A 72,089-nucleotide genomic window follows, 5' to 3' on the forward strand; every position below is an offset into this window, starting at 1 on the left:
TGGTCTGACCCAGTATGGCCGTTCTTATGTTCTTAAAATCAAGACAAAACAATTCCCTCGCCCTACTCAATTATCAACCCTCATTGAACTGCTGCCATCCCCAAAATCCTGGGTAAATGAATATGCTTTGCAAGTAGCTGTGAAAAGCAACCACGCTGGACTATTTCAGACCAAAGGTGAATGAAAGATCATATTGGGGATCTCCCTCTCAACAGCCTACACCAATCACAATTGTGGTGGCATCATAAAGGATAATTGGTCTTGTCAAAAACTAATCCTGGAAACTTAGAAAATGTCAGTTCTGTTTTTATCTGTGACATATTCTTCCTGTGTGACCTGAAGCAAATAATTTAAATGTCTGTGTCTCAATTACCGTTGTGCAGATTAGGAATAACAGTGTTTCCTTTCTTCCACCTTTTGTCGGTCTTTGTGCATTCAGATTGTAAACTCTGTGGGGTGGGGCCCGTCTCTTGCTATGCGTATGTCCAGCACCTAGCACAATGAGTCTCTGATATTGGTTGGAACTGCTCAATGGCAACATAATATAAATAATAACAAAAGTAGTCTCTCAAATAGGCAGTCAACAGGATGACTAACAGCAGAAAGCATTATTCTCAATAGTAAGAGGCAGAGGGAGCCAACACTAAGTGAGTATTAAAAGTTTGGCTTGGACAAGAGTTTTCCCTTCTGTTCTTCATCTGGGAGAGCACACATCTGATCTGCTGAATGCTTAGATGAAATGAAGCTCTGAGGTTAAACCTGTGGGCCATCCTTAGGCTGATAACATCGTAGTAGGCAGGTGCACTGCTAAAGATATAGACAGGGAAAATATATATGATCTTGTTTGCAATGGAATAAAATCCAGGCACATCAAGGTGAATTTAGGATGTAGTGAGTCCTCAGATCTGGCTGTTTTCAGCTTGCCACACAACCTTACCATTACCTTAAGATATGTAATTATTAATACCTCCATGGCGATGAATCAAAAATGCTGCATTTGACTGGCAAAGGATGGTAAGTGCTTTGAAAGTCATTATACTAAACACAAAAAGATTTTGCATAATCCTTCAAAATGTCAAGGCACACATCACATCAACAATTGTTAAATATTTCTTCTGTGGGGACAAGTTAATTTAAAGCACTTTTGATGTTTAATGCCACTCACGACAGTGTCTGAAAATTAACCCTCTGTATTTCCCTCCACCCTAACCCAGCACTTTCCGTATAATGTTCCAAGGGTGGTTGGACATTTTCTAACACATGGTATTAAATAAGAAATCAAGGGCAGGTTTAGGATGTTTGAAGGATGAAAAGCTCCATCAAACTTCTAAACCAATCTGCAGGAAACAAGCAACTGGAGATATTTTCTATTCAAACCTAGCCCCAGACCTTACACATTAAAATTCCTCCTTTGTTGCGAGGATTGCCCTACAAGCAAGATGAATTCCATTGAAAAGCATTGAGTTACTGGGCAAAATGATATTTCCTTCCTGCCAGAGGGGTGGAGTTTTATTAGGCCAGCTTTGTGACTATACTCATGATCATCAAGGCAAATCTCAAAGGGACATACCCTCCTTGCAGACAATAGAATAATACAAATGTAGAGTTTGAAGGGACCTCGAGAAGTCCTCTAGTCCGGCCCCCTATGCTGAGGCAGGACCAAGAAAACCTTGAATATCCCTGACAGGTATTTGTCTAACCTCTTCTTACAAACTTAAAATGACAGGGATGCCATTATCTCCTTTGGAAGCCTATTCCAGTGTTTAACTATTCTTATAGTTAGACAGCTTTCTCTAATATCTAACCTAAATCTCCGTTGCTGCAGATTAAACCCATTACTTCTTGTCCTGCCTTCAGTAGACATGGAGAACAATTGATCACTGTCCCCTTTATTACAGCTCTTAACATAGTTGAAGACTGTTATCAAATCCCTCCTCAATCTTCTTTTCTCAAGACTAAACATGCCCAGGTTTTTTAACCTTTCCTCAGATGTCAGGTTTTCTAAACCTCTTATCATTTGTGTTGCTCTCCTCTGGACTCGCTGTATTGGTCCACCTCTTTCCTAAAGTGCGGTGCCCAGATATGGACACAGTGCTCCAGCTGAGGCCTCACCAGTGCCAAGAGGTGCAGGACAATAGCTTCCTGTATCTTACATATAATACTCCTGTTAATACATCCCCGAACTATATTAGCCCTTTTTGCAACTGCATCACATTTTGGCTCATATTCACTTTGTGATCCACTATAATCCCTAGATCTTTTTCATCAGTACCACCACCAAGCCAGTAATTCCCCATTTTGTAGACATGCATTTGATTTTTTCCATCATTATTGAATTCATCTTGTTGATTTCAGACCAATTCTCCAATTTGTAAAGGTAGTTTTGAATTCTAATCCTGTGCTCCAAAGTGCTTGCAAACCCTCCCTGCTTGGTGCCATCTGCAAAGTTTATAAGCACATTCTCCGCTCCATTATCCAAGTCCTTAATGAAAATATTGATTAGTATTGGACCCAGAACAGACTCTGTCGGACCCCACAGGACCACTGATAACTACTCTTTGAATATGACTTTCCCCACACTTCCCTAGTTTGCTTATAAGAATGCTATGTGGGACTGTGTCAAAAGCCTTACTAAAATCAAGATATATCATGACTTACAACTTCCTCCCTATACATAAGGCCAGTAACCCTGTCAAAGAAGGAGCTTAGATTGGTTTGTGCGACGGGCAGCACTTACCGGTGGTACCACATAGTGGTTAGAATCCTGGGTCACAATTCTCCCCCATCTCTAGAGTCCCCTGCCAGTGGTTGCTCTGGCGCAGTGGTGGTCTCCCTTTCTGGTAGATAGTGACTCAGCCTGTTAGCCACCCCTTCCAGGAGCAGGCAGGGGAATAGAGTCCAGAAAAGTATGCATATGTTCAATGTCCTCCACACAAGAGTTTTCAGACCATGTCCAGGCTTCTGTGGGACATGCACCCTTGCCTCAGGGCTTATCATGTTTCATGGAGGAAGGGGTTTGTGTCCCTTTGCAGGAGGGGTGGTGGTGGTAGGGGAGCCCAGACCCTCCTTCTCCACCAGGATCCTGTCCAGGGCCCTCCAAGTTACCAATCACCCCAGAGAGCTTCAGGGATGCCTACCTGGGCTACTTCCTACCACTTATTCTCCCACTCCAGGACATAGTCAAAAGCCATGCAAATAATCTACAAGAAGATGGAGTGAAGGGTTCCTTATTCCTAGGGAAAGGCTGCTCCTTCCTCTAAGGCCTGGGGTAGCTGCAACGTGCGGACCTCTCTCCTGTAGCCAGGACTCCAGCTGCAGCTCCCAAGATAGGTTTCTCCTCCTCTCCTGTCTGCCCCTCTTCTGAGCTGTCTGGCTCTCTGGACTGGAGAAGGCTCTGCAGGTGCGGCAGGGCCCAGAACTGCTCCTTAGCCCCTTGTTGCCTGCACCCCACCATAGTTTGATAAGCTTTGTTCTTGACAAATCGATGTTGGCTATTCTTTGTAACTATTATCCTCTAGTTACTTACATGTTGATTATTCAATAATTTGTTCCAATATATTTCCAGGTATCAAAGTTAGGCTGACTGGTCTAGAACTCCCCAGGTTCTCTTTTTCCCCCAAATTGCTTTCAGTCTTCAAGTATGCAAACAATTCCTCCCTCTTTGTCAGAATCAAGTCTACAATGGCTGTTTTGTGTTTTGCTATATTACTTTGCCAACAGATGTCTGGATAGTTAAAGTCTCCCATTACTTCTAGCTCTTGTGTTTTGGATATTTGTTATTTGTTCTGGAATTGGCTCATCTACCTCCTCTTCCTGATTTGATAGGGTATAGAAGACCCCTACCAGGACATCCTACCTATTCTTTATTCCTTTTATCTTCACACAGAAATTTCAGCTGGTTTGTCTCTCACCTCCTTCTGTACCTCAGACAAGTGTATATATTCTTGATGTATAATGCAACACCACCTCCCTTTTTCCTGCCTCGCATTCCTGAACAAGCTATAACCCTTTATACCAATATTCCATCATGAAGACATAGACTCATAGACTTTAAGGCCAGTTGGGACCTTCATGATCATGATCATCTAGTCTGACCTCTTGCCCATTGCAGGCTGCAGAACCTCCCCCACCCACTCCTATGATAGACCCATAACTAGGGCCCTACCAAATTCACGGTCCATTTTGATCAATTTCACAGACATAGGATTTTAAAAATTGTTAAATTAAGTCAACTATTTAAATCTAAAATTTCATGGTGTTGTAATCATAGGAGTCCTTACCCAAAAAGGAATTGTGTGTGGGAGAGGAGGTCACAAGGTTATTGTAAGGGGAGTTGCGGTACTTCTACCCTTACTTCTGCGCTGCTGGCGGTGGCACTGCCTTGGGAGCTGGGCAGCTGGAGAGCAGCAGCTGCTACCTGGGAACCCAGCTCTGAAGGCAGAGCTGCCACCAGCAGCAGCACAGAAGTAAGGATGGCATGGTATGGTATTGCCACCCTTACTTCTGCGCTGTAGCAGGCAAGGCGCTCCCTTCAGAGATGGGTGCCCAGCGAACAGCCACCACTCTCTGGCCACCCAGCTCTAAAGGCAGCGCAGAAGTAAGGGTGGCAATATCATGACCCCACTACAATAACCTTGTGACCCCCCCTGCAACTCCCTTTGGGTCAGGACCTCCAATTTGAGAAACGCTAGTCTCCCTCATGAAATCTGTATCATATAGGGTAAAAGCACACAAAAGACCAGATTTCACAGTAGGAGACCAGATTTCACGGTCTGTGATGCGTTTTTACTGGCCGTGAATTTGGTAGGGCCCTACCCATAACCTTTGACTGAGTTACTGAAGTCCTCAAATCATGATTTAAAGACTTCAAATTACAGAGCATCCACCATTTACTCTAGTTCAAACCTGCAAGTTACCCATGTTTGCAGAGGAAGGCAAACAAAACAAAACAGGGTCTCTGCCAATCTGATCTGGTAGAAAATGCCTTCCCAACCCCAAATATGACAATCAGACCCTGAGCACATGGGTGAGCCCACCAGTCAGATACTTAGGAGAGAATTTTCTATAGAAACTCAGAACCATCCATATTTAGTGTCCCATCTCCAGCCCATGGATATATTTGCTAATAGTAGACTTGGATGAGCTATATCTCACTGTAGGCAACTTCATCATACCACCCCCTCTATAAACTTATCAAGCTTAGTCTTGAAACAAGTTAGATTTTTTGCTGCCACTGCTCCCATTGGAAGGCTGTTCCAGAATTTCACTCCCCTGATGTGTAGAAACTTCATCTAATTTCAATCCTAACCTAAGCTAGTCTCCTCCCCACAAAGCAAGTGGTTCTTACTCCTTGGTGCTGCTGTAGTCTTCTCTTGTTGGCTAGTAGCCTCCATCCTGGACATCTCCATGTGCATCCTTTTGATGAAATCCTCATGGTCCCAGATGCTAACACAGGTGAGCCATCTCCTTCTTCAGCTCTCTTATCTGCTTCACAAGGACTCCACCAACAGACACCTCTCACAACAGGTGGTTCCCTCTGCTGGCTTTTTTCAGAGGGAACATGCAGGCTGCGTAGGGTGACAAGACAGCAAATGTGAAAAGTCAGGACAGGAAGTGGGGGGTAATAGGAGCCTATATAAGAAAAAAGACCCCAAAATCGGGACTGTCCCTATAAAAGCAGGACATCTGGTCACCCTAAGGCTGCATTCTCAGCAAATCAAGACCAGGGCTGAGGTGGAAGCCCCTAGGCTCAGGATGCCGTCTGGCATGGGGCCCCATAAGTGCAGGCAAAAGAAAAGCTAGCACTGGTGTTGGCCATTTTTATCCCATTGAGGGTTCTTCCTTGTAGAGTACCAGAAAATGAAGGAGGTAAACAAAAAAAACCACCCTACCTCCCTGCCTTCCTCTTCTGGCCTATTCCCTTAGGCTCTCAGCTGCCATCGTCTCATCAGCCATGTGTTGGAGCACAGCCTGATCAATTTCTAGCTAAGAACTTATGGTGGTCAAGCTGGATGTCCAGTCTATGTCCATCATTGGCAATCTTATCGCCACCAGTGCTTTTGGCAACCATGTGATCACCAACTGTGTAGCAGCATTCCTTGATAAAGGCTTCAGAATTCATTGGTCTTCCATCCTCATAATATGTTCACACCAAGAAAGCTGACAAAACTGAACCAGTGCTGATGGAGATGGTTTCTGAGTTTGGCTTCAAATATCCTGATTGTTGACCTTGTCCTGCAACTTAATATAGGGCAGATGACAAAGACGGCAAGAATTGAAAGTGTCAGGCTACAACTGTACTTCACCTTACTAAATCAGTGAGAATAGGGAGAACAATAATGCAAGTTTAATATGTGCAATAGGCATACCTGTTTCTATTTTGAGGAGTTAGAGCCTGAGATTGTACGACAGCCACCATCTTGACTGAAAAGTCAAGAACTGAGCCAGTAACCTCCAGAGCTTAGCACGAGCTGCTAAAACTTGAGCTAAACAGCCAAGCTCTCAGACTGAGAGATGCAAAAGGTTCACATGCTCTGTGGTGTGGACACAGAGGGAAACACATAACACACCTGCACCATTAAAATAAATGGAAGTTTTGCCCTTGACTTTAGTGGGAGTGAGAATAGGTTCTTAGGGCCAGATTTTCAGAAGAACTCAGCTGAGCACTCTTGAGAATCTAACCCTTATTTAGGTACCTAAATGGGATCTGAGCTTTTTGCAAAACCTGATCCCAAATTAAACAATTGAAAATCTAGCCCTTAGTGAAGCTATCAGATTTTGAAAGAGACATGACATTAATCCTTGCCACGAATACCTCTACCTCCTCTCCAAGCTCCTCTCAGGACCACTCTGTTCAATGTCCCCTCTCCCTACATTTATCTGCATATTAAGTTAATCCCCGCACAAGAAAATCACAAAACAAACAAACAAAACAAGACAACAGCAAATTTGTGGCACTAATATAATGTTTGCAAACCATCATTCTGTCTATGTTATAGCCTTTCCTCCCTGCCCTTTGTCTGTCTTGTCTATTTACATCATAAAGTCATCAGGACAGGTTCTCTCTCTTACTCTGTATTTTTATAGTGCCTAGCACAATATGGCCCTGTGTGTGTGTGTGTGTGTGTGTGTGTGCGCGTGTGTGTGTGTGTGTGTGTGTGTGTGTGTGTGTGAAATACCACAGGAAAAACTAGACCCCAAGTCTCTCATTCTTCAGGGGAAATATTCTGTTATTGAGTTCACGGAGTAAATACCACTGGCTGAAGCCAAACAAGTATGTGGCATAGCTAATGAGAGGTGAATCTCCAAGCATATTCAGAGATTCGTTGTGATCTACAGATCAGGATAATCATTGTAATTCTCAGATACATCTGCATGAGCAAAATCTAACTAGGACTTTTGCTCCCTAATGAGAGGCCTACTTCAGCTTCATTTCAGTCGATTTCCCAGAGTGGCCAGAAGCTATCAGTCAGAGCAAATCAGACACTATCGACATGAAAAAGTCCAGACAGAACCTCAGCCCCTGCAGCAGCCCTACAAAAGCTAACAGGGGAAGACAGTGGGAATTTGGGTTATAATTAATAAAAGTGCTTGGCAGCAGGTCGGTAAAATCTTTGGGAATGTAGTCCGGAATCTCTGTGACAAAACAAAAGACTTAAAGTGATCATCTCATCTGAGCAGTACCTCATTTTTGTAACAGTCTAGTCTAGTCTAGTAAATTATAATATGTTGAGCAAAGAGTATATATTATTTATTGGTGTAGAAATTCATATTGGTTTCCATCTTCAATGCCCCTGGGCAAATTTTGTGAGGAAGGTCAATGAATCAGCAGTCCACAAAATAGGACAGAACCCTCCTGCTTCTAAACAACTCTGTCCTCGTCTTCCTCCCAATTCCCCTATTAGAAAATTAACCAAAAGCCTGGTCATGCAAATGGGTCTTATACTGCACTGTGCTGTTTTCCAAAGGACTCAAGCATTGAGCCTGATTGGCTCAGAGTCACTATTTCAGTCAGAAGGAGGCACAGGACATTGTCTAGGTGGATCCTTGCTGGGTTGCTACATAGGATCCTGCCTCCCTGCCCGATATCCCTGCTTTGTTCCAGATCTGTGCCTTGTTTCTGGTTCTTGCCCTCCACCCTTGTTCCAGTTCCTTACTTCTATTCCTCACCCCTGACACTAGCTCTGGGTCCTGAGTCCTGCGCTGACCAGTAGGCCTAAATACCACTGCTCTGACCACTAGATCTGGCCTCCTACATTGCATCCACAACACTGTGGATAAAATACATCACAGAACTACTGCATGTTTTATATATATACAAAAGAATATTTAGTTTTGGAAAACTAGTTGGGTCAGGAAACTGGTCATGGGCTATATAGTTTTTCACCTCTAGGCTACCGGTTCAAATCCAGAGCATTAGTTAGCAAAAGTCTTAATTCCTAGATTCCAGGGCCAGAAGGGACCATCCTGATCATCTAGATTGACCTCCTGTGTAATGCAGGCCATGTATTGCTTTATACATTCCAACATAAGGTATAAAGCAATGGAGAATCACTCCTTATGGGATTTACAACTCTGTAGTTGAGATCAGAATTGAGCCATAATTTAGTAACCCTTGAACCCCCTTTGAGAGGTAGATAAGTATCACTGTACCCATTTTGAGATATGCACACTAGGCAGAAAGAGATTAATTAACTTGCCAAGATCACATAGTGAGTCAGTGGCAGAACCAAGGAGATAACTCAGGATTATTGATATGATGTCTGCTGTTCTCAAGACCAGACTATATTAGTGCAAAGTAAGGAAGGCTTCGTAAGCAATAGAATGAGATTCCATGTAAATTTTTGTAGCTTTGGCACGCTCATTGCACTAGGCAGAAAATCCAGTTGCTACAGATGCAGCTTTGTGTGACATTAGTGTGACATCCTTCCTTGGAGATTTTTAAGGCCTGGCTTGACAAGGCCCTGGCTGGGATGATTTAGCTGGGAATTGGTCCTGCTTTGAGCAGGGGGTTGGACTAGATGACCTCTTGAGGTCCCTTCCAACTCTGATATTCTATGATTCTATGATTATTGTCAATGTACGAAAAGTGTATTAAAAACACAGTAATCGCCTTTTGGCGATATTAAATTGTGAAATTCTGCTCAATTAAAGAACCTATCAAAGCCTCAACCACAAATTCTTAAACACAAATGGAATGTTTTCTAAATGAAACTTCCAGCGATAAAGCAATCTAAGCCATGCAGATGAATATATTGAGTTGGATTTTCAAATTCTGAGCAGTTTCCTCTTACATTTTTTTTTCATAGCCCCGCTGCAAATTGAACATGGTGTTCAGCCTGGCGAGGGCAAGAACTTGTTTTAAGACATTTGATCCAGCTTCAAATGTATGGATTAAACATATCTCGGTGGAACCAGCTCGTTATTTATTAAGTGAATTTAGTGATGATGAAAGGTTCCAGTGAAGTCTCCTAACCACAGCACATACGGCAGCAATATTAGACTATCTCATAAATATGCCTCATGCTAATGTGTCCTATTTCTGTTTTGGAGGGGCCTCTAATAGGGATAAGAATGAGTCCTTGGCTTTTCTGCTTAAACAGTTAGTGCCTAATATTATGGGGTGGGGTTGCTACTAGGAACAGGAGCAAGGCCACCTGCTCGTTTAATAGGTCATAGATTTCAAGGCCAGAAGGAACCATTGTGATCATCTAGTCCAGGGGTCAGCAACCTTTCAGAAGTGGTGTGCCGAGTCTTCACTTATTCACTCTAATTTAAGGTTTCGTGTGCAAGTAATACAGTTTAACGTTTTTAGAAGGTCTCTTTCTATAAGTCTATAATATATAACTAAACTATTGTTGTATGTAAAGTAAATAAGGTTTTAAAATGTTTAAGAAGCTTCATTTAAAATTAAATTAAGATGCAGAGCCCCCTGGACTGTTGTCCAGGACCCAGGCAGTGTGAGTGCCACTGAAAATAAGCTCGTGTGCCGCCTTCGGCACACGTGCCATAGGTTGCCTACCCCTGATCTAGTCTGACCTCCTGTATAATACAAGCCATAGATTTCAAGATGCGATTCTTGTATCTAGTGCTGATGGGCTAATTCACATAGGTCATCATATGAGCTATTTAACATCACATAGGTTACCCAAGAGCCATCAGATTGGAAAGACAGTCATTCACTACCTACCTGGGCTGTATTTGAATTAGTGATACCTTAGGATATCTGTCTAGTAATGCGAGTCCCTAGCTGTTCAGGCGTGAAGTTCTTCCTAGAATAGCTTGAATGGAGTGAAGTAGGGACAGCTTGGAAAAGTATCTTTGGGCCTGATTCTCCTTTCCCTTACATGAAGTAAGTATACTGTAACTATACTGAAGTCAATGGGGTTATAGCAGTGTAAAGGAGATGTATGTGAGTGAGAATCGGGGCCTTGTGTGTGTGTGAGAGAGGGGGGACAGAAGTAGATAGCCAAGAAAATTCTCATTGAATATGTCATTCTCAAGAAAACTCTAATATCCACAGAAATGCACTCTACACTTTGCTCGCTTGTATTTTGGAACCACTTAGTGAAGTTACATTTTCTGTGAAACTCAATCAACTCTCCAGCTTTTCTATTTGAACCTTTTCTTTTTCCCATTAGTCTGCTAATAATTGTTGCTTTCCTGGCATCCCTGTTCTGCTGGTTTATTATGCATTCCTCAGCATTGTGAAAAATGAAAAGTGGAAAAAAATCACATGCTTTTCAGCTGACTTAACAGTGTGTAAAGTGCTGAAATTATTAATTGAACATCTTGATTATAAATTAGGTGGAAATAATGTTGAAGAAGCAGCCCCTAGTCATATAGGTTTATTATTAGGGCTGTGCACTGAATGATTTTCATTTCATTCTGGTCGTGGTAAATATAGCTATTATGAGAGAATGTGAACTCATGGATTTTGGCTGAATGTCAGCTGAATCAAGTAGGAGATTTCATTTTTAAACTGCATGTCCTAAAACACAGCCTTGGTTATCTCAGGCCTCCTTCTTCCAAGAATAACCTGATAATGGTTTTACGTAGAAGGAAACAATTATTCCCTCCTCGGCAGGCTTTACTAATGTATTCATTTATGTATTATTACAGTATCACCTATATGGACCAGGCCCCTCATTGTACTAGTCACTGTACAATTACAGAATAAGCTGTGTGTGTGTGCAGTGCCTGCAGACGTGCTCTGTGAAATCACATTATCAATGACTAATAATAACAATAAGTACTGGGTGGGATTTGATAGCTTGTTTTGCATGAGTCAGGCTATCTAACCACAGAGGTACTTTCTAGCCTTAAAATCCATGGGTGAACTCCTGGTCCCATTAACGTCAATGGGAATTTTGCCGTTGACTTCAAAGGGGCCATGAGTTCACCCTCTGAGTCATTCCAGCCAGAATCACGCAATTAAGTAATCTTCTCTTTCCTATCCCACCTCACCCATCTTACAGTCTTTTAGGTTGTAACTTCTTTAGGGCACTGACCATCCTTTACTATCTGTTTGTACACTGCTTAGCACAAGAGGGCCTTAACCCGACTGAGTCTTTTAAGAACTACTGTAATATTAATGTTAAATAATAATAAATAATAATAATAATTATTATTATTATAATAAATGACCTATTTTGATGGGCTCAGTGCCAAGGAGCTGCATTTTGGCAAATCTTCCATCTCACAACAATTCAGTGTGCCAAGCGAATCCCATTCATCTTAACAAACAAAATGAAACTGTAAAAACAAAGACCCATCTGATTTGAGGGTGTCAAGGCTGAATCCCCAGTCTGGCACTTCAAGTGTAGAACGTGGAGGCCTGCAAGGATTTTAAAAATTAATACTGGCCACTCCAGGCTTGTATTACACTCCCAAAGTTACAGCTTTCCTCTGACCTTGGCTTCGTAAATGCTGCCACCACCCAAATGCAAAAAAATCCCTTGAATCCAGAAAGGAGCACTTGGGAATTCCTCCTTGTCGGGTACCCTCAAGCCCTTTCATCCCCCCTCCGGGGAAGAGCTGAAAAAGAAAACAAAGGAAATTAGCTGTTTCCACCAGCTAATCAAACAACATATACACAAACCTCTTAGGACACCAAAAATCCAATCCTATTCTTAAAAAAGGTAAATTTTATAAAAAACAAAAAGGAAGAAAATACATCTGGAAGTTAGAATTATAGAATCATAGAATATCAGGGTTGGAAGGGACCTCAGGAGGTCATCTAGTCCAACCCCCTGCTCAAAGCAGGACCAATCCCTAACTAAATCATCCCAGCCAGGACTTTGTCAAGCCTGACCTTAAAAACCTCTAAGGAAGGAGATTCCACTACCTCCCTAGATAACCCATTCCAGTGCTTCACCACCCTCCTAGTGAAAAAGTTTTTCCTAATATCCAACCTAAACCTCCCCCACTGCAACTTGAGACCATTACTCCTTGTTCTGTCATCAGGTACCACTGAGAACAGTTTAGATCCATCTTCTTTGGAACCCCCTTTCAGGTAGTTGAAAGCAGCTATTAAATCCCCCCTCATTCTTCTCTTCTGCAGACTAAACAATCCCAGTTCCTTCAGCCTCTTCTTATAAGTCATGTGTTCCAGCCCCCTGATCATTTTTGTTGCCCTCTGCTGGACTCTTTCCAATTTTTCCACATTCTTCTTATAGTGTGGGGCCCAAAACTGGACACAGTACTCCAGATGAGGCCTCACCAATGTCCGTAAAAGGGAGCTATTCCCCCCTTCATTTATCACAGAGGGTATGGATAGGTCCGTCTTTGATTGGATGGATTGGGGGCTCTTGAGCATTAAGGGAAAGGTTTGCTTGAGAAGTTATGGGCTCAGCTCTGTCCCTTCTGAACTAAATGCTCAAATCTTAGCAGCTATTCCTGGAAGCCTCTGAATTCTAATGGGAGCTTCTGCATTTCAAGTTTCACAAAACTCTTTTTCTCTCTATTTTGCTGATTCCCTTCCTCAGCAAAGCAAGAGACCCACTGGCTGGCTGTAATCCTGGGCCCTAACCAGGTGACCTATTTAGAATGCCTCACTGCTCCGGTTCAACTGTGAGCTGTCCAGACTCAATCTGCAAGTGGCTGAGTCCCCCCCAATAGGTGCACAAGCCACTGGGAGCGGAGGTCTTCCAAAACCTTTGTGAGCGATTCTCAGCAGCTCTCAGGATAACACCTTGTATATCTATTCCTTTCCCAGACATAGCAAGAGATGAGAACAATTAAGAGCCCTGGGGCCCTATCATGTCCTTTTGTGCAGAAACAGAATACAGGGAAAACAGGCACACAAATATAAGCATATATAGAGGGAGGAAAAAAATACACACCGTCTCCACTCCTGAAGGCCTTTCTCCAGTTCAGCGTGAAGCAAGGAAAGCCATGTTGCATAAAATGTCCATACTGCATTAGTTTTAACTATCACTAAAAGAGCAGCAAGTATGGTTGAAGAAACACTTACTATTAAATTAGCATTAGTTGGCACAGAACCCATTATGGGGAGTTTATAAGAACTCAGAGATAAGTACAAGAGGATAATAAAGGACATTCAAGAAGGGACCTTGAACTAAATGAGCAAGACAACCCAGAACAACCTGTGCTAAGCAGAATGACCCCTGTACAGCAGGCTATGATTGCTGTGTGCTACTGGCAAACTTACCTATTTATCGATAGTACCATTATGAGCTGGGTGAAACCTTGTTATGAGTTAAGTTAAAACCTCATTCAAAGGCATGTGTGAATGAGTCCCCCGATGAAGAGCTCCGGGTACCCTTGAAAGCTCGTCTCTTTCACCGGTACAAAAAAAGATATTACCTCCTCCTTCTTGCCTCCCCCATTTAAGACAGTTAAGGGCCCACAACTTAAACAGAACTAGTAGTCTGCCCAGAAATTAGCACCAGGTGAACAGAGGGTTCAACTGGGTATTGTGACAAGGTAGGTGTGCTGTTGGGGGAGAAAGCACACTGAAAGGAGAAGGAGAGAGCAAAAGAGAGCAAGCGAGCCTGAAGGAGCGACTAAAGAGAGGGTGGCTGACACTGGAAGAAACCCAGGGCCAGGTTTCTGGGTGAGGGATGCAGGCTGAAAAGAGTGCTCTTGGTGTTGTGAGGAAAAGAAGCTGTTTCCCGCCATTTGATTCCCTCTCCATTCAGACTTAGAGGACTCTGCACATTCTTTGTAAATAAACAAAACTACGTCAAAGAAAATATCCGACACAATCAATTTCTACTCCTAACTGAACTTACTCAGGGCCCTGACATTTGACTAGCCGCTCAGGTTGAAAAGGGGCACCACTACTTATTTGGCCCCCAGCACTGCACTATGAGCCCAGTCTTTAATGGTGAGATAGGGATCCCCATTGTACAGAGAAGGAACTGAGGCTCAAAGAGGCTAAGTGACTTGCCCAAGGTCAAAAAGGAAACCTGCAGCAAAGCAGGGAATGCTTTTCATATGTAAAGGGATGCCACTGACGTCAATGGGAGCAGGTCAGTGCTGAATGCTTTTGAAAATGTGACCTCTCTGCTCCATCTGGGTACCATGCCGAGATACCTGCTTACCAACAGCACTGACCTCAGTGCTGTCACTGGTTCATCGGTGGCATGGGGTGGATTGGTGAGGAGGCAGTCCCTGTTCCTGCTAGTATCCAGCCGGCTGGTGCTGGTGGATGCTGCATCACATCCTGTCCTTGTAATAAACTGACTGTCGAATCAGAAAGTAAATTCATTGGGCCATTGCAGCCTCCATTGCTGTCTTGACATTCCTTTACATGCTGGTCTGGCCTGGCTGAGGGTGGGTTTGCTGAAGTACATGTGGAGAGCACCGTACTTTTAAATTGTGTCTGACATCTTAAAGTTACACTGTCCTAGGGCCTTTTCTGAATACACCCTAGGGAGTGGGAGTTCATAGCACAGTGCTCTTTATCTGGGCAAGGTTCTCATCTGGTGATATAAATCAGCATAACTCCATGGCAGCCCAATGGTGATTGACACCAATGGAAGATCTTTTCTTTCAGGGCACATAAAGGTTGGGAAGTGCTGGTCAGCTGGGCATCATGCAGTGCAAGCCACAATGGAGCAGCACAGTAGCAGAATACCAAGAATGAGGGTTTGCTAAGACCTGCTTTGTGGGTCTTAGACATCCTTATCTAAAGTTATGCTTGGGAAAATTCCGTTTTTATTTTATTACAATTTTAGCAGATAATATCAACGTTTATTTTGAAGCCTTTGTTCTATTTTTATCAAGTTAAAATTTCACTGTTGTGGGAAATAATAGTGGCGCAGACAATAATTATTTAATGACAGTAAATGTTGAGATTCAAAACGTTACAGCTTTATGAGAGTTAAAAACACAAATTGTCAACTGTGCATGTCAAAATCTACAAAGTAAATATCCTTACATCAAACTCTAAGTTCTCAAGCAATGTTTTTTCTTACATTGCCCATCTGTAAATTACAGTCATCGATGGAGATATTTTGTCATCTCTTTGTGCACCTATGGTGAAACTGATACTTACTAACATGTATTGATAAAAGTCCCATCCTTCCAAGCCTATCTAAAGTGCCTCATGTCTTTTCAACCCTTTGTGTTCCTTTCTGAATATAGATTCAATGTAGCAACCTTAGATGAGATCCTCTAGTATTTTGGAACATAGGAATTTTCTTAACAGATCAGACCTGTTGGTCCATCTAGGTATCAGTAACAGATGCTTCAGAGGAAGAAGTAAAAATCCCTGGGATTTTAGCACAGGTTATGAAATAATCTGCCCGCAGGGAAAGTTTCCCCCAGTAGTTAGTGATTGTTGTGATACTCTCCTCAGGGCACCCCAGAACCATCAGCCAATGTGTTATCCCTCTGCCTTAACAAGAGTGAGCTTTGCTAGAGATTACACTCTGTGTCAGCTCCCTGCCACACCAATTGGTCTGCTTTCAGCAACAAACTCCCGAAGAGTCTGCCAGTCTTAATTTGCTTTATTTATGCTATTCTCATAGCTGAAGTTGCGTGTCTTAGATCGATCCCCCACCCCCAGCCCCCAGTGTAGACCAGGCCTAAGCAGAGATAATACACATAGAAAATGGTTGCAAACAAAACAAAATAAAATATGCTTTTTTGGTATGTCATGACTAGTACAATGGAGTCCTGGTCCATGTAGGTGCGACTGCAATAATGAATAAATAAATACCGTGTCTATGACATAATTTTAGCAAGCTATAAACTCCTCCCAAATAGCTTTCCTACTTACATCAAGCTACCAGCATTTCCAGCCTTTCTAGCAAGAAGATTCAATGATCACAGAATCAGAGGGTGTTGTCCTCTCTGTCCCCTAAGTGATGAATAACTAAGATGTTCTCTCCCCATCTTTTTACACCCCAGTAAACCTTTGAAATGTATCCCTTGAAAAGTGAACCAAGACAAAGTTCCTCTGCCTTGCTGGGGTGTAGACACCATGCTGTCTTCCTCATCTTTTGGTTAATTTACTTTTTTGATTGGCTTCATCACTTTGTTTACCTTAGATATAAATGTACTTTAATTGTCTCTGGCCTCATCTTTCTCAATTTACATCGGAATCACAGGCAAACAGGTGAGACAACGTTCCTCTGTCATTGACAAACTTCTGGACAATTCTATTCAGATTGCTTGGACTGAACATATTTTAGCAACATATTTCCAGCACACATACATAATTCTTTACACACCTCACACAAAAAAAGTAATGATCAGAGTCCCACCCGTTTTTATATGATTTCTTACAAGACACTGGCAAAATATTCTGATAAAAATGTGCTGGGTATGCCCTTTGCCAGTTGGCATAAAGGAGCTGTTAGTATCACTGTTGTTTTATAACACAACACATGAGGGTTTATTTCCCTTCCAAAAATCTTTTTTATTTGCCTGTTTAATATTTGCTATTATAACTCTGCATATTCCCATTATCCATACAAATATCGAAGTCCTTTTCCGATCAATTAAGCTCTTGTCCTCAAAGACATTTTTTTGTGGCAAACAGTTCTGCAGGTAGCGCCACCAAAGAACCAGCCACAGTTTGTATATCTACTTAATTTCCATGCTTTATAAAGCTCATTTTAAACCAAACTTGTAATTTCAAAGTTAACTTATATTGTAGCAGAGCTGTGCAAAATGTTCATAAGCAAATTCCAAACAATATACAGATCTTAGATTTTGTTACAAATCAGAATGTTGCACTATCAAATGAAATGTATGAACCCTTTTGACAAACCCAAGTCCTGGTTACATATGAAAATGGGATCATTTAGGGTTTTGCATCAAAATCATACCTTTGCAAGTTTCATAGAGTTGAATGAACTCAAAGCAAGGTGAAACCGCAGTTCAATTAGACATGATGATCCAAAACCCTGTATCTGGGACCAGATTTTAGTTCCCTTCTCTAACCAAACTATAATTGGCCGAAGCCAAACATCAAATCCCAATAGCTTCAAACTTCGGGAAATACGTAGGACTGGTCAGTTTTGCTATTGTTTCTGGTTACTTACTTTCACTTTCTGCTCTCATGCACTACCAAATTCCTCTAGCAGTCTGCTTTTCCACACCACAGGGGAATATTTGTACATTTTTACTGGATCATAATCATAATCATAATCAATTAAAAGTATTTTCTACATATTATTTTTCAAGCTTTATTTTAATAAAACTGGAATTATGGACCCAACCTACTTGTCAATATCTCTTTCACTGCTAAAAAAAAAAAAAAGAGAAAAGATTTTTTTTCTACACTTTTTTTTAAAGCCTACATTTGCCAGTCTCCCTTAACTCTCATGCAGAGATATAAACCAGAATTTACAGGGATTCACTCTTCAGAGATGATTTCTGACCTGAGAAAACTCTCTGATTCCCATAAACAACAGCGCAGTGTAAATCAACATGCTGTGTGTCTTTTTTATTTATAGCAGTGAACTGTTTTGTGGAAACCAGCCAATGATCCTCAAAGAAAGTCGCCTGGAGGCTTCATGGCAACTGAGACCCTGCTTAGAAACTGACTTCAAGTAGAGCAACCTGGTTGGAATATCTTCTCCCCAGTTTCAACACGCTTTTTATTTTTTAATTGAAAGTCGAAGCGTTGCGTTAGAGCATAACGGGCCTGTCAGTTCACTTCCACGGCCCCATGACACCACACATACCTGTCTTCCTGTATTTACCAAAGAGTTAATTTTGAATTGTGGGGGAAATGTATAGGTGGAACTGCTCTAAAAATGTTCTAAAGTAAAATAATCCCTCATAGCTGCCTTTGTCAGAAGTCAAATCCTTGTTGTACATTCTTTGAGTGGGATTCAGCTTCATTTTGTTGGTTGGATGCAGCTTGACTGAATTGTTGAGGGGATTAAGAATAAACCAGAATTATATAGCTAAGGTCAAACAAGGCTTTTTAAAAATAAAAATAAACTTCTCGTAAGTTTGCTGAAAGTTTGTGACTCCCTTCGATAGCTGGAAACCAAAAGGATTCTTTACATTTTCTGTGAGACTTCATGCTGGACAAATTAAATCCAGAGTTGTAAAACACCCAGTGAATGATAGACAGGCAAGCAGACAAAGCATTTCACTGCAGAGTGAGGGCTGGTCTACACTACATCATTTGGTCGGCTTAACTCCGTTGCTCAGTTGTGAAAAATTTCATGCCCTATGTGATGTAATTAAGAGGACCTAAGCTCTGGTGGACGCACTGCTAGGTCAATGGAAAAATTCTTCCATCAACCTTAGCTACCCCCTCTCAAAGAGGTGGATTTATTAAAGTGATGGAAGAACCCCTGTAGTAAGTGTCTACACTCCTCCACTACAGTGGTGCAGCTGCAGTGCTGCGACTGTCGCATTTCTAGAGCAGACATACCCTCATTTTAGAAGAGAGATATAACCTTGAAATGTTGGTGAATTCTCCAGACCACCAGCCAAACTGAAAGTCAGTAAGTCTAGGCCCTGTCAGACAAAGGAGGGAAACTAATTCCATATCCAAGGACCAGCTTCCTTTCATATAAAGAAGGATGAGAACCAGTAAGTACAACCAATTAGGGGAGCTGCTGAGGTATTACACTAGGAGAGAATGTTTTTTTTTGTCAGAAACCAAACAATTAAGCTCTTAAATTCCACCCAGGAAAACAACTAACTGCCAGGGTAGATCTTGGAGGGCCAGTATCATCTGTGTGAGGCACCGTTGGTAAGCATGCAGCCAGGTTTTTCAGTTTTCTAAGGTGACTTTAAGCTGCAGCATTAGAGTTCATTGAAATAGTCTCCTCTTGAGGTGAAAAAAGGTGTAGATGAAGTGCCTAGGGAGGTAGTGGAATCTGCATCATTGGAGATTTTTAAGAGCAGATTAGACAAACACCTGTCAGGGATGGTCTAGATAATACTTAGTCCTGCCATGAGTGCAGGGGACTGAACAAGATGACCTCTCAAAGTCCCTTCCAGTCCTATGATTCTGATTCTATGATGAAGGTACCAAGGTCAAGATCCAAGAGATAAATTAATGGAGATATCCTATCTCCTAGAACTGGAAGGGACCTTGAAAGGTCATTGAGTCCAGCCCCCTGCCTTCACTAGCAGGACCAAGTACTTTGATTTTGCCCCAGATCCCTAAGTGGGCCCCTCAAGGATTGAACTCACAACCCTGGGTTTAGCAGGCCAATGCTCAAACCAAAGAGCTATCCCACGCTCCCCAGGTCATAACCATCTCACCAAGTATAGATAATAGACTGTGGTCTTGCCAACAGCTACTTCCTAGACATCTATGATATTCCAACCCAAGAAACAAATGGCTGGTGCACTCTTTCAATCAAGGACTCTGACATGGCCTGGGTGTGGATGATATAACCTGAAAACACTGCAAACATGAGGCTTTTTTATGATGCTGTTGTAACAAGCTCAGACATTGTGTGCCTCATAGCTGGTTTAGAACAAAAATAACAGCCTACTGTTGGCACTGGCTAATGGAGCTGCTCTTTTAGCTCAGTTAGTAGAGGTCTATGCTCTAGTGCTGAAGGTACTGGATTCAAATCCTGCTAATGATCTGTGGCCATATCAACTTTCTTGGCCACTTTTTGTAGCAAAGTGAAATTTTTTTTCTTCTATATAACTATTTTTAACATTTTTTATATAAAATGCCTCCAATGTGCAAGAGATCAGACTAGATGATCATGATGGTCCGTTCTGGCCTTAAAGTGTATGAATCTATGAAGCTTCTCCAAATAATAAATGCATTTATTTATCAGGCTGCAGTATCAGAAAGATCTAGTTCCACTGGACTTACTTAGTACCAGGAATTATTGCTGAACAGAAAGCTTATATAATTTATTTTGGGTGATTTTTTTTATCAAACCACCTAATAAAAAGTTCTTTCTTTTGTAAACTGCTTAATGAGCACTAGCCCTAGATGAGTCAAGCATTTTCAAGGAGAGCGCAGGGATGTTCAGAGACAACCACATTTCAGACACTGTAGCCTAGTGGATAGATGGATACAGTACTGAACTGGGACTCAAAAGACCTGATGTTATTCCTGGCTCTGCCACTGCCACGCTGAGTGACCCTGGGCAAGTCATTTCTCCTCTCTCTGTCTCAGTATCCCAATCTGTAAAATGGGGATAGTGATACTGACCTACTTTGTAAAGCATTGAGATCTATGTACAAAAAGCACTATAGAAAAGCACTTTAGATCAGCTGTTCGCAAAATGAATTGGGTCATATACCAGCTTTTTAAAAAAGGTAGTGAACATCAAGTTCATGTACCAACAGTGGTACATATCCCACAATTTGGCAACCTCTGATTTAGACATTATGTGCCTAAATCATTTCTGGGTTACTCCGGTATAACTCTGTTGATTTCAATGACATTACATCAGTGTAAAACTGAAGTGGTGGTATAACAAGCCTTAACAATTATCCTGCTGGACACAGGTAGAATATTTTTTTTTTCTGCACAGTCAAGCACTCAAGAGTTAGGAAATGCTAGAAGGCTTTCTGTGCAACTTTAAATGAATCAATCTGAGGCAGACAGCCTGGAAACTTTCAGCCAAATAGTGCAAAAATGGGCCAAGTTATAAGCAACCGGAAAAAAAAAAAAGGTCTTAAGGTTGCCTGACACTTTCCATTTTAACTAGTGGTGGTGCTACAAGCTTTGCCTGTACTATGGCCCTGAAGCCTTGGAATCCTGCCTGTCTTTTAAGGGATCTCCTGCTCTGAGGGAGGAATTCCATGGAAGAACATTGAGTTCCTGAAAGACACACACACAAAGATACACATTGCCCACTCTGCCGAACAGGCAGGGGTGAAAGTAACTTAAAGGACTCACCGGTACGCCAGAGTCCTGGGCAGGGGGCGGAGCCTCAACCGGAAGGGGAGAGGCCTTTAAATTCCCAGCCGCCGCTACCGCAGCGGAGCCCTGTGCCTTTTAAATTGCAGACAGAGCCCTGGGGGCTCCCGGCTGCCGCCACTACCCCGGGGTTCCGGCAGCGGGGCTCTGGTGGCGATTTAAAGGGCCTGGGGCTCCGGGTAGTACTCAGAGAAGATCCCAGGGATTTTCCAGGTTTCTTTAAAAGTGAAACAGAAACCAAAAAAACTAAAATCAGCCCAAATATCTCCTTCCAGATATAATGATTGGAAAATAATATTAATACAGAGAGGTGGATCTTTTTGAACAAAAGGACAGGATATCGCTCTGTATAAGAAGCTCGATCATCCATATATGGTTTTGATAGCCTGTATTTAGAGTGACATGATATTCACAGGAAGAGCAGAGTAATCACTCATTTCAGTTACCTACACGCTGTGTCTTCAGTGGAACACACTCAGAAGAAGTCAACAAGAGAGGGAAAGGGAGAGGACGTCGATAAAAAAACACATTGTGCACTTGACAGCAGGGAAATAAACCCCTCTTTAGCAGAGATTTTGTAAGCAGTGGGGAAAGCTGTTGAGCCAAGCATCTGCTAATGCCATTCTCCAGGGCACGAGCTGTAATTCCAAGCAGATCTGGAGAGGACCAGCAAGGGTGAGCAGATTATCCTTGAAATATAGCTACACTCTGCTTGCTTGTCACCGGTCTACCATGCTGACCAATACTAATAACCACAGTACACAATGAAGCCATAATCACTTAGCGAGTCAAATCCCTCCAGGCTGACAGGTGGTCAGATAATAACCCACATGCAGAGTAACAAAGCCTGGTGTGGTGGTTAAAGCACAGGGCTAGAATCAGGCAATTTAGGTCCTAGCCAGGTGGCCTTGAGCTATTCACTGAACCTCTCAGTGACCCATCTGCCACATGAGCATAACAATACAGACCCAGCTTCCCAGTGGTATTATGAAGCTGATGAGGTACATCCTCACTTGGTGTCCATTAGTGTAGCTCTACTGAGTTTAATAGAACTACAGCAGCAGACAATCTGACCCACAGACATGTGTAAAGAATTTTAGGATTCCCAGAGGGAAATCTCTAACGAAAGTGTGTGATACTATTATTATAGAATATGGTATTGATATGGATCTTTATGACATCTTGCAATTATGATGACTGCTATCAAGGACCTCCAGCGCTAAAAGCATGGGCTTTTACCAGTGTGAACTAAAGAGACAGCTTTTCCTAGTAGGTGCTGTAACACACTCACATCCTCTGTGGATCAGTCACCTGGTTTTTCGGGTGGGGTGGGGGACACACTAACCAGTTGATTACACAGTCACAGCCTGCATCATCCAACACATCTTTTCACATAAAGCAGCATACTTTTGCGTCAAATTTCATTATGCCCAGGTAAGATTTTGGAGGGAGAGAGCATAACTTTTCTTCCCTGTCACCCTTCATATTTTTATTTACATTACCAAAAAAATCCCACTGGGAGATGCCAAATTAACAGCCCAAGAATCAAAGTCCTCTAAAAATAAGCACTGCCAGTTGGCAAGGAGTAGGCAGGTAGAGAGCTGATCAATAGCGTGTCCATTTATCATTACCTTGTTCTCCCTCCTGCTCATTTGAATATCTCCTGTACCTGTTGCATCCTTGGATAACCCAAAATGTTAGATCTTTGGGGCTAAGACAATCATTTTACCATACGTCTGTGCAGCACTTAGCACACTGGGACCCTGATCAAGGTGACGGGAAGGAGATGCTGGTTCATGAGAAGCCTTTTTCCTTATGAAGTGGGCCAAAGAATGAGATATTTGGAGAACTCTTGGTATAGGATATTCTTTCCCACTTCTTGTTTTAAACTGTTGTGAAGTGCTTCTCTCTTGGGCTTCTGATTCTATGAAGGATATAAACCTGTGCTTAGCTTTAGGCCTTGTCTACACTATGCACGAAAATCGATCTAAGATACGCAATCTGATTTACATTAATAGCATAACTCAAGTCAACGTACTTAGATCTACTTACCATGGGGTCTACACTACACGATGTCAACTGGAGAGGCTCTCCCATCGACTCCCCTTACTCTTCTCCATCCGGTGGAGTACAGGAGTCAATGGGAGAGTGATCGGCAGTTGATTTAGTGGGTCTTCTCGACTCACTAAATCGACTGCTGATCCATTAATTGCCACAGCATCGATCCTCTGGTAAGTGTAGACAAGCCCTTAGATCCATGCTTAAGTCCCACTGAAGTGAACGGGACTTAAGCACATGTTTGAGTGCTTTGCTGAATCTGGGTTGTTACCAGCTGCCATGTGCCATGGCAGAGGTGGCATTTGCTCTCTACTTACAGCTTATAAATCACTTTGAGATCTTTTGGGATGATTAGCACTGTAAAAATACCTTACTGGCCCAGAGTGACATGGTATATCTAACCACCATCTTTATGACAAAGAGCCAGCAAAATAATGCAGGTCACAGCAATGTCTTCAGCTAGCAGCATTATTTGCTACATTTCGAGTGCCAGGGTGGATCCAGTCCAGCCCAGGAAGCATGAACTGGCATAGAAGGAATGACAGACATTAGGCATAAGTACTTTTTATATCAAGCCTTTGGCAAGTTACTTGTTGGAAAAATCTGTTCCCATGAATGCAATCCAAAATCTGCAAGTTGTGCTATCAAGGCATATGATAACTTCTGCTATCCAGGGATATGTTAATTTGTGCCATCCTGGGATATGCCAAATCATTGCCAGGGTAATAGTTCATTCCAGATGCCAGTCAAGGTCCCTTTCAACGGCCTTAGCGCATTTTGGAATGCGAGTAGTTTTGATGTGACTGTAGAACACAGTGTACTTTCTCCACCAGAAATTGCGCAAATAACTTTTGAGTGAAAAATGGGTAATTTCCTACAATTTCCCCACTTAAATGTGGTTTGCAATTATGCACTTACTGATCCCTTTTTTTCTGTGTCTACATGACAGAAAAACATTTCTTCCTTCATTGGTATGTATATTCCAGAATGGGAACTGAAAACAAACAAAGAAAATTAAGTTGAACGTGATAGAACCAGAAACTTGGTTCCCTAAAGACGGAAATTGTGTGTAATAATTTATGTAAAGGGCAGGTAGATACCACAGCAACAGTTCATTAGTGATAGAGAGAGACACCACAAAAGGATTGGAGTGAGACAGGTGATCAGCTTCCATATCCAGACAATTTTTCAAAGAGAAATTATGAAATTAACTGAATGACATATTCACCGAATAGTATTTGACCAGCTGTAGTAGCTAATATATATGAGAGCTGTCAGTTTGCATATGTCTACAGACTCATGCTCATAGATTTGTGGGACTGTATTTTCTAATGAAAAACCATTCTATTGTTAAAAAAGCAAGCAATTGTTCATTTTTTAAAAAAAAAATGAGAATTTAGTGAACACATCAACAATGTGAAGAACATATCAACAATGAATTCCACCTTGGGGCAGGTCACTTGATACAGTATTGATAACATTATTTTGTGTATAGAGAATGAAATCCAGTTCACAGATTAGGAAGAGAAGTGAATTTAGCCAGGGCAAAGCACACAAATAAAACAGACTCAGCTTTGGAGAAGAATAAATGAAAGAATGCAAGTGTGTCAGTTAAAGCCATGCGAGGAGGATGCAACATTAACCATTACAGGTAAGTAACCACCAAAACAGTTTACCAAGGCATTGATGGATTCTCTATCCCATGACATTTTTACATCAAGATGGGATGGCTTTCAAAAAGATATGCTGTAGTTCCACCCCACGCTATCTCAGGTGCTCATTTGCCCCTCCAGCAGAGTATCTGAGCCCCTCACAATCTTTCCTTTATTTAACCCAAAATACCCCTTTGAGGTAGGGCAGTGGTTCTATCCCCATTTTATAGATGGGGAACTGAGGTCAAATGACTTGCCTGTGGTCAGTTAGGAAGTGCACAGACATGAACATAAGCTTACTAACTTTGAGTCTAGCAACAGTGCAGGAATCACTTGCCTGTGGTCAGACAAGATGTTTTCATGGTCCCTTTTGACCTTCATAGCCACAAATATGAATGAATCTATGAAAACACAGTAAGGGCTGATCCTGTATACAGTGTAGGCCTTACTCTCTCGAGTAGTCCCATTAGGTTAAAAAAAGCTAGTCATGGGATAATAGCTATTCATGTCAATAAAGATTTGCCAAATCTGACCCGTTGTGCATGTTCTTGCTTCCTGTGTTTTCTCAACAGTAAGTACGGAACTCTCTGGCATCTCTTTGGGAAACAGAAATCATTATGAGACACAGTATGGAGGAAAAGTGCTTAATAGGGCACAGAGCAGCACACCATATCGATCCATTTTCCTCTTACTTGAAAGAATGACTGAATGCACAAATAACTGAATTTTCATTTTGTAGTTTGAGCATTTTATTTTCCATTTTTCTAAAGATGCCTCCCTAAACCAAATGAATACTGGAAACGAGAATTCAGTGTGGCCAAGGACAGGGGCAAAAGTCAGCGAGCTGAACCCCCATCCTTTCTGATGCTACCATTTTGTACTGGCGCTAGCACCATGGAGTAAAGATTTCTATTGAAATTCGGAGCCCTGGGCCATTGTAACTGAGAGCAGAAACTCTCTATTTGGGCGGAAAGAAAAGAGCAAGATTCATCACTCAAAACCAAGTTGTTTTAAAAGGGTATACCCATGTTGAAGCTGCTCAGAATTTCATGCAGTTGGAAGCAGTCCTGGCAGGGGATTTATGGGCAGAATGTACATGAAGAAGTCAATGATTCATTACTAGTGCAATGTATCACTATCCATCTTAGACACTCATGTGACTTCCATCATTGTAGTATCTGAGTACCTCAGACTCTTTGACAGATTTAGCCTCCCAACTCCCCTGGAGCAGGGAAGGGTAGTTATCCCCATTTCACAGATGAAGAACAGAGCACCTGAGTGACTTGCCCACCAAAGTCTTCAGCAGAGCAGGAGTTTGAACCTGGGCCTTGCAAGTCCCAGCTTAGGGCAGTAAACTGCTGACCCTCTTTCATTGCACCTCATTCCCCTGCTACTCTACTATTCAGAACATCTTACAGCCTACATAAAAACATGTACAAATAAATTGGAGCAATATCCACAAAGAGAATCTCCTTTTACACCAGCACAATCTAGTCCTTTCCTTCCCAATTCCATCTACTCATATCCCATTCAATACCGGGAATATAGGTAGAGATTGCAGCATTCCTGAATATTGATTCACCTCCTTGAATAATAACAAGGGGATTCCCATTACAAAGGGGATACAGAAAGAGAACATAGACTGGGGCTGTATTGTCTTCCTTCGCTGTGATCCAATGTGTTTCCACACCCTACGCAACTCCTGTCCACTCTTGTTTTGGCTGGCTTTTTCCACCTATGGCCTTCCAACTCCCTCTTGATCAGGTTTCAACAGCCAGAAAGTTGCCATGTGGGGTCAATACAAATGTTGGAAGCTGAGCTACATTCCATCCAGCATGCAAAGAGTTACTGACGTAGCCAGGACCCAAATCATGTAGAGAGCTCTCTCCCCAGTCTTAAATTGTTATAAGTTTAATATCAAAAAAATAACCCAGCAATGTCAAGATAAAAAAAGAATGCCTTACTATAAACCAACAGGAAAATGACTCAGGTGTTTGTGTTACCACCAGGAGCACCTGGATCCCAACACACTAAGCCCCACTCCCCCAGCATCTGGACCCCCCACGGAGCCCCCCCACAACTTGCCCCCCCCCGCCAAGCTCTATCACCCCTCACATCCAGCCCCCGCCCCCTGCTGAGCCCCAAGCACCTTCACCTGGTTCCCTCAGCACAGGGTTGATGTTGGGAGAGCCAGGTCCATTACCCCCAATGGGTTGACCTGGTGGCCGCAATGCTTTGCAGCTGGGCTGTCCCCCAAAGAGGATGCCAGAGGGGATGCTGCTCCCCGCCAACAGAAGCCACAGCGGAAGGCTTAATATTCAAGCTGTAGGGAGACTAATGGAGGCTCTGTAGTGAGCCTCTGGAAGCTAATTTGTGGCCATCCTCCCAACCACTGGGTCATAGGCTGTCCCCCAAGCCTGGAATGCTGTTCTGAGCAGCAGGACCAGGAGCACTGCCCCACGGGACTAGCGACACTCTACGTCTTTGCTTTGGGTTTGGAGATTTTTTCCCAAATTCTGACTGAGGTGAATCAGTTTCATCTCCCCTGGACTCCAAGCTGCCGACTGGGCACTCTGCAGCTAACCAGGCGTACGCAGAGAGACAGATTCCTAAGCAAGCGTAACATTTTCTGAATCCCGTTGAGATGCAGAGAGATAGGTAGTGATCCAAAGCCAGAGCACCGTAGCCTGACCAAGACTTTTTGGGTGTAGCAGTTGAGCTGCTCTGGTCTATTTACCAGGATGGATGAGTGGTTAAGGTGTTAGACTCCAGCCCTGAGGGGATTAGCGTATGTGGGTTTGAATTCCAGTTCTGGTAGGCTACCCTTCGACCAACTGGTACAAAAATTAATGCTGCTGCTTCTCTTTGTGAAAACCTTCTGCTGTCCTGCTCTGCTGCGCCCAAGCCCAACATTAATGAATATCTTCAAAAAGGCAATCACCTCACTACTGGGGGACAATAGGCCCAACCCCGAATTGCTACCAAGGCCCCAATGAGATTTGAACTCACGATCCCTGGTTTATAAGACCAGTGCTCTAACCCCTGAGCTATGGAGCCAGGCAGCTTAGGCGCTCTGCCCAAGCTTATGTAAGGGATGCTGTGCCTGCCATCATCCCGAACTCAAAGCAGTGGGCTGGTTGACGATGTCCCAAGAAGTCTTTCTTCTACTGGGCCAAGACTGGGGCACTTACCAGAATGGCTGAGCAGTTAAGGTGTTGGACTTAAGTTCCAATAGACATGTGTCTGTGTGGGTTTGAGCCCCACTTCTGGTAAGATGCTGCTCTCCTACCTGGTATATCTGAACAGCTAGCTTTTATTCCTTGGCAATGGCACAGCCCCTATAAGGAAAGCTCCCTCCAGCTGCCCACCACTGGATGAGGCAAATGAGTCTGCAAGGCTCCTTCAAGATTTGAACTCACGACCCCTGCTTTACCAAACCAAAAACTCAACATCAAGCAAACCACCATCACTCCTGGAAGAGCACAGTTTGCCCCACAAGTTGCTAATTTTACTCCTGGGGGAATTCTGAGCCACTGTGCATGAATTTCTTTGCTTCCCCGCAGATTTCTTTGCTTCCCCGCAGAAAAAGGACTTTCTGATGGGGAAGCAAAGGGAAGACAGAAGACCAGTCATGCAACCCTCCACAACAGTTGTTTCGGGTGGCCAGGGCAGCTGACAGAGAGGTAAATTACTGTGGGGCAGAAGGAGGGACTGGGCAAGACCTCGCTGGTGGCTGCTGCCCTGCAACGGGCTCAGCTGCTAGTCCTGGCTGGGCTGGGGAGGACAGGACTTCCTCTTCCCCTGCATGGCATCCGGGGCCTGGTCAGACCCACCCCCAGATTTCTCCCTAAGCTGCAGGAAGCTCTGTAAACTTCCCTTCCCCCACACTGCTTCCTGCACCCATCGCTGGCAGAGAGGTAAATCACTGTGGGGCAGGGGGTGGGACTGGGGAGGACCCAGCTAGGGAAGACCCTGCACCCATTGCTCCTCAGGTGCAGGGAGGAATCCCTGTACAGAGAGCTGCTCTCCCATGCAGCCAGCCCCGCCCCGTGCATCCAGAACCCCTCATACCTAGACCCTCCCGCTGATCCTCACCCCCCACCTGTATTCAGAAGTCCCCCAATGAGCCCCACTCCCCCTGCACCTGACCGATGAGCCATCCACACCCGGATCCTGACACCACCGAGCCCCAACCAGCTGCACCTGGATCCCAACCCACTGAGCCCCACTCCCCCAGCATCTGGACCCCCTACAAGGTCTCCCACACCCAGACCCCCCTGCCAAGATCTATCCCCCCTCACATCCAGACCCCCCCTCCCGATAAGCCCCAAGTACCTTCACCTGGTTCTCCCTTGCCCATTGCCTGCACCCAGAACCCCCCAGCAAGCCTCTGGACATCCAGCTCCCCCGCACTGCCCACACACGGGTCCCCCACTGAGCCGCTCGCACCCAGATTGCCCCACACAGAACCCTCTCCACCCCCACCTGGGTCGCTGCATATTTGGATACTGACTTGCTGAGCCTGTGTCCCCACACCTGGTGCACCTGGCATGGATGAGTAGGGCCCTGGGTTTTTTCTGGGGCAGGCCCAGTCATTGCTCTATAAGGGTTGGGTGCAGCCTCACTGCTGAGTATGTGTCCGGGGGTGGGGGGAGCTGCACATTGATTTCCCACCTCTCTGCAGGCGGAGAGCTGTGCTCCCCAATGCCATGCTGAAGCCTCCACATTTATTTGGTATATAACATTTGCAGAATTTTGCAGAATTTTAAAATATTGTGTGCAGAATTTTTTAGGCACAGAAGACAATCAGAATTATGATTTGCCTCAGCCCCCTGTCTGAGGGCCCCCACCTTCCAAGACCACTGCCATGGAACAAGGCAGCGTGCTGCACCGCCACACACAGAGCCAAGCACGTGTGGAGAGCCCTTCGTGTTGGGAGCAGAGCATGGTTGTGAGGGAGCCACTACGCACCGGAAGTGCACCTCTTATCCCTGGGGAAGTTGGCTCTAAAGCCTTTGTAGGCCACCTGGTTCTGGATCAGGGTTTTGTGCAGAGCAGAGCAGCCGCCTCGCTACCACCTATAGAAAGTGGGCTTTTGAGCCAAGACTCTCTCCCTTTCCCCAACAAATCTGCTCCAGGCAGTCCTTCAGTGGGATGGCAAAGGTGCCCTCAGTGTGGGGTTGAGGTTGGGAGAACTGGGTCCATTACCCACAGTGGGCTGACCTGGTGACTGCAATCAATTCCAGACGGGCTGTCCCCCAAAGCAGATGCCAGTGGGGATGCTGCCCCCTGCCAACAGAAGCCATGGCAGAAGGCTTAATATTCAAACTTAGGAGACTAAGGGAGGCTCCATAGTGAGCCTCTGGAAGCTAATTTGTGGCCCTTGCGCCTAGGGGTCCCGGGACCCCATCCTCCCAACCACTGGGTTATAGGCCATCCCCCAAGTCTGGAATGCTGTTCTGAGCAGCAGGAGTAGGAGCACTGCTCCCACAGGACCAGCGGCACTCTACATCTTTGCTTTGGATTTGGAGATTTTTCCCAAATTCCACCGTAGCATGAGCAAGACTTTTTGGGTGTAGCAGTTACACTCCTCTTGTCTATTCATGAGGATGACTGAGTGGTTAAGGTGTTAGACTCCTGCCCCAATAGGTGTGAACTTATGTGGGTTTGAATCCCACGTCTGGTAGGCTGCTGCTACCTATTGACCAACTGGTTTGAAAATTAAGGCAGCTACTGCTCTTTATCAAAACCTTCTGCTGTCCTGCTCTGCTGTGCCCAAGCCCAAAATTAATAAATCGCTTCAAAAAGGAAAGCACCTCACTACTGGGGGGACAACAGGGCCCAGTGAGATTTGAACTCACAACCCCTAGTTTACAAGACCAGTGCTCTAACCACTGAGCTATGGAGCCAGGCAGCTTAGTTGCTCTGCCCAAGCCTATGTAAGGGATGCTGCGGCTGCGCCTGCCATCATCCTGCGCTTAAAGCAGTGGGCTGGTTGACGACGTCCCAAGAAGTTTTTCTTCTACTGGACCAAGCTTGGGGCACTTACCAGAATGGCTGAGTTGTTAAGGCGTTGGACTTAAGTTCCAATAGACATATGTCTGTGTGAGTTTGATCCCCACTTTTGGTAAGCTACTGCTCTCCTATCTGGTAGCTCTAGGCAGCTGGCTTTTATTCCTTTGCCATGGCACAGCCGCTAGAAGGGAAGCTCCCTCCCACTGCCAGACAAGGCGAATGAGTCTGCAAACTTACCCCTTCAGTAAGGCTCCAGCGAGATTTGAACTCACAATCCCTGCTTTACCAAACCAAAAACCTAACATCAAGCAAACCACCATCACTCCTGGAAGAGTACATCTTGCCACAGAAGGTGCTGATTTTACTCCTGGGGGCAATTCTGAGCCTCTGTGCATGTGCAGAATTTATGTCCCCAGCAGATTTCTTTGCTTCCCTGCAGAAAAAAGACTTTCTGATGGGGAAGCAAAGGGAAGACAGAATAGCAGTCATGTGACCCTCCAAGCAGTATGTTTCAGTGGCCAGAGCAGCTGGTAGAGAAGTAAATCACTGTGGGGTAGAGTGGCGGGACTGGGAAATACCCTGCTGGTGGTTCCTGCCCTGCGTCAAGCTCAGCTGCTTGTTCTGACTGGGCTGTTTCTGGGGTAGGCCCAATCCTTGCACTGTCAGGGTTGGGTACAGCCTCACCACTGAGTTCATGTCTGGGGGGCATGGGGATCTGCACAGTGATCTTCCGCCTGTGCTCCCCAATGCCATGCGAACCTGCGGACGTGGCAGGTAAACAAACCGGCTCGGCCTACCAGGGGCTTTCCCTGAACAAGCGGAGGCCCTAATTTGAGAACCACTGTTCTACAGTACATTAGTGATGGAAACAAATGCAACAGACCACTGTGAGGAATGGAGTATCACTTTCCTCCCAAACACATGGCTCTGGGGTTCTGCGTTTTTCTTCTTTTTTAGAAAGGCCCCTAGGTTTGTTTGCATTTTTTTCTCATCCCACTGTATTAAAAGCAACATGTCTACAGAATGGCTGTCAACAGCAAGTTCTTTTGCTGCTTAAGCTAAAATCACATCCCTTCTGCTTTGCCCAGCAACTCAAAGGTTCCTAAGTATCAATGGATGAGGTTGTTTTGTCTAATTTCACACCCACTCTAATGCTGTGGGGGCAAAACTAGGACTAGACCTCAAATGTTCTTGGGGAAGAAGTTAAAACGGGGCAAAGAAGGGGGGGAGAGAAAATACAGTGAGACAATTTTTAAAAAGGGTGGAAAATGAAGCAGGCTGTAAACTTCTTTACAGTCGCTTCTGCCAGTTTTCTCGACAGCTGATGACTTGCATGGACATTTTAACCAAGATGAAGACACCCTGAAGCAAGCGCCATTTTTAATTCTCAAGAGGATGTCAGAGTTTATTCACACTAATCAATGCCTTTTACTTTGTTACATTATTGTTACTTATTATGATTGGGCTTGAACTAGAACCTAGATGCACCAACAAACATTTTAGTTCCATTGTTCTAGGTTCTGAACATGTAGAGGTTGCCTAGACAAACAGTTGGGGAAGTGGTAGATAATGAAAAGGACAAGTCACTGATTCAGAGCAATCTGGATTGCTTGGTAAACTGGGTGCAAGCAAACAATATGTGTTTTAATGGGTCGAAATGTAAATGTATATATCTACGGAAAAAGAACGTAGACCACACTTACAGGATGAGGGGCTGTTCCCTGGGAAGCTGTGACTCAGAAAGGTTTGTGGATTGTGGTGGATAATCAGCTGAGCGTGAGCTCCCAACGTAATGTTGTGTCCAAAAGAGCTAACGCAATCCTTGGATGCATATACAGGGGAATCTCAAGAAGGAGAAGAGAGGTTATTTTACATCTATATTTGGCAGTGGTGTGACTATTGCTAGAATACTGTATCCAGTTCTGGTGCCTGAAAGAGGTTGATAAATTTGGAGAGGGTCCAGACAAGAGCCATGAGAATGATTAAAGAATTAAAACACATGCCTTATATTGATAGACTCAAAGAGTTCAATCAATTTAACAAAGAGAAGGTTAATGGGTGACTTGATTACAACCTATACATATGTACGTGGGGAACAAATACCTAATAATTGGCTCTTCAATCTAGCAGAGAAATGTACAACTTGATCTAAGACTGGAATTTAAGGTAAAACAATTCAGATTGGAATAAGGTGTGCATTTTTAACACTGAGAGGAATTAACAATTTGAACAACTTGGCAAGGGTCACAGTGGATTCTCCATCACTGACCATTTTAAAATCAAGATTGGATGTTTTTTTCTAAACTATTTTGGGGAAGTGCTATGTCCTGTGTTATACAGGAGGGGAGAATAGATGATCACAATGGTTCCTTCTGGCCTTGGAATTTATGAATCTGTGAATTGGCCAGAAGCTGGGGTATAAATCTATCCCACATTAGCCTTCCGTGCACTAAGTGTCCGTGAGGAACCTGCTGCCACATACTAAAAGTTCCCAAATGCACTTTAATCCACTCCCATTCCAAAGTGGGAGTACCTCAAAGTTCACTGTGGAATTTAAAAACAAGACTGTCTTTCCTCACAATTATATAATTACATAGGGAGGTAAGTAGACCTTTTAGACTTCTGAGCTTAGCTCACTGGGTGCCACTTTTTAAAATGAATATATCCTAAAAAGTCAGGTAACACTCTCATTACTGCCTAAGTGACTTAGGAGCCTGTCACATTTTCCAAAGGGACTTAGACCCAGATTTTTAAATCTATTTAGGCCATTGCTCCATTCAGCATCACAACACCTAAGTCTCATTTTCAGAAGTAACTTAGACAATTGGGTTTAGGTCCTTAAAGGTATTTAGGCACCTAACTCCTATTGATTTCAATGGGAATTAGGCACTGAAATATCTTTGAGGATTAAGCCATAAGAGTCTAAATTTCATTGGCTGTTGATGAGATTTAGGCACGTAAGCGCTTAAGTCTTTTTTGCAATTGGGGCTGAGGCTCCTAAACAGGGCCGGCTCCAGGCACCAGCTTGGCAAGCAGGTGCTTGGGGCGGCCACTCCGGAGAGGGGCGGTAGGTCCAGCTATTCGGCGGACGGTCCCTCACTCCCGCTCAGAGCAAAGGACCGTCCGCCGAATTGCCACCGCAGATCGCGATTGCGGCTTTTTTTTTTTTTTTTGGCTGCTTGGGGCAGCCAAAACCCTGGATCCGGCCCTGCTCCTAAATCACGGGTGAAGATTTTGCCTCATCGCTATAAAACTAAAAGTATAATTTTTGACCAACTTGCTGTCTTGAGAAGAGCATTAGAAATTAATGACCACTCCTGAGTGAAAGAAACGAGCCTTCTCTTTCATTCCTTTAGCATGACAAACCTGACCGGATGAGACTAGGATTTGGTACTGTCACTTTAAATCGCCTTTGGTTCCTGCATATAACTCTTCTCCTGGGTTTTAGTGCCATATTGTAATGTTAAAGTGTAAAACTCTGCATCTGCTGAGGCAGTTGGCTGGAAAAGCAAGTATGTCAATGGTAGTCCCTAGCTGCCATCACACATATGGATTTTCTGTGTTCAGCTATGCCATCTGGTAGTTAGACCTAGATTCACTCCTCATTGAATAAGGACTATCTACCATATCATTCCTCTTTCAATATGCTACCCGATTTCATAGCCTTGCTTTATAAAATTCTTCTATGGTGTGTGTGTGTGTGTGTGTGTGAATGTTCTAGTTATTAGAATATATAGATAAAACACCTTGATGCTGAATACACAAACTAAATCCGATAGAAGGGTAATTAAAAATTCAACTTGCAAAGACGATGCTAGAAATTTCATAATTAATACAGCTGTAGATTAGAACTTGGAAATGTACAAAATAATCAACATATTGACACTGGTATCATCTGAGAAGGACCACTGAAGAGTATAATGAGACTATGGGTTAATTTCCCTGCCTGTCCATTTCCCCTATTTGTGACAATCTTTGTCATGGGACTAGATTCATCTGACATTTTCTTTCCTCGTTACTATTTTTGTCATAAGAACGAGGTGGCGGGATTTTATGGCCTCCTCCTAAAGTGGCTGTAATGGCATTCATTTGACTTTTTCAATATTTAAATGCTTTGGCCAGCTCATCTTCTCTCCAGCCTCTTCGCCAGCCCACTCCACACTACCATCCAGCTCGTCCCTACTCTTGGGATGAATCACAGCATAATTGGGAGCCAGTGAAAATACACATTACTGGTCAGTTTAAAATCTTGGAGCCAGCCACTATAGAAGAAACCCGGAAACAGGCTGCAGCTTTATGCTTCAGATAAAAAAAGATGCAAGAACCAAAAAGAGAGCAGATTAATCCAAGCTATGGTAACTGCTAGCACTGGTACACGTGCAAATACTGATACCACAGGCTTTTATTATTTGTATTCTAGCTTCCATGCTGTCTCCCAATCCAGCTTCCCATTTAATATTTCCTGCTGTTACCTTCAATTGAGTTTGGGCTGCCTTTGTAATAGACTCTGGGATCTTGGGGGATAATCATCGGAACATGAGCTCCCAGTGTGACACAGTGGCCAAAAGAGCTAATGCCATCCTGGGATGCATAAACAGGGGAATCTATCTTGAGTAGGAGTAGAAAGGTTATTTTACCTCTCTATTTGACACTGGTCTGACTGCTATTGGAATATTATGTCCCGTTCTGGTGCCCAGAATTCAAGAAGGATGTTGATAAATTGGAAAGGGTTCAGAGAAGAGCCACAAGAATGATTAGAGGATTAGAAAACATGCCTTCTAGCGAAAGTCACAAAAAGCTCAATCTATGTAACTTAACAAAGAGAAGGTTAATGGGTGACTTGATTACAATCTTTAAGTATGGCCGTGGTGAACAAATATTTAATAATAGGCTCTTCGATCTAGCAGAGAAAGGTATAACATAATCCAATGACTGGTAATTGAATCTAGACATATTCAGACAGAAAATAAGGTGTAAATACCTTGCACCCTTGTGCCATGGTAACTTATTCTTCTTTTGTTTAACTAATGGCCCCAAAAGACGTTAGAAAATTTTAAATATTGATTTAAAGAATACAAAGAAAACATCTGATTTCACCTGTCTGTCTATGTAGATATCACAGAACTCATCATCATGGTATTTAAGTATTTATTCTATGAGTCCTATCACAGGATAGAACAACCTTTTATGGGTATTTGAAGGAAAGAAAGGAATTAATTTGGAGTAACTAGGAGTTAAGAGAGAAATTTAGGCTAAATGTCAGGGAGGGGAAGTCTCAGCAAGGAACTCTACCAGACTCTGGTACACATGTCCCAAGAAAAGTAATGGAAGGACCATTGTTTGACCTACTTAAAATAGGGTAGGTCAAGGCCCTTGAGATTATAGTCCAGGGAGCAATCATGTGTTGGTCAGACAGAGATGGATTCAATGGCCTTCTAGGTATTTTCTTTCTATGGTTATTATGCTTTTTTAAAAAAAGCTGAACAAATATCTCTCTCCCACAAACCCACCCATCCTCCTTGGCACTTTGTCCAATCTCTTACATTACAAGCATGGTTCATCATTGCTTTCCCTATTTGAATTTATTCACCTCCTGGTGACTGCATCTCTACATGATGAAGCAAAACTGCTGGACCTTGAAACAGTTCTAGATTGCGAAGATGACATCGTAGTAAATCCACTTTTGAAGTAAAGCCTAATCAAATATTATAAGTGGATGTGTACCAAGCCAAGCTCCCAAGAGTGTTTGTATTATAAACTTGGTTTTTCAAGGCTATGTTTGCATTATAATCAGCCAGACAAGATCACCTCTGTTGTAACTTCCAGCAAAGTCAAGAAAGTTCCATCAGGGATTATCTGGATTCAGTGCATTTATTATAGGGCAGATTACTATATCTATTAGTAAATTGTGAAAGTGTTCTGAGCAGAACCAATAGTGATTGTGAAAGTGTTCCGAGCAGAAGCATGTGTATATTTGTAATGCCAGGTGACATTAAGCTTTTTCTCACTCATTTCACTGCTATTTGAAAATGGACCTATTTCACCAGACAAATCTGTGAATGTTTTCTTTGGAAATAAGACCTTTCACCCAATGCAATCAAACAGTCAGGCTGCTGGTGTGCAGACACCACTGCCTGTCATGCTGACCAATATTGTCTCATTGTCTATGCCATCTAGGCAGGCCACTTGTCCGGTTTTAAACCAGAGAGTCTTGTTTTTGTCCCCCATCCAGTACTGAGAGAAAACCAGACGTGGGTTTGTCCAGAGTATCAGATGGGGGGGGACAAAACAATGGAGAGCAAACCATTCCGCCCCTGCCAGCGTGGCCTGGCACGTACCATATGTGTGAGGTCATGCTGGTAAGGGCGGGGTGGAATGCTCTTCAAAATGGTGCTACATGTGCAGCATGACCTTGCACACACTGTGTGTGCGAGGCCAGGGTCACGCCAGCAGGGGTGGAGTTGCACCATTCCCGGAAGTACCGAACTGTTTGATATTCCAGGAATGTGCGAGTGGCCACCCTGCCCCTGTCAGTCTTCATCCGTCTGTTGTCTCTTGTCTTATACTTAGGCTATTTCTACACTAGCACTTTTGTAGGTATAACATAGGCCACTCAGGGGTGTGAAAAATACACCCCTTTGAGCGACATAAGTTACACAGACAGAAGTGCCGGTGTGGACAGCGCAGGAGACACTCTCCCACCGACATACTTACCATCACTCATTGGGGGTGGTTTAATGATACCGACAGGAGAGCTCTCTCCTGCCGGCCCAGAGCAGCTACACGGGAGATTTTACTGTGGTGCAGCTGCACCAGTACAGACATTGCCTTAGAGTGTAAGCTCTGTGGGGCAGGGGAGCATCTTTTTCATTCAGTGTTAGTACAGCACATAGCATAGGAGGGTCCTGGTCCATTGACCGGGGCTCCTAAGTGCACCAATAATAATAAAATAATCTATTGCTGAGCAAAGATAGACACCTGAGCAAAAATGTGAGCTCAAAAGGTGAGGGTGACAGTTTGAAAATTGGAATTTGAAATTTTGCACATTTCCAGTGTGAAAATGGCCATTGCATTGCCCAGAACAGGGACGTGAGATGGAACAGGGAGACAACATTGATTAAGGTAAAACAGCAAAGAGCCTCTTCATGTGACATTTCCCAGAAGAACCTTTCACCCGTTTCTGTTCTGAGCAGAGATGGGAGTTGAACTGCAGGACTTAGATCCATCTCAAGATTTGAATTTGGAAGACCTCAGAAGTTAGGGGTGTTCTGATCAGGGAGAGGAGATAGGATAGTGCAGCCTTTACTAGAGCCACATGTGAAATTTGGAGCTGGGCCTGTGTTCAGATTTTGAACCCCGCTCTAAAGTCCAGGAAGGATCATGCTGAAGGTGTTGGGACAGCCTGCTTCTAGTTCTAGAAAGAATGAGGTACAATTCAAATATGCACTTTGGATAATCTCAAATACTGTGGTACCATGCAGGGAGAGAGGCAGTTTCTAAGTTAACCAGAATCCAAACCTATAAGGCATTTGAGGTTAAACTTTACATGACAACTGGAAATAAATAAGAAGCCAGGGCAGATGATGTAGCATAGGCATAATATATTCACTCTGTCAAATTTGTCTTAAAACCAGACAGCCACATTCTGCAGCATCTTACATGGTAATGGGCTAATGGTGTACCTCAACACAGAGCACATTTTGCGGTAATCAAATAATGAGGTGACAAAGGTCTGGATAACTGTGGCAAGCTCCCACACCTGAAAGGGGATGTCACAATCTCCTGATCTGTAAATGATCAACAGCAAACTTGGCCACTACTGCTCTCCACAAGCAGCCGGGAATCCAATAGGATCTCCCAGGTTACACAACTGAGTCACAAATGCTGAGCATAGTCCCACAACTGAGGAAGCAGGTACTGACTACAACATCTCTACTAAAGCTGAAAGGGAGGATGTGTTAGGGCCTTTGCTAAGGCTTAAGAGACATAGGTTCAAGGCTTTGCTACAGACTGTGTGACCTTGAGAAAGTCTCTTAGCCTCTCCGCTCCCCATTTGTAAAATGGGGAAAATAGTATTTCCCTTCCTTGGAGAGATATTGTGAGAGTGATTACAATAAACATTGTGATGTGCTCAGATGTGACAGTCAGTGGGGCATATAGGATAGATTTATTATTCTTAGTGCCTTCCTCCAAGGCCAAGCAAGACGGTATTCAGCTGGACAAGCCAACTGAGTGCATTGGCTAGGTCCTATGAAATAGCAAGGAAAAGCTACAAGGAGTCTGGTGGCACCTTAAAGACTAACAGATTTATTTGGGCATAAGCTTTCGTGGGTAAAAACCTCACTTCTTTGGATGCATAGAGTGAAAGTTACAGATGCAGGCATTATATACTGACACATGGAGAGCAGGGAGTTACTTCGCAAGTGGAGAATCAGTGTTGACAGGGCTAACTCAATCAGGGTGGATGTAGTCCACTCCCAATAATAGATGAGGAGGTGTCAATTCCAGGAGAGGAAAAACTGCTTCTGTAATGAGCCAGCCATTCCCAGTCCCTATTCAAGACCAGATTAATAGTGTTAAATTTGCAAATGAATTTTAGTTCTGCTGTTTCTCTTTGAAGTCTGTTTCTGAAGTTTTTTTGTTCAATGATAGTGACTTTTAAATCTGTAATAGAATGACCAGGGAGATTGAAGTGTTCACTTACTGGCTTATGTATGTTACCATTCCTGATGTCCAATTTGTGTCCATTTATTCTTTTGCGGAGGGACTGTCCGGTTTGGCCAATGTACATGGCAGAGGGGCATTGCTGGCACATGATGGCATATATAACGTTAGTGGATGTGCAGGTGAATGAGCCCTTGATGGTGTGGCTGATGTGGTTGGGTCCTCTGATGGTGTCGCCAGAGTAGATATGGGGACAGAGTAGGCAACGAGGTTTGCTACAGGGATTGGTTCCTGGGTTGGTGTTTCTGTGGTGTGGTGTGTAGTTGCTGGTGAGTATTTGCGTCAGGTTGGGGGGTTGTCTGTAAGCGAGGACTGGCCTGCCTCCCAAGGTCTGTGAGAGTGAAGGATCATTTTCCAGGATAGGTTGTAGATCGTGGATAATGCGCTGGAAAGGTTTTAGCTGGGGGCTGTATGTGATGGCCAGTGGTGTTCTGTTATTGTCCTTGTTGGGCCTGTCCTGTAGTAGGTGATTTCTGGGTACCCGTCTTGCTCTGTCAATCTGTTTCCTCACTTCCCCAGGTGGGTATTGTAGTTTTACGAATGCTTGATAAAGATCTTGTAGGTGTTTGTCTCTGTCTGAGGGGTTGGAGCAAATTCGGTTGTGTCTTAAACCGGCTACCCCCTGATACTTGACACCATGCAAGGAAAAGCTGACTCACATTGGAGACATCACAGCCAGCTCAACCTTGGTAGCTCCCCCAACAACATTTCATACGTGATAAACAGGAGGTTTGACAAGGAAGAGCCTTGCAATAGTTCAGTGAGTGAAAAAAGAACAGAGCCATTAAAGAAGACCTTGCAAAGGTCTGCAACACCTCAGGCAGTATTGAAGGCAGCTCATGGACCTAGAAGAATCACCATGGAAACTTGTTCTAATCCATCACCAACAGGAAATTCTCATGCTCTTCAACATCCCTGAGATGCACGTCAGTGTTATACCTGCTTTACAGGAACATAAACTAAGACATAGAGAGGTTAACTATAGAGAGGGTAAGTAAACTGCCAAAAAATAGAGTCATGTAGCTTCAGAGGCAGGAACAGGAGTGCTGGCACTGGCTTCCCAGTTCTAATCACTAGGCAGCAACAATGTATTTAGTGTACTATTGGCATGCTTTGATCCTAAACAGCATCTGATCTCACGAGTTATACTCCATCTGTACCCTGCCTCCCTGTGTTTAGTTAGAGCAGAGGGCAAGCAAACTTCCAACAGGTGTTGAGGTGTTTGGTTGAATGCATTTATCAATAATAACAGTAAATTATTAGTGGAGGGAGTGTATTTCACCAATGAGGATTTGCATTCATTTGCGCAGCCATTGCCACAGATCCTGTGGTCAAACAGCCAGAACGAAATCACAATGAAGAGATTTAAGAGGCCAGTTCCACCCTGAGCACGTGCAGGGTATCAAGGACTTCCTTCATGGGCGAAAGGGCACCGCCAGGAGTGAATCACTTGTGAATCATCATCCCTAAAAACTTTTCCAGGACTACTAGTTCTGTCATTGCAATGTGAACGTCGGAGCACAGATTTTATATGCATAGCACTGTCATAAATAAATCATAGGGAAATGTAATGAGAAAATATGTAGCGAGAAGTAAAGCAAACCTCTATAAGGAACGTCAACAGTGTTTTATAATTCAATTCAGTGAAGGACTGTGTAAGGAAAAACCAGTGATTTGCATGTTGCGTATTACGGAATTTAAAGAATCATGTACATTTATTGCAAGGCAATATATTAATCAAATGCAGATGACACCATTTAAGATAGCACTTGAGATTTCAAATAAATAAATAAATCATAGGTCGGTATGAGCACTGAAGACAATGGCATATGAAGGTGTTCAGTACGTCTTGGGATCTGGCCCTAAATAAACATGATGGAAAAAACATGGGTACCGGTGGAAACACTCTCTTGGATTTCAGGTGTAAAAGGAGGATTATTTGGGGGATATCAGCACTGAACAAGAACTCAGGAGATCCGGGTTCAATTTCTGGCTCTACCACTGGCTTCCTGAGTGACTTGGGGCAAGTCACGTAGGGCCAGATTTTCAAAATCTCTCAGCAGTCAATAGGTCAGGTTTTCAAAAGAGCCTAGCTCCCGTCTAAGAACCGACAGAAGGGCTAGATTCTCAGAAGTGCTCCGTATACGGAGCTCTTTTGAAAATCTGGCAGCATATTCTGGTTTCTAAATGGGAGCTGAGCTTTTCTGAAAATCCGCTCGCAAGGTAGGTACTGAACACTTTTTAAAATCTGACCCTTTTCATCTCTCTTTACCGCAATTCATCATCTATCAAATGGGCAAAATAACTCTTCCATTGTGTGTGTTTAGATTGCAAACTCTTTGGGACAGGGACTGCCTCTTCGTTTTTGTATGGCCATCACCCGGGGCACCTCTACATGCCACCATGATGCTAAATGAACAAATGTCTTTTCAGGGTCTCTCCTGTTTAAAAAAAAAAAAAGCTTGATTTTTTTTTAAAGCTCTTACTGTCAAGACCCAAAGACAAATTGGCACCTGATGATGATAGTCATTCAGTTCTGAAACACAGACCATATTGCCTTGATTAAAACCAGATGTACTGTGAGGGCATCCAGGTCATTATAGTATGAGCAATATCACAGACATCATCTAGCAATCTATGTCCTCTGACATGAAGTGCACTGTAGCCCTTCTCCTTCAGCCAAAGCAATGACACTCCATGAGTTCGCTTTACATCACACACCGTAAATACTTCTGCTTGTACCCACCTTAAAATTAGGGATAAGGAAAGAGCATTTCTCACTAATGACACCAGCTAGTCTGTTAAATTGTTGCTTTTGTTACATATGTTTTGCTGTGATGTGATATCAAAGCATTACAATTAGTTTTAGCTTTTGAATGTATTCAGATTTCAGTTTTCAGTACTTATCTGTCTATGAACTTTGACACTAAAGCTCTGAAATGACCATCTGAACATGAATTATGAAATAAAAGTAAACCCATGTTTACAGATGAGTAAACTGAGGCTCAAAGAGTGACTTGCCCAAGTTCACACAGCCAGTGAGTAGAAAAATTGAAAAAAAGAACCCAGGATTCCCAAAGTCTGTACTTGATAATGGGAGGAATATATAAGGCAAGGAAAAAACATGAAAGAAGTCCCATGAGGTGTCAAGTTCTTATTCAGCTACTCAATTCTTATCTGAATTTAGCAAAACATTATGAGGAATAGATTGAGGGTTTTATTTCTATTTTTTACTATCTTCTAGCTCAGCATCCATATTTCCATATGCACACACTTTGACATTTCTTCAGGCCGTAAACCCAACCTAGCAGAAGACCTCTGTGCAGAAAAGAAAAGGAACAAGAAAAAAATCATCTGTAGGGTAGAACAGGGAAATGAGCTCTGAGCTGGAATAGCCTAAGGCCTTTTTTTTCCACCCTCCAAACGGCCAAATGCAGAAATAATTTAGGTGTGGAACTTGTTGAGTAAAATACTAACTTGAAAGTCAAACAGGAGTCTCTTAAATATGGAGCTAAAATTAATCTCTAATTGCAGTTCTGTGCTGTAACAATAACAGATAGATTGTACAGTGATGGAACGATATTTTAAAGTATTTTATACTTGGTGTTTTAGAAGGGAAACAAATCAAATCACATTTAGCTTGTGGTTCAGACACTGGAATGGAACTCAGGAGACCTGGACTCAATTCCTGTTTCTGCCACAGACTCCCTGTATTACCTTGGGAAAGTCATTTAATCTTTCAACCCCTTGGTTCCCCATCAAGAAAATGAGAATAATAATATGTTCCTTTGTCTCGTCTATTTAGGCAATAATCTCTCTGGGCGGGGGCTGTCTCTTGCTGCCTATATACACCGCCTTTCACAATGAGGGCCTAGTCATACTTGAGGCATCTTGGTGATAAGATGGTATAATAATAACATCACTATTTGTTGTAGTTTAAAAGCCCCTCTTCCCCTTTCTTTGGAGAGCAGGGGTATTAATATTGTTTTTTGGCTAAATTTCCATCTCTGGTAATTGCATTCTGCCTGCCTAATTTCAAATTACAGTTTCTATGGGATGGACACAGGAGGAGATGCATTCCGTCATCCTAACTGGTGTAGGGTTAAATGATTTTTGCTTCAAAGTGGAAACTCTCTGGCATAGCTGCTGCTGAGACTTCCTTTGCTTTTCTTTTTTTAATTTATTTTCAGCAGAGAAAAAACGTTTTTGCCAATCCAGTCCTGAATTAATTAGCTGAAAGCCACTCTCACACGCCCTTTCTTTCCTCCTCCCTCTATCATTTCCCCTCACAATAGCACCTGCGGTGAGACCCTCAGGGAGCAACAAGATACTGGACTAAGCCAGTTGTAGATTGCCTATGTACCCTTTTGCACGTCTTATCGCCTTCTTTCCCACTCACAGAGACTGGATTATCATAGGGGCTGCATTTCCTCAAAGACAAATCAATGTCACTAGAATCAGGGTTAGAATGCTGCAGGATAGTCTAGAAATAGCCCAAAATGTAAAGGTAGGAAAACAACAGCAAGCCAACTAAATAGTAATGCTATTAATTCCCAATACGCATTCCTTAAGGAGGTATTCTAGAGTGCTAGAGAAGAATCTAAGTACAGGACAACAACAGCCATGTTACAGACATTTTTCTTTCTCCGAGCCATAGAAAAATACAAATAAATATATTATATTCAGGGAAACCAAAACTAGACATTTCAGTTCAGGAATGTTGAAGTGTTACATTTTGACTGAAAATGTCCAAACAAAATGTTTGTACATTTCAGAACTGAAATTTTTCATAACTTCCTGTTTCATGAAAAAAATGAACATTTGACTTTTTTTATCCTGATTCAGGGTGAAAACAAATGTTTAAATATCAGAATTTCCCATGGATAACCAGCTTTACCATATAGTGCTTTGAACAGATAAAGCACTATATGCAAACAAAGTTTTGTTGCTTCAATTCACATGAGCAGTATTCATGCTGGAAGTGATGGGAATGCATCCAGTCACAAAACATAAACTATAACATATAACTCCAATTTTCAATTTGCTAACCTGCAGCATTTGAAAATCATGAGTCAAGCCTCAAAAATAATGAGATCGGCTTAGAAATTATGAGATTTTTTTTTATATAATAAATGTTGGATTCATTTTATTCACCTCCTAGTTTCCATAAATTTAGGGTCACATATTAAAACTTTTCTCCACAATCAGGAAAGGCAAATTTACTCTCCCCCCGCCCCCTAGTGTAAGCTAAGATTCTCACAGTATCACATGACTCCAAAAAATGGGGCTTCGGGAAAAAACACCAGTTATCACAAGTTTCACAATAAAATTCAGCAACACTCAATTTTGAATAGTTGTAATCAATCATTGATTAAAATATTGACAAAGATCTGAGTAGTGAACAGGTATAGGTAATTATCAATATGCTATCATCAGAAAAAGAGGCTGAATCCATCTAAGAAGTTCTCAGTTGTGAATTATTCACCCAGCCTACTTCCCATTCGGATTCCCATTCTAGGGCTCATCGGCAGAGGCTCCAAAGTTCAACCCAATGTGTAACTGAACTATCTCCCTTGGAATCATCTGTTACTTTAATGCATCCCAACCTCCCTCTCTTCTTGGTATCCTGCCTTGGTTTCCAGCCAGTGCTCAGCAGCTGCTCACAGAATTCTAGACCCCGCAACCATCACACTACATTAGAAACATTCATGCCAGAGCAGCAGGACAGCCAAGTGGCAAGGTGACAGTGTCACCCCTACTGAAAGTAAAAAGGGGATAAATCGGCAGTGTCTTATACTTAAGTTTTTGCCAATTTCCAAGAATGAAAAGTGCAACCAAATGGTAGCAAACTTGGTGCGTGTCTGTAAACACGGATCATATTTACCGTGTTGCCAAGCATGCGACATCATGCCTGCCATTCCCCAGAGGTTAGGAATGGCCTGGAAAGTAAAGCCAGGGCTCAAGTCATTATCCAGTTCTAATACTGCATAAGTGAGGGACTGCAGCCACCAAACACCTGTATTTAGCCAGCCTAATCTTTTTTCCATGAAAAGGCTCTCACTCCATAGCTGCTGAAGACATTTCACGTAAAACAGAAAGCACGTACAGCTTGTACCAGGGGCTAACTTACAGACTAACTTCCTGGAGGTCATCCTCCACAATCTTCCCTCCTACAAACAGTGCTCCTCCCTCCAATTCCATGCAGGTTGCTACAGATCAGAGCAGAGTATGTGTGTGAAAGAAAGTCCGGTCTGCAGTACCAGAATATGGAAGACCCAATGGGTTTAACCCTCAAAATAGTAGGCCAGAATGAAGCTCATTAAAACTTATTCTCTATGAAAGCAAGGCCTCTTTCTTAAAGGTGGGATACCAACCTACTTTTGCTTCCCACTTCACTGACTGACACTGAATTTCAGCTGTCCTTCCATTTACCTGTTCAGTGCGTGGAGTTGCCCTCTGAGGAACTCCCTGCCCACTGAGTATCTGGTGTTGCTTCCTGCTTCCTACTCCACCTGTCCACTTTATTCTTTTATTTCCTCCTTAAACACTCACACGGCACAGATGGGCTCTTAGTGCCTGTGACTTTCTAATGGAATCATTAAATGTTAATGATAGCTTGGAATTTAAAAGAAAAAAGGAGACATCTATTAAAGCACTGGTGAAAATAAATACACATATCCAGTGGGGCCGAATGTCTGTGTGCTAATCAATAAAATAGTCCACTCTGCTATTTATTGTTTGTATTGTGGTAGCACCTAGAGTCCCTAGCTAGGAATTGGAGACCCATTATGCTAGGCAATTCAATGGTACCGACTTTGTATTTCTTCAAGCCTCTTGAGAGTGAGTATAAATTTGCCCTTGACACAAATCCAGGGAACAACAAGGACAGGAAATAAAGGTTTCAAAGGGCTGAAATAAAGCTACATCTCCACTTAACAGCAGCTAACCCTTTTCAAAAGGAAAAATATTCAGAGCCCAAGCAATCAGATCCTTCACAGTGCTCCTCAGGTGGTCTCAATACCACTCACTAATGGAGAGTCTTCAGAATCCTTGTGATGCCTGATATGCCACGATTCCTGTTTAATAAGAACCTCCCTGATGGCTCTGAACCCCTCCTCAAAGGGGACCAGGAAACATCGGGCAGAGTCTTAGCGGCAGCTGGCCGGCGGAAGTTCCCCTGGTTCATGAGGCCCCCACATGCTGGTGCAGGGGCTGCAGTGAATGAGCCACACCAGTAGAAGACCACCTCTGCCTTCCAGGAATGAACAAATGAGAATAAATGGTTCCAAATATAAAAAGTTCTGAAAACATTGTCATGATCTGTAAAAGCTTCAGTGCTAGGAGAAGCAACATTTTAGGGTGTTTTTGCTGAGGTAATTTAACTGGGTAAATTAAAGACAGAGTCACATTCCAGATTAGCTTGGATATGTGTATTTATTTTCATTCTGTTGTACAGCACCCTGAGTGCACTGGCACACGTAACATACTCTTTACAAATTATTATTATTATTAATGTATTTCTTCTTCCTGCTCCTGCCAGAGGTACAGTTTAGGAACCAGAAACATCTCCTCCTGCTTTCAGGATGTAAAATCCTTTTTTCTATAGTTTTCCAATTCAAGAGCCCAAGAGGAAGAATGCAGCATTACCAGTGCGAAGCGTAAAAAATCACGAGACAAACCCTCAAAAATCATGAAACTTTAAAAAGAACTTCTTGTATTTGCCTTCTGGGGTTTGAGCCCTTAGGACTGGCATTTTGCAGCTTTTCTCTGGACCCATAAAGGCTAGAAACTTCCTTTTTTAGTGCTACTGATTTATTTATGTTCAATGAAAGCTATTCTCACTTAGATCCTGTGCCACTGAAGTCAATGGAAGCTTTGCCACTGACCTCTATGGGTGCAGGGTCAAGCCCTTATTCACATCACTCCAAGAGCTGGGGCTGTCAGGAGAACATGAAATCTCATGAGATTTGTAATAAAAGAATAAGTGGCATCATCCTTCATGGTGGCTCACTGATTAGAGGGCTCACCTGCAGCTCTGGAAGACCTGCTTCACATCTGTGCTTTACCACTGACTTTCTATGTGACTTTGAGTTAGTCACTTAGGCCCCCACTTCCACACAGGCACTTAGGTGTTGTGACACTGAGCCTTATGGCACCTAGACCATCACAGGAACAACACTGTGAGCCACAAAACTTGAGTGAGGCACCTATCTTCCCTTAGGCAGGGAGCTGCCTACACTAGTCAATAGGAGATGCTGATGAAAGGGGGTGTATCTTAAGCTTTGCTCCCCTTCACAGAGTTAGGAGCCTATGTCTGGGCTGCAGAGAAGCATCCATCTCTGCTAGCAATGCAGAAGTCCTCCCTCTGCTCCATGAGGAGAAGGAAGTAGAAGAGGGATCTGTCAGATGGGTTCTAACCACTCGGTTGTAGAGTCATTCTCACTCTTTCTCTGGCTCAATTAATATTTTATTTAACTAAAGTGGACCAACTTCAATAGCAGTGACTGAGGGAGCCCCACATGAGAATATCCCATGTCAGTCGTAGGATATTTGCCAACTCCCTGTTCAAATCTCTTCTTCCTAATAGGCAGAGACAAGACTTGAACTGGGGGCTCTCCCACATCCCAGTTAAATAGCTGAATCACTGGGCTAAAGGTAATAAGGGAAAGCCTCCTCCCCACCCCCAGGCTGGTCTGTGGGGAGCTAGGCAGTCTCTGAGCACACAAGCTAGGTGGCGGAGTGCCTATCTTCCCCCAGGTTGTGGAGTGCTCTGGGGTTAGAGATAGGAGGAGATAGTCATCCAGATGCCTAGAGCACGAGTATCTTTTTATTCTCTGTGTGTATGGGGCTTAGCACAGTAGCGTTCTGCTCTATGACTAGGGCCCTAAGTCCTAGCATTATACAAATAAATTATGATAATACGCTCCTGCTGCTTTGAGTTGCTCACACCAAGGACACATAAATCCAGTTTAACCACTTGATTTATGACTGTTTTTCTTCAACATGGTGGCACATATCAAGCTAGATGTACCCGTGTCTCTGGTACGAAGCATCCTCCGGCAAAGAAGCCATCCTCTATGTTTCGGGGACTGATTCTTCTGCGTAAGCTGTTCAGGTGCATTGGTGTGAAAAGTCCAGAAGAAGTGGAAGCTGCTATTTTTACTACAATTAGCGGTGTAACCAGTACAGCTTTGGGAGTGCAAAATACATTTCTCATGCTTCAGTGTAGATGCCTCATGCATCAAGGTTTAAACCAATCTCTATTAAGGATTAGGACGAGAACTTCATGAAGGGCAGCAAATGCCATCTCTGTCTGCAGAGGAGTTATTGCACCTTCATCTGAAGCATGTGATACTGGCTATTGTCAGAGACAGGATACAAGATTAGATGGGCCCCAACTCTGATCTGGTATGGCAGTTCCTGTGTTCTTATTCCACCTGGTGCATGAACAAACCTGTCAGGTCTGATGAGGAAATCTTTACTCAGATGTTGGGTTGAGACAGAAGAGTAGGCAGTTAGAACATAAGAACAGCCATACTGGGTCAGACCAAAGGACCATCTAGCCCAGTATCCTGTCTTTCGACAGCGGCCAGTGCCAGGAGCTTCAGAGGGAATGAACAGAAGAGATAAGCATCAAGTGATCCCAACCGAGGCTAGGGACACCATACCTGCCTATCCTGGCTAATAGCCATTGATGGACCTATCCTCCATGAACTTATCTAGCCCTTTTTGGAACCCTGTTATAGTCTTGGCCTTCACAACATCCTCTGACAATGAGTTCCACAGGTTGACTGTGCGTTGTGTGAAGAAATACTTCTTTTTGTTGGTTTTAAACCTGCTGTTAATTCATTTCATTTGCTGACCCCTAGTTCTTGTGTTATGAGAAAGAGTAAACAACACTTCCTTATTTACTTTCTCCACACCAGTCATGATTTTATAGACCTCTATCATATCTTAGTTGTCTCTTTCCCAAACTGAAAAGTCCCAGTCTTTTTCATCTCTCCTCATCATTTGATTTGTAAACCAAGTAAATGTAATCCCTGTGACTGAGAGAATAAATCTTCTTATCAATTGCACAGAAGTGCTCTTAACCATACCTTAATAAGTTGAATTGTGGTGATAAAAATAGATGGAGTGGGGTATTTTCACAGATTTGGATTCAGATTCTTCCCCTGGTATCAGATCACTGGAGCGGAGAAGAATGAGGATACATTTGGTCCTTTGTATCCAGAAGTGGACAAAGTCCACAGTATATAGAAAATATTGGCGCTGATTCTGTCTTACCCCGTTTGTACTCTGGTGTCACTTTATTAACTTCAATGGACTTATTCCCAATTTGTGGAACTGAAAGTGGAATCATTCTACTGTGGTGTCTGGCCTAGATGAAAATCATTACTGCATTAAATCACCATTGAGCTCTCAGCTGTTCAACAGTTTAGCCAAGTTGCATAAGCAAAGTTTCCCAGCAGCAGCATCTGCCGGGTCGCTGCATCCCACTTCCAGCTGTTCTTCTTGATGAGATCAGGAAGAGAGTGTGTCTGGAATTCTGATTTTCCTTCAGAAGGCAACTGAGCATTTTTTTGTGATTTCTTTTTACTCCCCCACCCCCCTTCATTTCATCACTCTCCTCTGGTGAGATTATTTATTTGATACACGTCACTTTTCCATCTCTGACTCTGTCATCTCTTCCTGAGGTTTTCATAGATATTATAAATCCAGAAGGGACCATTATGATCATCTAGTCTGACCTCCTGAATAACAGTGGCCTTAGAATTTCACTCATTGATTCCTGCACCAATCCAATAACTTGCATCTGAAGAAGTGAGGTTCTTACCCACGAAAGCTTATGCTCCCAGTACTTCTGTTAGTCTCAAAGGTGCCACAGGACCCTCTGTTGCTTTTTACAGATTCAGACTAACACGGCTACCCCTCTGATGGTTAACTTAGAGCATCAAAGGGGGATGTGATATTTATATAGATATCAAGGATATCCAGAGTTATAATTAATGACAACTAGGATTGTCAAGCGATTAAAAAATTAATCACGATTAATCATGCAATGAATTGCGCTGTTAAACAGTAATAGAATACCATTTATTTAAATATTTTGGGATGTTTTTTACATTTTCAAATATATTGATTTCATTTACAACACAGAAAACGTGTACAGTGCTCACTTTATATTTATTTTTTATTTTAAATATTTGCACTGTAAACAACAAAAGAAATAGTATTTTTTCAATTCACCTAATACAAGTCCTGTAGTGCGATCTCTTTATCATGAAAGTTGAACTTACAAATGTAGAATTATCTACAAAAATCCCTGCATTCAAAAATAAAACAATGTAAATCTTTAGAGCAGAGGTGGGCAAACTACGGCCCATGGACCACATCTGGCCCACGGGACCCTCCTGCCCAGCCCCTGAGCTCCCGGCTGGGGAGGCTAGCCCCCGGCCCCTCCCCCTGCTGTCCCTCCTCCCCCGCAACCTCAGCTTGCTCTGCCACCAGTGCAATGCTCTGGGCGGTGGGGCTGTGAGCTTCTGGGGCAGCGCAGCTGCAGAGTCCGGCCTGACCAGGTGCTCTGTGCTGCGCGGTGGCGACAGCGTGGCTGGCTCCAGCCGGGCGGCGCGGCTGCAGCGCCACCAGCCACCGGTGCACCAGGCAGCGAAGTAAGGGGGCAGGAAGCAGGGGGGGTTGAATAGAGGGCAGGGGCATTTGGGAGTGTGGTCAGGGGGCGGGGGTGTGCATAGGGGTTGGGGCGGTCAGAGGGCGGGGAACAGGGGAGTTGAATGGGGGCAGGGATCCTGGGGGGGCAGTCAGGAATGAGAGGAGGGATTGGATGGGGCAGCAGGGGACAGTCAGGGGCAGGGATTCCGGGGGCAGTCAGGGGACAGGGAGTGGTGGTGGGGGGTTAGATGGGGCAGGGATCCTGGGAGGAGCATCAGGGAACAGGGGGGATTGGATGGGAAAGGAGTCCTGGGGATGGGGGAGGATAGGGGGTGGGGGCAGGGCCACGACCCCCTCCCCTAACCAGGCCTCCATACAATTTCCAAAACCCGATGCGACCCTCTGGCCAAAAAGTTTGCCCGCCCCTGCTTTAGCGCCTACAAGTCCACTCAGTCCTATGTCAGCCAATCGCTCAGACAAGTTTAGCTGCAATTTGCAGGAGATAATTCTGCCTGTGTCTTGTTTACAATGTCACCAGAAAGTGAGAACAGGCATTCGCATGGCACGGTTGTAGCCAGCGCCACAAGATATTTACATGCCAGATGTGCTAAAAATTCATATATCCCTTCATGCTTCAACCATGACGGATTCTGCTTGATAACGATCCAAAGCAGAGCAGACCAACGCATATTCATTTTCATCATTTGAGTCAGATGCCACCAGCAGAAGGTTGATTTTCTTTTTTGATGGTTTGGGTTCTGTAGTTTCCGCATCCGAGTGTTGCTCTTTTAAGACTTCTGAAAGCATGCTCCACACCTCGTCCCTCTCAGATTTTGGAAGGTACTTCAGATTCTTAAACCTTGGGTCGAGTGCTGTAGCTATTTTTAGAAATCTCACATTGGTACCTTCTTTGCGTTTTGTCACATCTGCTCTGAAAGTGTTCTTAAAATGAAATTGTGCTGGGTCATCACACGAGACTGCTATAACATGAAATGTATGGCAGAATGTGGATAAAACAGAACAGGAGACATACAATTCTCCCCCAGGGAGTTCAGTCACAAATTTAATTAACACATTATTTTTTTTAACAAGCATCATCAGCATGGAAGCATGTCCTCTGGAATGGTGGCTGAAGCATGAAGGTGCATACGAATGTTTAACATTTCTGGCTTGTAAATACCTTGCAAAGCCACCTACAAAAATGCTATGTGGACACCTGTTCTCACTTTCAGGTGACATTGTAAATAAGAAGCAGGCAGCAGTATTTCCTGTAAATGTAAACAAACGTTTTTGTCTTAGCGATTGGCCAAACAAAAAGTAGGACTGAGTGGACTTGTAGGCTCTGAAGTTTTACATTGTTTTGTTTTTGAGTGCAGTTATGTAACAACAAAAAATCTACATCTGTAAGTTACACTTTCACGATAAAGAGATTGCACTATAGTACTTGTATGAGGTAAATTGAGAAATACCATTTCTTTTGTTTATCATTTTTACAATGCAAATATTTTAAATAAAAAATAATTTAAAGTAAGCACTGTACACTTTGTATTCTGTGTTGTAATAGAAATAGATATATTTGAAAATGTAGAAAAACATCCAAAATATTTAATACATTTCAATTGGTATTCTATTGTTTAACAGTGCAATTAATCGTGATTCATGTTTTTTGAGTTAATCACCTGAGTTAACTGTGATTAATCAACAGCCCTAATGACAACAAAAATTTTGTGGAAGGGATATTAAACCACATGCTTCGGGGCATAAGCCAATCTCCATGGGCAGCGGGTATCATATGCTGGGGGAGGCTGTGCCAACCAGGCGTGGCCCTGTCCCCCCTCCACCCTCATGCCCCCCCCCCTTCTGCTTCCTGCTCTGCATGGCTAGAGTCCAGTTTCCACTTATTACTACCCTAAAAGAAAGGTAGAACCGGACCAGATCCCTGGATTAAATCGCTCCTGCGGGGTTCGGAATTCATACCTAGGCCTATGGTTGGCAGTTGTAACTTGTTTTAGCTGGGCCCAATTCTGCTCCCAATAAGTAGTATTTTATCCTGCAAGTAAGGGTACGATCAATGTGATAATTGACAGTTAAGCTATTACTTATTGGGAATAAAGGTGACAAATTGGGACCATATAGAGCCGAACTTAAAACCCAGATCTTAAAAAGAACATGATATTTGAAGTGGTTGAAATCTGCATTCAGCTCCAAATTTTGTGGATTAAAGCTCATCTCTGCTCTAAAGCTAAAGGGGTGGTTTTTCAAAGATGTTGAAACTCTTGAAGTTAACAGGAGCTCTGGGTTCTTTGGCCATAAAACCCTTCTGAGCTGTGTCCACTCCCACCAAGAGCAAGAAGCTTGGAATGAAATAAAGGGTTCAGTCAACCTCAGTAGATTCAAAGGCAGATACAGCATAGAAAGTAGAAACACAAGAGTGTTAGAACCAGGGGAGGGTAAAATAACTGGATTGTGATCCTTGATCAAACCTGAAGTCCTTTTATCATTACTGTTGTTGTTTGTTAGATTGATTTGCAATGGGAATTAGATTTCTTATTTTCTGTGTGTCAAATTAAAAAAAAAGATAAAGAACTAATAAAAGAATAGGTAACATATGGAGAGTGGCACTGGCTGCATAAAGATTATAGATTTTATTATTTGTTGAAATGCAAATGTCAGTATAATCTCATGGGTTGATGCCATGGTAATTCCACTAGATTTTCTAAAGTGGAGATGCATTGTATGAGAGGCTAGCCTTTTGGATGATTAATGGGGTATACAATGTTAACCCCGGAGGTTCTGTATCCTGCATCTACTAACATTCTATATTGTGCCAACCCCACCCCAAGGCAATGTCAACCAGAAGTACAAGAAGGCAGCAGGTGCTCTGATAACAACTGTTTGCTGCTTCTTTCTGTTTTTCTTCTTGTAAAACTGCAATTATGTTCATGGCACTAGAAATTCAGATGCTCTTTTGTTTCCAGTCATCCATCCTGCACACTATTCGAGTACCGACCTCATAATAATATTTTGCACTTCATAATACCTGCTCTTGTTTGCAAGTGGCTGGAGAGTGTGAACGTATGGGGAGGAGGAATTCCAAATCTCTTGCTGACTATGTGATTGACCAAAAATCTCAAAGCAAAAATCCCTATAAACTTTAATTATGGTCTACACATTCCTGAGTGATAGACACCATAACTATTAGTGCTCCCATTTTAAAGATAGAGAAGCAGTGGCCCAGAGAGATTGAACCACATAAGTTCACACAGCACATTAGTGGTGCAACTCAGAAAACAATCCAGGAGTCCTGACTTACATTCCCAGCTCTAACCGTTAGACGATACTCCTTTCCTCATGAGGTCTGTAGCTCAGGACCCATAGATTTGGCATCACCAAGGGCCACTGCAAAAGGTTTCTGTCTAATTATACTTGTGACTTCTCTTTGTTTGTGTGCTTTTCACTGTGTGACAGACTAGAACACTGGATGGAAAATTCCGCATTTGCAATTCAAATTTCAAGCAGGTTTTAATGCTGAATACTTGTGGATATAATTTGAGAGGTTGTAGAATTAAACAATATAGATTTTTCCTATATAGGGCAAAGTGGCTTCACAGATATTCAGTTAAGATCCAGAGATGTTATTAATACGGTGCTTGTGCATTAAACTCACAACAGGCAAGTATTTTGTAAATTCAGCATTTAGTTATCTTTTATCCTTTAGCAAGAAGCAAAGCAAACATCTAGCCCTTATATTCATGCCCCAAGCTAAGCAAGGGGAATGTAAAAAGGTTTTTAGAATTACAAATAGAACCTTTAAATTGTAGAAACTTGCTAATTTCGTTTATGAAAAGCACTACAGAACTTCTGCTTTCTCTCCCCAGTTGTTATTCAAATCACAGTCCCTAGCCAAAAAAAAAAAAAAAAAAAGGAAATAATCCTGCCAGGAATTTAGTGACTTTTTCTTTTTGGAGATCAGGCAGAAATGCTGCATATTTAAATATGTAAATTGAAGTAAAACGTAGGTTCCTTTTTATTTTTTTAAAAGAGAAGAAAATTTAAAAAAAGAGTTATGGGGTAAATATTCAAAATTGGACACCTGGAAAATATGAGAATTCACTCAGGTAATTTTGAAAATGGACTATGCATTTGAGTGTGCAAAATATGAATTTGCATATGTGAACATTAAGATTTAGCAACTCCATATCACTTTGCATTTTTAAAGATGTAGATATAAAGTAAGGGTAAAATTCACTGCCTTAGAGGGGAGCACCATAAATCTTTTAAATCCCACTGAAGCTCACAAAATAGAATTTAAGAGGGACTTAAGTGGCTTATAGGCATTGTGCACAGGGGTGAACTTCACCCTAAAGTTTAAAGCTTATTAGTATCACTCTTGTCTCTAGTTTTATTGAAGTTACTGGGATTAACTGTCTGAGGAAGATGAGTTTTAGTCCTCACTCCATATGCCGTTTATACTCGTTCATAAGCTGAATTTTTTTTAGTAAAAAAGGGAAGCACCAGAGAACGGAGTCGGCTTATGAACAGGTCTAGAGAGGGAGAGGTGGGACGCATCCCCTCCCCCCAACAGAGGGAGCAAGGAGAGGCAGCAAAACCAGAAGGGAAGAGGCTTCTGGCCACGCTGCTCTCCCCCCAGCCTCCGAATCAGCTGCAGCTCCCAGGGCTGGCAGGCTGCAGCCCTGCTGCTCGGCCGCACCCCCCATGCTGCGGCCGTGCCACCCGGTCTGGCCCGCCGGAGCAGGATGCGGCCGCGCCACCCAGCCTGCCAGAGCAGCTCCAGCCAGACTAGAGACATCCTCCCCAGATAAGGTGGGAAGGGATGGAATGGAGAAAGTGTGGGGGTCCCGGGCTAGGGCTGGGGTCATGTGGGGGGTGGTCACAGGGGTTACTCCCCTGACTTCCAGCTTCTCCCCCCCAAAAAAAATTCCCCCACAAGTTGCTGTCCCGGCCTGTCAGGGTAAGCAGCTGGCGCGCCGGCCGACACTTTGTTTACTTAGGTTTACCACCATGTCTGCGGACGCTCAAGGTAAACAAACCATCTCGGCCCACCAGCAGCTTACCCTGATGGCCCGGGAGCCAAAGTTTGCTGACCCCTGAATTATAGGGTCGACTTATGAACGGGTCATAAACATTTTCCATTTTTACTTATCCATCTTGGGGGGGGTCGGCTTGTAAACGAACCGGCTTATGATCGAGTATATACGGTATCTATTGTGACTCTGGAAATGTCAGTCACTAAAGAAATGCTAAATATTATGATAAAACACAGATTTGGATATGCAAGGGCACATTTTGAACATATGTTACATGCAAAACTACCTAGTTCCATGAACATATTTTGCAGCATTTGACGTTAATGAATCCTCAATCTTTACAAAACCCCTGTGAAGGAAGCAAGTAAGTACTGTAAGCTCTTTCAGGCAGGGACCATCTTTTTGTTCTGTGTTAGTACAACACCTAGCGCAATGGGTTTCTGATCCAGGACTGAGGATCCTCGGTGCTATGACAATACAAATAATAATAATAATTAATTACTATGCCCATTTTTACAGATCAGAAATCGGAAGCAGAGACATTGGAAATTTCCCAATACCGCACAATGGCTGTGTCCACATTATTGAGTTAACCTGCATGATTCAACTGTGGGTTACTTCCGACAAGCTAGCCTATCACCAGAGAGTGCAGCCACATCGTGTCAGGGTCACTGAGAAAATGGTAGAACTGAGGGTATGTCTTCACTACCAACGTTAAAACCCTGCTGCAACGGCGCTTTAACGTGGATGTGTAGTTGCAGCACCAGCACTGGGCGAGAGCTGCCACTTTACTGCACTGACACTTGCATCGCTCAGAGAGATGTTTTTTTCACGCCCCTGAGTGAGAACCTTTCAGTGCTGTAAAGTGGCAGTGTAGACAAGGCCTAAGAATGGATCTCACAGTTCTTGCTTCCCTAATCTGAACCTAGGCCATGCTGGCTTGAACATACTTGCATAAGGACATACTTATCGGCATACTCATATATCAGTTTTCCACATGCATTTCTATATTTTGCACACCCAGTAATCTATATTTATTCATGGAGACCCCAATTCAGCAAATCATTTAAGTAAGTGCTTATGTCCCTCCTTGTTCAGGAAAGCATTTAAGCACGTGCTTTACTTGAAAGTCAATGGGACCGGAGAACGTGTTTCAATTTAAACGTGTGCTTAAGCGGTGTTCTGAATGGGGCCAAGGCGTTACTTAGAGAGAGATAATTGACAGAGCTTTGCTGCAGTTAATGTTGCTAAGTTGATTTGCACCAGCTGAAGAACTGGCTGACAATTTTTGAAAACATGTATAAGTCCAAGAGAGTTCATGTACCGTAAACTAGAACTGGGTGAAATTTTTCAGATGAATAATCTATTCGAAAAAATACAGTTTTAGTCATCCTGAAAATATTTGTGAATTTGGCATGAATATTTTTGGCTACTCACCAAACAGCCAGAGGTCACGCTGCTGATCATACTGTGCTTCCTTATAAGCCTTAGCCCAGTGGTTAAAACATGCAGCATAGATCTGCAAAACCCAGGTTCAAATCTCCCCTTTAAAACACCACCCGTATGGGGTTTTTTTGATTCACCAAAAATTCTGAAAAAACATTTTTTTTCAGTTGTTTGGACCAGCCACCAAACCCCAAAATCAGTTATTCACCTAGCTGTATTGTAGACAACACCTTTTAAAATTGTGGGGCCTTAGAGATGAACTCTTGACATTTAAAGAACAGGAGTACTTGTGGCACCTTAGAGACAAACACATTTATCTGAGCATAAGCTTTCGTGGGCTACATTCCACTGCTTGATATACCACTTGAGATAAAAAGAACTGGGAACAAGTGATGTACACAGCACAGTTTCTAAAGGTTAGAGCACAGGACTGGGCATCAGGTTTACTGGGTGGAAGGCCCCCAATGACACTGAGCAACTCAATGAAATTCTCCTTTACTTAGTTTACTCCTGTGAAAAATAATGTTTCCTAGCTCTCATATAGCACCTTTCATGCAGCTACCTCAAAGCTCTTTACAAAGGAAATAAGTATCATTATCCCCATTTTACCAATGGGTAAACTGAGTCACGGGACGGTGAAAGGATTTGCCCAACATCACACGACAAGCTACCAGCAAAGCCAGGAATAGAAACCAGGTTTCACACATAATCCAAGGACCTAGCCACTGGGCATCATTGAGAACACTGCTCCCTTGCTTCACAGGGGTGATATTAAATTCAATTAAATTAAAGTTTGTGACTTGCTTTGAGATCCACAAATGAAAGGTGCTTCTGAACATTACAACAGTTTGTTATTTATCTATCTCCTCCATAAATAAGCATAGTGTTGTACACAAAAATAAAGATAGATTCCCCACCTGGAACACAATGCAAGCCCCTTGGGGCAGGGACCATCTTTTTGTTCTGCATTTGTACAGCACCTAGCACAATTGAGTCCTGCTCTATGACTTTGACCCTTAGGTGAGATGGCAATACAACTAAATACATAATAAAGAGCTTACAAGATAAGGACCAGATTCTGATCCCTTACCTTGTGCTGAGTAGCACCTTGGCAAAGACTCTCATTAACTTCAATGAGCTTTACATCATGCCCTTAGTCTTTATTGAAAAAAAATCCTTTTGGTGGTAGGAAGAAATGTTGCTTAGAAATATCAAAGTCTTGTTTATGAAAATCTCTGCCCATTTCACAGAGTTACCAGGTGCAGAGTACAACATACACACACAAGAGTTTGCATGTGAGCTTGGAAGTCTGCACGCTGAAAGATGGGGTAAAGGGGTTTGGCCACATCGGGATTGTAGAAATGGGCCCTCACTCTTTACTCATTCCATTAGATAAGCTGAATGTGTGACCCCATAGAGAGCTGGTCGGGAATTTTCTGATAGAATGTTTTCTTATTGGAACACACCAATTTGTCAAACTCTCCACCAGGAAAGATCTTCCTCAACAAATCTCCCAACTGGGGGGAAAAAATTAAAACAAAAAAAAATCCAAATGTCCTGTTTCAATTTTTGAATGACAAAATGTTTCGTTTTTCTATTCAAAACAACTTTTTATTTCAAATGTTAGTTAATTTCTACTAAAAATCAATAGAATGAAAAAGGTTGAAATCTAAATTAAATGTTTCAATTGACCGTATGCAAAAACATATTTTGGAGTGGCAGTTGATGGAAAAATGTGACACTTTGCGTTTTCATCCCAGTTTGGGTGGGAATTTTTTTTGAAATCTTGAAAATTTTTATGGAACAGGGAAAGCATTTTCGGCCCCTCTTTCACCCCATGTTCATGTGAAAACATGTAGATATTTTGGCTTATTTCTATGGATTTGAATCTTACCTCAGCCCTTCAATCAAGCAAGCACTTTCTTCCACTTATTTAAAGAGACCAAAAGAATAAATGCAAAGCACTATGTTCATAAAACATTATGGCTGAGATTTAAATATACCAAAGTCAGGAAACTCAAAGTTATGAATCCCACAGAAACATTAATTTGGCCCCATGTCATGTATTCATTAAAGCCTACGTGTTAATGCAATATACACTAATGTAGAAGGCTCCAGATACACAAAGAATCAAGTTACAGACTGGCTGTTGCAGGAAGCCTTTCAAGTTTTTGATCTTTGCCCATTGACAGTCACAGATGTGATGTTGTATGGACACAATTATTCTCATACTCTTTTTATGAAAGTCAGGTGTCTAAGTGGCTAGCCTGGGGAACTGGGACTCAGGAATCTTGGATGATGTTCCCAGCACTGATTCTGACTCTGTGTGTGATCTTGGACAAGCCATTTATGCCATCAATGTTTCCGTTTTCTCACCTGTAAAAATAGGGATAATAATATTTGCCTGCTAATAGAGGGGAGTTATGATAATCAATGGATGGAAAGCATTATTGAAAGATATATTATTATAGTTTAATAACAAAGGGCTCCCATTTAGAGGAATAGGGAGGCATGAAGCCCTGCCTTGGACTGGCTATCATCAGCATCACAGATAGCAGTGCAGGGAAAACAGCAGTGTCTGTAGGAACTCTACTCCTGTTGCATATGGGGAAGGGGAGTGGGCAGAGCTGGGTTCTACCTCCAACCGATTAGAACAGCTGAGCCAGAACACCCTGGAAAGTAATCTGCACTGGATACAGAACCAGTGCAAAGAGGAGGGAACCAAGAACCATCTTGTGACTCAGATACTCGAAATAAGGTCCCTTCTATGATCTTGGGACAATGCAACTACTTTCTGTCCCTAAGGCTTGCAGCAAATCTGCCATGGAGCCCTATGAATACATGCATATCAGTTGCAGCTTCTCGCTATCTGTTGATCTAAGGTACTTATATGACCCTGTCATAACTATAAAGGGAAGGGTAACAGCTCTCCTGTGTACAGTACTATAAAATCCCTCCTGGCCAGAGACTCCAAAATCCTTTTCCCTGTAAAGGGTTAAGAAGCTCAGGTAACCTGGCTGACACCTGACCCAAAGGACCAATAAGGGGACAAGATACTTTCAAATCTTGGTGGGGGAAGGCTTTTGTTTGTGCTCTTTGTTTTGGAGTTGTTCGCTCTTGGGACTGAGAGGGACCAGACATCAATCCAGGCTCTCCAAATCTTTCTGAACAAGTCTCTCATATTTCAAACTTGTAAGTAAACAGCCAGGCAAGGCGTGTTAGTTTTATCTTTGTTTTCTCAACTTGTAAATGTACCTTTTACTAGGGTGTTTACCTCTGTTTGCTGTAACTTTGAACCTAAGGCTAGAGGGGGGTCCTCTGGGCTCTTTAAGTTTGATTACCCTGTAAAGTTATTTTCCATCCTGATTTTACAGAGATGATTTTTACCTTTTTCTTTAATTAAAAGCCTTCTTTTTAAGAACCTGATTAATTTCTCCTTGTTTTTAGATCCAAGGGGGTTGGATCTTGATCCACCAGGAGTTGGTGGGAGAAAGGAGGGGGATGGTTAATTTCTCCTTGTTTTAAGATCCAAGGGGTTTGGATCTGTATTCACCAGGGAATTGGTGACGGTCTCTTAAGGCTACCCAGGGAAGGGAATTAGCTTTGGGATGGTGGCAGCAAACCAGATCTAAGCTGGTAGTTAAGCTTAGAAGTTTTCATGCAGGCCCCCACATTTGTACCCTAAAGTTCAAAGTGGGGAAGCAGCCTTGACAGACCCCCTTTGTCATACTACCTGAGCATCTCAGAATCTTTACTGTATTTATCCTCACAACACAACCATGAGGTTGGGCAGTGCTGTTATCCTTATTTTACAGAGGGGGAGCTGAGACTCAGAGAGGCTGAGTGACATACCCAAAGTCACACAAAAAGGCTGTGGCGGAGCAGGAAACTGAACACTCGGGCTGGTGCCCTCTCCATAGATATAGACCAGCCTTCCTCTGTCAAGGGCAGTTTGCAGCATTTCTTCTTTCATCTCTGTTTTATATAACACCCCCTCAAACTTTGGGACCTGTATTGATCTTTGCTGCTTGGTCCCATCCCATTGTGTTTCTGCCCAAGGCATTACACAATCTTTAAACAAGCCAGTAGAATTTGACTAATGAAAGGTGAGCTTTCATCAGAGGGATGTTTTTACCTCCTCCGGGGGCTGGTAGCTCACAAAAACAGCAGGAACGTAGCACTGTGCCTGGCTGATGAGCAATTAAGATTTTTTTTTAAGGCAAATCCACGATATATTTGGCAGGGTTGAGAAACTGAACACTAGTTGCTCTTTTGGAGCTACAGTAATTATCCAGGCAGATTGTCCATATCAATTCCCAACCTATGCAGCTCTTTCACAGTGTTCTGTGTGACTGTCCCTTGGAGGGAAAGATGGCAAACTGATTCAAAAGAAAGCCCCAAATGGGAAATGTTAGGGAAACTTGAAGAGCTCAGAGATTGGGTTTTGAATTAGCACCCTAGGGCCTGACTCTCCAGTAAGCTGGAGTAATTTCCACCGAGTTCCATGGGAATTACTACTACATTGCGAGGTGAGAATTAGGCACCTAAACCCTAGCCAATTCCTGAACTAGCAGAACTACTGGAGCTTGCCAAATTGGGCTTGGGGAGCTCTTGAAAATAGATTGTTGCCAGCACTTCTGCTCTGAATCCCTGGTTCACAATGTTATTTAAGCATGTCCCTAACTGTAAGCACGTAAGTATTCCCACTGAAGTCAATGGAGCTTCTCATGTGCTCAAAGTTAGGTGAAGACTTAAGTACATTGCTGAATTGGGGCCCTAGAGCCCAATTCAATGCCTGCTGAAGCCAGCCGAATGACTTACACTGACTCTTCTGTGGGCACCGGATGAGGTCCTAGCCCGTGCTGGAAATACAATGAGAACAATTGGGTTCCCATGGCTGGTTGTATCCCAGAAGCACCGATTCAGGAGAAAATAGAAAAAAAAAGTTATCCAAATGTTTCAGAACCTCAAAATTCCTTACTTCAAGTGCAGTCCCTAAGGTTCAGGGGTGGGTCTGAAGTTGTGTTAGTAGCCATAGTACAGTCACCATTAAAACCTTTCCAAGTAAGTAGCATTTTCCTGTGACTATGTAGTGTATGGAATACTATGAATATAGCAGTAATATTAATTACTCGCACAGGGCCACCCCGGAAGGGGAGGGGAGCAAGTGGGGCAATTTGCCCCAGGCCCCGGGCCCCACAGGGGCCCCGCAAGCCCTGGCCCGGCGGCGGTCCGGGTCTTCGGCATTTCGGTGGCGGCGGGCCCTTCAGTGCTGCCGAAGACTCGGAGCGACTGAAGGGCCCCCCCAGCCACCAAAATGCTGCCTAAGACCCAGAGCAACTGAAGGGCCCCCCCGCTACCGAAATGCCACCGAAGACCCGGACCGCCGCCGGGTGGGTACAAGCGCCGCAGCTCCCCCGCTTTGCCCCAGGCCCCCTGAATCCTCTGGGCAGCCCTGTACTTGCAATGGCATTCATAAAGAATTGAATGATGTCTTCTGCATTCTCAGCTCAACAAGTCCAGTTTTTCACTTTCAGCAACACGTTTTTAGTCCCCAGACTGCTTCCAGTGAAATCAATGGGAGTTTTTCTTTCACGGGAATGCATGGCATACAGGCTCCATATGTACCTTAAAAAGTGAACATACATGCACCGTGGTGGAATAAGATTTGGTGTAAGGTGTCTTTTATTTGATCTTTAATAATCAGACACAGCCTCTCCAGCTATCCGTCCCTGTAAATCAGTGCAGAAGGCTAAGCATATGAGTACATATTTGCAGGACTGAGAGCTTGATGTGGATTTAGGAATCTGACACTAAGCGCCCAGGCTTGAAAATGTTAGCATGTTATTACCCTCCCTCCCCTTCACTTGCTGTGACAAATGTTCTTTCCTAGTTTGAACTTCAATCAAGTCATCTACAGATATAAAAGACTCAATCTAGCACTACAACAAATTGTGCTGCTGCCTCTCCACCAGAATCTTGGAACCTCTAACAAAAGCATTAATCCCTCCCTCTTCTACTCCGGCATTCTGCCATCCCTAACATCCCACTTAGAAAAATTGACTGACTTTAGTCTCTCCCCGCCCCCAACACACGTCCACACACATCTGGGTCATTGGTCCACCCTCTCAATGGAATTTATATTGGAGTTACCATGTTCCCAAGTATCAGAGGGGTAGCCGTGTTAGTCTGAATCTGTAAAAAGCAACAGAGGGTCCTGTGGCACCTTTGAGACTAACAGAAGTACTGGGAGCATAAGCTTTCGTGGGTAAGAACCTCACTTCTTCAGATGCAAGTAATGGAAATCTCCAGAGGCAGGTATATATCAGTGTGGAGATAACCTTGGAGTTTGTGAAACTTCCATATTTTTTTTTTTTACATTTTAATTTTTCACTCATTCCTCAGCAACCCATGTGAACTGCCTGCTGTAGCCCAAAACTGATGTGTCAGACTGTTTACAAAAAGCAGGGAGGACTTTAAAAGATCCATATTAGGGAGGAATGAGGAGTGGGGAAGAGGAGAGTAAGGGATTCAATTAAAAAAGACCTCAACATGATTATTTTTTTTCAAAATTAAGAAATAAAAAATTAGGGTCCAATACTTCCCTCACTTTGCAAACCCCGTACCACATTGTGGAAGGAAATCGGGAGGTGGGGGGAGGTCACCAGGTGTTGACAATTTTATTACAATTTTAAAGCAAAGAAAATAACATTTCTGAAACACTTGGGGCTGCCAAACCCTTCAAAGCATGTGAGGTCAAACTGACAGATTTCTTACTCTTATATTTATAGTAAATGCCAGGGGGTCATGAAAAATTTTGGCTTCAAATAAGGGGTCTCATACCGGAAAAGGTTGAGAAACACTGCCTTAGGCAACAGTGTTGCATTTAATTTCTTCTAATTACACCTCCTTACTCTGCCCTAACAATACCACATATGCCCCTGGCATCCTAGCTGATGTATAACGCCCTTTTTTAGTGCTTCCCAACTATATCTAAGTCCACCACCTCACATAGTAAAACATAGTCTATGGAGTAAGGAAAAAAAAGACTAGTTTGGGAACAACAGAACTGATATCCTTCCCAGTGGCATTTAGTATTTCCCAGTCAGTGCAGCCTAAGGGTCATCAGTTGAGTTAGTTGGGGATTAGGTCCTGCTTTGAGCAAGGGGTTGGACTAGATGACCTTCTGAGGTCCCTTCCATCCCTGATATTCTATGATTCTATGATTCAGTTACAGTGCCTTCAAGTGAATGGAATTACAGAGGGATAACTGGAGGTACACTTTGGCCCAATGTGTGTTTGCACCAGTGTAAATGATGAGAGGAAACAGTCCAACACTGTTACGTGCTCCAGTCCTACTGGCGTGACTTTGTTTAATTATGAGTCGGGTGAAAATTTGCACAGCATCTTAGGGCTGTTTCACTGGAGATGTTAGGCCAGATTCTCAGCTGTTATAAATGCACACAGCTCTATTGACTATGCTGATTTACAATAGCTGAGAATCTACCCTATTATTTCCATTTGCTCTCCTAAACTGTTGTATGCTGCTGCTGTGTGCCATAAAACAGCTGCTGTGTTCCAACCCAGTGGAGGGAGGAGTTTTTCCTGTACACATTAGACAAGGGTCCAAACACTAGAACCAAAAACGCTTGAATTCTAGGGAATATCCTATATCCAAATGGTATGATTTACATCAACTTCTAGCATAGATGGGTTGTGAAGTTTATAAAGTTCTTCAGGACTGGAGAGGCATATACATGTACAATATTATTTCTACTTTCATACTGTATCCTGCTTCTTTTCTCCGTCCCTGGCTGTGTTTTTCTTTAATTTCCTTCACAGCAAGCCTGGCTCTTCTTCAAGATAAGCAGCGTGCCATTGCCCTATTGTTCTCAACCCTTGGAAGGGTCAGACTGAGTAGACAGCCTGCCTGTGTTTTTAAGTTATTTGCACTGGGCTCCAGCATGTAGCGGTTTACTCAGTTAAAGTTGATCCCTGGAATACACTATAATTTATTGCTATGTACCATGGCGTCCCTCACTACTTCACAAAATAAGTCACAGAGTCAATCATACAATAAAGAGAATGTTGGGAGTTAAAAAAAGACCCGCTTTATTCTTCCTTGTCTTTATGGAAAATAATGACATGGAGCGTGCAATATTATATTATTATCTTTTTAACACCCATCATAAATTATGCACATATATTTGCACATAATTCATTTCTACCTGCCTAGCTGGTGCACTTATTACACATTTACTTGCTTCATTAATGCAATATTCCTCTTTCTCTTCCTCCCGTAAAAACTACTTTTGTCTCTAAAGAAGAAAGTTTGAAAGTCTATTAAACTTAAATTGTCCAGTAGCTGGGATCCAGACAAAAAAAGTCTTTGTTTAACAAAAAAAAAAAAAAAGGTGCAAGAGGTCCAAACAGTGAAAGGAAGGATGTATATATAAAAGAGGAAATGAAATTAAAGGAGAAGAGAAACAGCCTAAGAATAGAAGAGCAAGAGAAGTTAATGCACAGTCAGCTTTTGAATTGGGGAATCTGAAATTGGCTTCAGAGCCTAAGATGCACAGCATTACAAAAGATTTCTGGATAATTAGGCATGAGGAATAGTAAGTGATATATTCACTTACTGCATTTATGTTCTTTTAAAGGGACCTGGAGATTCTCTTTCTCTATGAAATGGTTTGAGGTTTGGGACTCTACAGAGATTGTAATATAAAATGACAACAGCAATTCTTTTGGGTTTGTTTGTTTTTCAAGCAAAGTGAGGGTCAAATAATTTGACTGCTATAATTGTTGTCCCCACTCTGTGTTATCTTTAAACAAGGTGCTGACCTTTTATATGACTGAGCTGTGTATCATGTGAACAGTTCAGGTCTAATCTAGCGCCCAGTGAAGTCCATGGAAATGCTCCCATCACTTTAATGGACTTTGTATCAGGTTCTAATATCACAATAGCACATGCTTTCCGAGGCATGTTAGGACACAGGAGGCTGTCCCTGTCGATGAACATTGTACTGATATGGAATAGCCTGAGCAAGCCACATTCGATCATGTTGTACAATATGCAGCTCCTAGGGTTTTAAGCCACTCTAACGCTCAGAACGTGCTGTCTAAATGCATGCAACAAGCACGGGTGCCTTGGACTCTTCCATCCAGAAACTTCTCAGCTCAGAGCTCATTTTCCCCTCCCAGATCCATAACTACTCTATCCAGGTTGCTCATTTTGCTTCAGCACTAACCAAACAATCACTGAGCAACAAAATGTCCCCACAGTTGACTAACCCAATGAGAGACTATGAGGAAACACAAGCTTAGAAAACAGTCTCTTTCCATGGAGGACAAAGTTGGTGATAGAACTTTTGGCAGAAAATTCAGCCTCCTTCTTGCTACCAGCTATTCCCGGAGTGGGAATCAAGATGAAATACACACCTGCCCAGAGGCCAGCACAGTCTCCATGCTACTGAAATACTCACTTAAACTTTAGTTTGAAAACTTAAGTGGATCTTAAGTGCTACATAAACCTCTGCACAGCAGTGCATTTCACCAGAAGTGAGTCCCTAGCAGACTGTGATTGACCTCGCCAAACTAAATCAAGAGGTTGTTTGTTTAAGATAAAGCATTACTAATATGAAATGAAGCCCAGGGTGGAGTTAATAACACACAACATTACTGTTTGTGGCAAGGTTACTGCACTGGAAGCCTCTTTCCAGATTATTCCCATCATCTGCTTGTCTGCTGTAGGCTCCCCTTTGCAGAGCTAGGGAGTGCTATGTCTGAGGTTGTATATAAAAGGAGCTTGCAAGAATTAAAAAGCTCTAATTAGATGTACTGAAGGTCCATGGTCAATGATACAATGATGCTATTGTAACCCCCCTTTCCTCCTTCGGGAGCAGGCAACACTCACCTGTGTGCCGGGGCGCCTGATGTTGTTGACATTAAAGAAGATCCTGAGTATCCCAGTGGTGATGTTGGCTAGATGGGAATCCTCTGTCCACCCCTCTGCTACAATTCCTTTACTCCTAAAGGAAATTAAAGTTGGTGGTGCCTCCACCTGGCTGGCCCCTGTATGCACTCAAAGGTCTGCTTTGGGAAACTTCAGGAATAAAGCTATTCTAATAATAATAATAATAATATAATATGTGGCATGGGTGTAACTCAGACATACCAGTTATAAATAATATACATCCAATATACTTAAATTAGAGTTAACACACCTTTACTTAACAACTTAAAAACATCAGGACATAACAGTCTAAGATTATATGTCACTACTAATTTAAATCCACAAGGGGCCAGTGAATAAAATCAATTAACAAATATAGGATACAGTAATAAATGAAACTTATTTAACTGGCATTTGCACTGCCACCATTCACCCCGCAGTGTACACTCCTCTGGATTTCAGAGTCCTAGACACTTGCGTAGGCGCGCTGGAAGAGCTGCAGCTGGAGACAGCGCTCTGTTAGGTGTGTGTATCAGTCCAGCCAAGGCAACAAGCTGCACAACCCCGCTGACGATTGGAGCTGGCTCCACCAAATGTCAGCAGCTCTGGGTCCTGGTTCGGTGGGAAGATCACTCTGCCTCTCCTCAGACTCAGTCTCTCTGCTTTTCCCCCTCCCTTACACGTACTTTCCCAAAGCAGGGTGCGGGTTACTCACAGTCCTTCACTGCAGGCGCACCTCAGTCAGCTCTAGGCACAGGAACGGTCTCTGCCCTGGCTCCAGTGAAGCCACCAACAGCCTCTGAGGCTCCCTGCTCGATCAAAACCCCTTGCAGGCTCCCAGCAACTGCTTCTGGCTTCCTAGCAGCAGCTCCTGATATGGACAGAGCTCCACGCCAGCAATCTCACTCCTCTTCCCAAAATGGAGTCCACTGCCTGTGCTACCTGCACTGCCTGCAAGAGCAAGTCTCTCACCCTTTCCCCAAACATCACGGGATTTGTAGTCTCTAAGGCTAGATTGCAGCACACAGAATCTTCCCAACTGGACCACTCCCAATAAAGTTCAGATGCCCTTCTAGTAAAGGGGGCCTACACTATCAATACCTCTATGGCTGCAATCCATGGGCGAGGATGACTTCAGTAAATCCCAGTGCTCAATATATGCATCATGGTTCACCTGATATGAACTCAGCAATCGTTCAAAGTTGTTGGGAACTGCTTGGGAAGATAGTTATGAACACTCAGCAGGAACTAGAATTTCACTTTATCCACCATGCCCATCACAAACTGAGATCATCAATATGGAAAAATGAAAGAGATCAGAAATGACATGGAATCAAGACAGGGTACTTAATGAAAAAGTATATGGGAAGAATTAAAGAGAGCTTTGAAAGGATGTGAATCTTGAGCAGATTTGGAAACAGGGAAATAATATGGGAAAATATTCTCTCTGAGTCCACTTAGAATGTGAACTTTATTTTTCCTGAGTGTCATGAGAAAATTCTAAGATGGATTTGTCCTTCAACCTGGTATATTTAACATGACAGCAGGATATAGTTCAGCTGAGTTCATGGGAGAGGTACAATTCAGTTATATAAAGGGCAAAAATAAATGTAATAGGACATTTGAGTGATGACTTGTTTGAAGGAGCAGGGAGTTGGTGATTGTTCTCAGATGTGATAGACAGTAACATATTTTTTCTCCTAGTGGAATTAAAGAGCATTATAGAATTATGTACATTTAGTATGGACAAGACCGAATAGGTTATCTCTTAGGGCTAATGTGGGATTGTTTCCTACATTATAATTAGAGCTGGTCGAAACTGGCTGGGGGCCAACCAAAATTAAAAATATAATGGAACATTTTCATTCCAGGTTAAGATTTTTCCAGTTTTCAATCAAAATATCACCTTCCTCCTGCCAAAGAAACCACAGCTTTTGTTGTGTTTTTGTTTTGCTTGTTTGTTTGTTTCTCCCCTTTTCCCCTTTGAAGGAGGGAAACAAGGAGAAGAAAATGGGGGAAGGGATCATAAAACTGAAACTATTTTTGTTTCAGCAAAAACTGAAGAATTCTGCAAAAAAAAATCAAATGAATTTTCCATTACCTTTGAACATTTTTACAGAAATATACAGCATTTTTCAGCCAGCTCTAGTAATAATGCATAATCACCCTGACCAAAATCTGGAAATGTTCTGGTATAGATCAGAACTTCATAAATGCTGCCTATGCACATAGTGGTAGAAGCAGGACCGCAGATGTGAACATGATATGAGAATCAGATTCCAACTTCACAGCTTAAGACTAGATCTAAGGACTTGTCTACGCAGTGCATTAGTCTGCACCAGACAGGTGTAAATTGTATTGCCCACTGGCGTGTGATGAACTAACTGGCCCATCTGGACTCTGAAATAGGAATGCAAGCAGCAAACAGTACTGTATTAGCATGTGCTAGGGAATATTTAATGCACTCCAACAGTGTCCACACGGTCACTACTTCCTTTGGGAGGTTGTTACACAGCCTAATAGATCTCACTGGCAAGAGCCATTTCTGATACTCACTCAGAATTTTCCCTTTCTCAGTTGTATCTCATTACTCATGATTATATCCCCTTTGACGTTCTAATTCAGCTTGCAAACCAGCCCGATTACCCAAGTCTACTCACTGACCTTCACACTTTAGATGATAAAATCGGAAGGTGAAAAAAAAACAATGATATTTTACTGGCCTCTAAAAAAATAATGACTTGCCCCAGGCAAATGGATTACTTGAATTTTGCAAGTCTGTTCCACATCATTCCTCTGCCACCTCCATGTTTACATATTTCAAATATTTCTACATAGCTGCCATGTTTCTCTCTACCCACCACCTCAGAAATTTGGATTACTACATTGGCTCATGGGGCAAAATCCTTCCCTCTAATCCTGACTTTGTTTTGACTTTCAGCTACACTAGGTTCACTGTTAAATATTCTGCACTCATCGAGCATGTAACTCTCAGTGTCTTCATTGAGAGCCAGTGCAGATTATGTAATAAGGAGCCTCTGGGCAGCTAAGAGCTCCACCACGTGGATCAGAGAAAATAATTTTGTACCTAAGGCAGAATTCTGTATAGTACCAAACTCCATCAGCTTTCACTGAAGACAAGGAGGGTTAGGGATACTCAGTGCCATGAAGGAGGGACTCACAGGACTAGGCCTACAAACCTTTATAACTGTGTCTAGAATTCCTGGAGGCACCTTAATGTGGTTTAGTATAGTGCTCTAATTAAGTTACAGGACTAATGTACTCAAAGTAGTTCAGTAAAAGTTAAAACTCACTGATGGAAACAAACAAACCAAAACCAACTCATGTACAAAAGAAATGTCAGACCCAAGAATACTGAAGAACCACTAGGCTGCACCAATCACTTTCCACCCACAAATACGTAGGCTAAAAGCAACAGTTTGCACAGTGAAAATGCCTTTCCGTCATTTGACATGACTATGAACCATACAGTATTTAGAGGTAACTTCTGACGTGTTATACAGCAGTACAATTAAAGCTATTATAAAACCAGAATTTTTTCTTTTGCAAGAATTTTTGAAAATTCAACATGATTTCTTGCTCCTGATAGGAATGAAAAGTTGAAATATCAAAAATATTTGTGAACTGAGAAATTCTGAAAAGTTTCTCATTGGTAGCACGGAAATGGAAAATATTGACATTTCAGTCAATATGATTTGATATTTTGAAGCAAAATTTTTCATGTTGAGCTGACACTTTGAAATGATGCCCCTGGTTGGAAAAAAAAATCAGAATTACGTTGAATGGAAAAATATTGTTTTTTCAGTCAAAAATTTTGACCAGTTCTAAATAGAATTTTTGGAAATGGGAAATGGGATAAAAGGTTGAAATTTCAAAATTTTCTGTAGAACAGAAATTCTGAAAAAAAAATCATTTTGGAAATGTCAAAAGGTTTTATTTTGATTGAAACAAAACATTTTGCCATTCATGACCTTTTGGGTTTGTTTGTTTCAACGTTTTCAACATTAAACCAAATTTTCTATGGCTCGGTGCCTTATCGGAGCTATACTTCTGGCCTCTTTTCTAGCCTATGAGCCTGACTTCCCAGCTGGACTCCATCTCCCATAATGCACCCAGTCATGTAACTCCCATGATGCACCTTGCAGTTAAATCAGAAGGAAAGC

At 42.8% G+C, this 72,089-nt stretch overlaps 2 non-coding genes across 2 annotated transcripts; both read right to left on the bottom strand.

The window, feature by feature from the left end:
• Positions 1-28,034: 28,034 nt before the first annotated feature.
• Positions 28,035-28,107, bottom strand: TRNAI-UAU. Its single transcript has one exon. It is a non-coding gene; the product is annotated as a tRNA-Ile (tRNA).
• A 2,779-nt stretch (positions 28,108-30,886) lies between these two features.
• Positions 30,887-30,959, bottom strand: TRNAT-UGU. The gene has a single exon. It is a non-coding gene; the product is annotated as a tRNA-Thr (tRNA).
• Between the last annotated feature and the right edge of the window lie 41,130 nt (positions 30,960-72,089).

This window comes from Trachemys scripta, chromosome 6 (assembly GCF_013100865.1).
Source record: "Trachemys scripta elegans isolate TJP31775 chromosome 6, CAS_Tse_1.0, whole genome shotgun sequence".
Lineage (NCBI taxonomy): Eukaryota > Metazoa > Chordata > Testudines > Emydidae > Trachemys > Trachemys scripta.